Source organism: Corylus avellana, chromosome ca7 (assembly GCF_901000735.1).
Source record: "Corylus avellana chromosome ca7, CavTom2PMs-1.0".
NCBI lineage: Eukaryota > Viridiplantae > Streptophyta > Magnoliopsida > Fagales > Betulaceae > Corylus > Corylus avellana.
The window spans coordinates 19027646-19091775 of NC_081547.1; the positions used below are offsets into that span (position 1 = coordinate 19027646).

At 35.7% G+C, this 64130-nt stretch overlaps 2 protein-coding genes and 1 non-coding gene across 5 annotated transcripts in view; all 3 read left to right on the plus strand.

Moving 5' to 3' along the window:
• The window catches only part of LOC132188485 (coatomer subunit beta'-1-like), a 4613-nt gene extending 2061 nt beyond the window's left edge, over positions 1-2552 (plus strand). Inside the window, exons 7-10 of the mRNA XM_059602955.1 lie at positions 614-745; positions 862-1010; positions 1985-2053; positions 2270-2552. Of these exons, the coding sequence (XP_059458938.1) occupies positions 614-745; positions 862-1010; positions 1985-2024 (321 nt within the window). The 3' untranslated portion in view covers positions 2025-2053; positions 2270-2552. The remainder of the gene's footprint in view (positions 1-613; positions 746-861; positions 1011-1984; positions 2054-2269) is intronic.
• Positions 2553-39815: 37263 nt separating this feature from the next.
• LOC132187263 (coatomer subunit beta'-2) lies at positions 39816-51998 on the plus strand. Of its 3 annotated transcripts, none has more exons than XM_059601519.1 (25): positions 39816-39951; positions 40210-40230; positions 40418-40479; positions 40771-40825; positions 43283-43319; positions 43453-43778; positions 43856-43987; positions 44085-44233; positions 44952-45020; positions 45397-45547; positions 45662-45727; positions 46728-46916; positions 47272-47412; positions 47508-47582; positions 47733-47909; positions 48016-48107; positions 48203-48319; positions 48700-48814; positions 48966-49037; positions 49334-49530; positions 49601-49694; positions 49898-50004; positions 50141-50270; positions 50571-50803; positions 51578-51998. In XM_059601519.1, the coding sequence occupies exons 1-24, from the start codon at positions 39949-39951 to the stop codon at positions 50757-50759; spliced, it is 2766 nt and encodes a 921-aa protein (XP_059457502.1). In that variant the 5' UTR covers positions 39816-39948; the 3' UTR covers positions 50760-50803; positions 51578-51998. The 3 variants fall into 3 exon arrangements, with proteins under 3 accessions (XP_059457502.1, XP_059457504.1, XP_059457505.1); XM_059601521.1 differs by having other exon boundaries at positions 50571-50779; XM_059601522.1 differs by having other exon boundaries at positions 50571-50727.
• LOC132188909 (small nucleolar RNA snoR134) lies at positions 41836-41966 on the plus strand. The gene has a single exon (XR_009440968.1). It is a non-coding gene; the product is annotated as a small nucleolar RNA snoR134 (small nucleolar RNA).
• Positions 51999-64130: the final 12132 nt, after the last annotated feature.

Below are 64130 nucleotides of genomic sequence, written 5' to 3' on the forward strand. Positions count from 1 at the left end.
TGTAGATTCTCAAATTACGTGATTTAGACTGTTTTTAGGTATCAAAACGTTTGAAAAATGTTACCTATTAAAAATATGGCATATTATCGAGATAACTAAAAAACAAATTCCTCCCAAAAGCTTATTCTTCATAAAATCGAAAGACAATTTTTAGGTCAAATCTTTTTTACAACATAGAGAGTAAAAGAACGTGATGAAAATATACTCAATTCTCAACTGAAATATATCACATTTTTAATAGGTGACACTTTCAAGCGATGCCTAAAAATGACCAAAATTATATAATTTGAGAATCTACAATTTTAAAGAAATTGTAGAGCCAAGCATGCATATAGCTTTCTCTTTTATCTTCTACAAATTTTTTTTGCGCAATTCTCATTTTAAGGGTATTTCAATTCACTCTAGAAAAATGACTACATTTTATCCTAGCAACAGTTTGTAAAAACCCTTTAGCACTTTAGAAATTGGACAAAATATGTTCTAAAGATACCGTCATTTGGGTTGAGCCTTGAAGTTCAAATTTCTTGTTTCTTGCCTTCATAATTTTCCCTATGTTATTCCATTATTTTGGGTGTGTTAATTACAATTTGGTAATGGCTCCCCTTCCTTATAGGCATGGAATCTTCACTCTCCTACTCCAAATTGTACATTAGAGGGCCATTTGAATGGTGTCAACTGCGTTGATTACTTCACAGGTGGTGATGAACCAAAATTAGTAACTGGTTCTGATGATTTTACTGCTAAGGTTTGCAACACTTTCACCCTTCTTTTCCAGCTATATATGCAGAGATGTTTCATATGCTTGTGCCCTTGGTGGGTAACAATTTCAATGTACTAATTTGAATAATTCTATAAGAATAGGTGTGGGACTATCATGGCAAAACTTGTCTGCAAACTCTAGAAGGCCACAAGCACAATGTGACATCAATTTGTGCTCATCCAGAGCTTCCCATAATTATTACAGGCTCTGAGGATGGGACTATTTGCATATGGGATACAACCACCTATAGGTAACATTTTGTATGATGCGTATATAGATGCTTCCTTCTATTGTTGTAGAATTTTGTATAAACTTTAAAATAGGAGAAGAAAAGTGAAAGTAAAGAGAAGAAAAGAAGCTAGTTCGGTTTTAAAGTAAGGCTGGCAATTTTGACACGACTCGTGAACCTTTGAGTTTGATCTAAACGGGTTTGGGTCATAATCGGGTCAACCCTTTTATGACCCGTTTATTTCCGTTTAAAAAAAAAAAAAACAAAAAAAAGCCTAAACTAAAGCCTTAACGTATTTACCATGTAAACTTTGTACTTTGAAATTTTCTATTTGCTATGATGGAGTTGAAAAATGCAAATCTTTGTGAATGTTTTTATTGAATGCCAATTTGTTAACAATTATACCTATTATGTTTTTACCATATTGTAATTTGTGAATTCTATTGAATTCCAATGGTATTATTAATTATTACATTATTTTTCCTTCAAACATGTCAGGTTGGGTCCGGTCGTATCGCTACACCTTGTAAGTAAACGGGTCATGTCGGATCGTGTCAACCCGACATGACCCGTTATTCGAAACAGGTCAAACAGGTCGTGTTGGGTCCATGTTTTAGAGTTCAACCCGTTTATCTAAACGGGTTGTGTTCGGGTTTAGCTAATCGGGTGGTGGATCACCCGGGTCGTATTCGGATTGACCCACAACCCATTTTGCCACCCCTACTTTAAAGGCCTACGTCCACCATTGATTATTGTCGTCATGGCTATATTTTACTCTTATTTAACTTGATTTGTTTAAAAATAAGAAAGTTTCTATTTGTAGGGAAACTGTGTTAAGGGGAGAGAATATGATATACAAATCAAATCAATAAGGAAAAGTCATATATTTTAACAATTGTTGCTTGGAAACTTCTGCATAAATTGGAATTTATTAGAAACTTTTTAATGCTATATTTCTGTTTCAAAGCTTCTAAATAGTTCTCATTAACTTGCAGGCTTGAGAACACATTGAACTATGATCTTGGAAGAGTTTGAGATATTGGATACAAGAAAGGATCAAACCAGTAAGATTCTTGATATATTATTGATAGCTTCTAAATAGTTCTCATTATTTGTTTATTTTCTCAAAATATGGGAACGATAAAATCATTCATAAATGTTCATATATAATAAGGCATTAGATTTTGTCTGCAATTGTAGGAAAACTTATCTGCTTCCCACTTTAATATTTAACCATAAATATCACTATATATCCTTACTAATATGCCTACTTCTTACAGGATTGCATTTGGTTGTGACAATGGAATAGTTGTGATCAATATTAGCGGCACTTGAAAGTTGGGATATATTTTCTGAACCTACAAGTTCAAGACCGAGAAGGAAGATTTGGAGCAATAAAGTCGTCTAATGTTGCTACTATTGTACTATATATGGTGTGTTTTGTATGAATAACTGTGTCCATCTTTAACCTAGTTGAAGAGGAAGACCAGAAGAAAAGGATGTATGAATAATTTTTATTTTAGCTATAATAGAATTAATTTGTAATGGATACTAGAAAAAAAAAAAAAAATCAATGACTTATCTCTGTAAAATGTGAAAATCTGTTTTGGTTGATAATCCAAAACAGTCGTGTGTATTCACTATATAAAGAACCTTGAGTACAATTATGTTACAAATGATTCATACACTTCTTCTAATGATAAGTTATAGAGATTTGAAAACACAAATAGAAGATAAAATATAAAGCTAGATTATCAATGATTATCTTAATACCCCCTGCAAACTAATGGGTGAGCAAACCTTCCATTTGTCCTGTAAAAAACAGAATCCAGAACCAGTGAGTCCCTTAGTAAATATGCCTACAACTTGATCAAGTGTAAAAATGTACATAAACTGAATGTCACAATTTGTAACTTTCTCTTTAATGAAATTGGTAGGTTTTTAAAGTTGGCAAATTCAATGTCAAAATATATATGGTTGTAAGTTTTAGTTTAGGGTTAATTTGGTGAAAAAGTTGATCCAAGACATATTTATTAAAGTTTGTTTATGTTGTCAATATTGACCTAGTTGGACTAAAATGGTCATAAATTTTGATTTCGACCTCTGATAGAAGCAAACTTGATGGTGTTGAAAATGTGACTCAAAATTATACAACTTTGTATTTCATGATTCTAATTCTAATGTTTAATGGGTAAAAAACGGGTCATATATAGAAGTATGAAAATCTGCACGTTTTGGGAACCGACTTTATGATTTTAGGGCTACTTTCTCAAGTCTATTTAAGGGCTTTGAAGCACAAATTTTGTAAGTATTAGAGGCAATATTTTTTTTATAAAAAAAAAAACAGTTTTTTTTTTTTTTTTTCCTTCTTGTGCTAAGAGATAAAGTTTAGGTTTTTCTGCTTTCAATTGCTCATCTCTTAAAGTTTTTTTTATATACCACAACCTTTCATCAACAATAATAGAAGCCTATCGTAGTTCTGGTAAAGGAGATCAAGTAGAACAATTGTTTAAATGTTCTGGAATGATTATTACGGTAGAAATCAAGTGGGTCGCTTTTCTTATGCAAGAGAGTGTTAACTTCAAAGGTTTTGTAAGTGTGAACTTCTTATAATCCTTATTATTATATAGTGGATTGATTTCCTAAGTTTTGACTTCCCCAAAATGGTTTTACTTTTAAAGAGTTTTTCAAAAGGTTTCCACTTATTTACCAAAATCCTTGTGTTGATTGTGTGGTGATTGATATTTTCTTATTTGTCTTTATTTCACTATCAAAGATTTTTTATACCTTCATCATTGAGCCCCAGATTATAGTTATATACTCAGAAACGGGCATATCCAATTTCAATAAGGACTAATGAATCTGTGCTGAAGCATAGTGCCTTCTTTTCTCCCAACTTCTTCATCAAAATATTGAAGATGGTTTTATTAGTTACTTGTACTTGTCTATTTGTTTTGGGATGCCCCGGAGAGGAGTAGTTCTTGATGTGCAGTGTGGAACACCATTCTTAGAAAGGCTCGCAATCAAACTGCATTTCATTGTTTGTGATTAGAGCATACAGAACTTCATAGCAACACACCACCGATTTTAAGAGGAAATTTTTAATGTTGCTAGTTGTTATGTTTGTGAGAGCCTATGCTTCTACCCATTTTGTAAAATAGTCTACGACCACGAACACAAACTTAACTCTCCATTTTCCTTGGGATGGACCAACAATGTCTACCCCCATTGTGCGGAAGGCTAAGGTGAGGAGATTGAACTTAACACCTACGGGATTTTTTATGAAGTTGGCAAATCTCTGGCACTTGTCACAATTCTTCACCATCTCAAGCGATTATTTGTTCGTTTGAGGCCAATAATACCCGGGCCCAACTTTCTTGTGGGCCAACATCCGACCTTCTGAGTAGCTTATATATATGCATTCGTGTATTTCTCATAGGATGTATTATGCCTCTTTCTTTTAGATACACTTAAGGAGGGGCAATGTGTATCCCCTCTTGTATAGGGCATCGCCAATCAAAACATAGTGAGCATACTACATCCTTACTATTTGCGACTTTCGTCGATCCTCATGGAGTTTTACCTCTTTCCATAATCGGATTATTTCTTCGGCCCAATTTGGGCTTGTCTCTACCTGCTATACTTGCGTTGTTTTAGCAATTGCTAGCTCGGCTAACACCTGCACCTTCTCCTCTGAGTCTTTTATCTCTTCATCAGTTGTGGAGCCCAAATGAGCCAATAGATCGACCCTTGCGTCTTCTTCTCTCGAATCCTTATTACACCAAATCTGTCAAAGTAAGCTCAAGACTTATGTACCTTCATAGTATTTCTTCATACATATTGTAATACCCCGACAAAACATCTGTTTTCGAAGTTAAGGATTTCTTACTTTAGCGGTTAATGTTTCCTTAAAACAAAGTCTTAAACCAAGAGACCTAAACATTTTTCAAAGAACCCAACCCCTTGAGACTTTTGGAGGCAAAAACCCCAAACCACCTCACTGGCCAAGCGCGTGCTAGGGGACAACACGAGTGTTCACTGACCAGTCTTCAATCCATTGGGTAAAGCCCAAACATACGCCTGAACCTTTTTACCTATCATGTAAATAGTACCCGAGCGCTCACTCAACAGTACCCGAGCTCTCATTGCCAATTCTGAAAAGCAATATTAACCCGTTCTCCACTTTTTCAGAGCAAGGCACACCTCCACCCTCTATATAAGCCATACTCTTCGACCCTCAGCCACCTTAAACCTCAAAAAAACCTAACATTAATGTGAGAAGAGACTTGGAAAAAGAAGGAAGAGAGAGCGTTTGTCTTTTTCCAATCCCTACCTTCCTGTAATCAAAGATCCCTTTGAAGTTTTGCAATATTTTTATATTATTGCTACTATATTGTTGTTTTGAAGAATATCATTATGTTGAATCAATCGAAAAATGTCTATAGAAATAATTCACCTTTATCATTCTATCAGGATTTCATATGTTAAATCATTCTAATTAATTTCTTTTCACATGCATTTCGCATAATTTTTTCATTCTAAGTATTATTCTCAGGATGATTCTCCACATTTCCATCAATTGCAACTTGAAGAACATGTCGTAGCTTATGGGTAAAAAAGAAATATCAAAAAGTGTGCTATACTATTTATTATTGAAGGCTTAGGCTTCTCTGGAACCGGTTGAACACGAGGGACTCTTTTATTCTAGTGGTTATATTTAACTGTAGTAGATTTGTAATGAACAATTATGTGAATTTGTTGTATTTTGTATGTCTGTATTTTGCTATTAAGGAACAATGATATCAATTGGTAGTAGATTTGTAAGGAACGATGATGTGGTTGCGGTTATATATGTTTATTAGCAATTAATTATTTTGTATTATGTTTTTGATGTCTATGATTATTATCTCTCTTAATTTATATTTAATTTATCATTAGGTGGCACCAAATTTGGCTTTAAATAAAAAATAAAAATAAAAAATAAAAAAACAATTTCTGGTATTAAAATAAATACTTCCGAATAAATCAATTTTTAAGTGCCACTAGTTTTGTATATATCTTGGTACATATTATGTGCCAGGATTTATAACTTACTAGGACATTTTCATGCGCCAGAATCTCCCACTCTTTGGCATATGAAAATATGCAAGTTATAAATTCTGGCACATTATTATATGTCAGGACTTCTTGGCAGACTTATTTGCCAGAGCTTTATGGTATTCTCATGTGCTAGGTTATGTACTAGGATGTAATTTTCTTGACACTCCACCCCCATTATTTACTAACTACCAAAAAATATATAATTCTTGGCATTTAATTAATGTTAGGAAATAATCTTCCTTTCATAATGATTCTTTAGTTCGAAAGGCATGGCTTTGTAACAATATAGCCATCAATCATGCTGAAAACGTTTTCTCTTGGCCCATCGCATGCATATAAATCTAGTTATATCTTAAGAATGCATACTTAAAGCTGAGGAGATCTTGCCCCGAAGTTAAGTCAACCAAAAGGTCTATCTAAGGGAGTGAAAACCTATCCTTTTGACAAGCCTTGTTGAAGTCTGTGAAGTCTATACACATTCTTCATTTGTCATTAGACTTCTTAACTAGCACTGCATTCACAAGCCACTCAAGATAATGGACCTCCTTGAAAAAACATGCTTGGAGCAATTTCTCCACTTCATTCTTTGCTGCTTAGTTTCGCTCGGGGGCAAAGCTTCGCCTCTACTGCTTCACTGGTTGGGTGGCTACGTCTATGGTCAATTGGTGGACAATTACTGAGGGATCTATCCCCGGCATATATTCATGAGTCCATGCAAATATATCACCATAGTCTTAAAGGGAACCAATCAACTCCTCCCGAATCTCTTAGGCTAGTTGTGACCCAATTTTGACCTTTTTGTTAGGCTCACCGATTGAAATTTCTTCTAATTCTTTGACCAGTTCTCTATTTTGCAATATCTCCTTGTCTCACATCCAACTCTTACAGACAAACTCTCATTTCTGATCGGCTCTTTCAAAGTTGTATTGTAACATCTCTTAACCGCCATCTCATCTCCTTTGAAATCACCAACCCCATTATCGGTTGGAAATTTCATCTTCCAGTGATGGGTTGAAGCTATTGGTCGTAACTTATTTAAAGTTGGCCTTCCAACTATAACGTTGTACGCCGAAAGATGGTCTATCACCAGAAAATCAACCATCATGGTAACTTGTATAGGGAGATTCCCAGTTATTATTGGGAGTGTGATTACCCCCTACTGATTGAACCCTTTCTCCTGCAAAACCTACTAAGGTAGATTGAACGGGTTTGACTCTTTTTCGATTAATCTTCACTTTCCATGCGAGTAAGAGGAAAAGCTTGGCAAGCTATTTCATCCGGGGTCTCATGAAGGACCAAATGTGTTTTTTAGCTCTCCATGTGCCATTGAGTCCTCGGTTCTGCTATATTTCTCCACTTGGGGAACCTTGAATTTATCGGGTAAAGGAAACTTCAACACCTAATTAGTGAAAGCTAACTTGGTGTTCTATGGCAAGTCATCAACCACTGATCGCTTCCCTTACTCTTTCTGTGACATCTTGTCATATTTGAACTTAAGATCTTCCACAATTGCGTAAAGACCATTCAAATCCTCTTGATTATTAGCATGTCGCGACCCATGCTCGTCAATATGATTATGGTGCTTGATTTGACTATGTTAGACTTCTTCACTAGCTTCTTCCTGTTCTTGTTTTGGTAGGGGCTTTGGTAGTTTGCACACCTACCAGAATCCTTGGATTAGGAGCACCTCCTCCTCCTTGTAGTAGAGACCAGTTTATGGTTTTCCTTCAGCGTGTATTCACCATTGCGGATTTTGTCTAGAAATGAATAATTGTCCCACATACGACACCAAACTATTGGAACAGTTTCCAGTTGGGTAAACACTTGCATTGGACAAACGGATACTTGCAAAAAGAGATTAGACAAAAGAACTTATGAGGATGTGCCGGCATGGGATAGCTATAGTGCCTAAGTTAGTGATTTTCTTTTTAGAAGATAATACCAACTCTTATTCACAAAAAGTTGACCTCTTTGACTTGTATTGAGTCCTCCTTATATAGGAGGGTGTTGCAATTGACATCGATTAGATCTCCCGTTTCTCGGGATTGATGTGATCCTGAAAATCCTGGGATTGTGGTGTTATTCCAAAGATTCACGCCTATCTTTGAAATAACTACATGTATTCTCGGTATAAAATATCTAAGATTTCCTATAGCATTTCCCGAAGAATCTTAGAAATCCATGCCATGATTTGCACAAATAATGGGCTTGGTTTTGGGCCTCACTGATCTCTGGGACTCTCTTTACAACCCATCTCAATAGTTGGACTATCAGATCGGCCCAATTCCTAACATTATTTATTTAATTTTAGTCTATTGGCATATGAATCATAGGAAGGGAATATGTGGGTTAAAGAGTTGATCAATGTCAATTTCTTCTATCGTGACAGTTCTTGAAGTTTTTGATTGAATATTTAATATAAGGTGAATCATATTCAGCTTTATGAACTTGAAAGAAAAAAGCTTTTTGGGGGAGGAACTTTGCTACGATTCTGAGTGTCTTACATGACTTAAGTACAATCTTACCCATGTATATAAAAGCTCATGGATAGCCTCTTCTTACAAGCCGATTTTTAAGGGTAAGTTTTTCCCAAAATTTGTATTATTTAGTATGAGAGCCAACCACCATGTCAAGTGTAGGATCAAACATAGCTCGTAGAGTCACAAAATGGGTGACTTATAGGTTAGATTAAAGGGTTAATTACATTTCTAGTACCTAGGTTTTTTACTTTTTAATTTTTTTTTCACCTAAGTTTCAAATCGTATTACAAATGGTACTTGACTTATGGGAAAATACCAACTTAGTACCTACATTAGATTTCATTAGCTCAAACTAACAAATTGCCACATCACCGCCCTTAATATTGTGACACGTGTCATTTTTTTCTCTATTGTTTTATCTTATCTTAATGTAATTACATGTAAATTCACCTCGACATCAACATAATATATATATATATATATATATATATAATAAAAATAAAAAATGAAATTCATTCCCTATTTCCCCATTTTCCCGTTCGTGCCCTAGGTTTAGAATAACCCACCCAAATTCTGAATTTCCCCCAAAGCTTCCCATATCTGCGATTGCGATTGCGATTGCGATTGTTTGGATTCTCGTGTTGGTCTGGATTTGGGTTTGGAGTGGTTGGATTATCGATCGCTTTGAAAGGAAATCGACTATGCGGCATGGTCTGATCTAATCTGAGCACGTCAGAGGAGACGTTTGCAGTGTTGGTAACTCGACGTTGTATGTCGAAGGAGTAAAAATGAGACCACCTCGGAGAAGTCGAAGAGATCAAGGTATGTACTTTGCTCTTTCTGCAATATTTTCCAAGAATAAAATTTTGGTAGTTTTGGTTTGTTCAACTAAAGTCCCGACGAGTGTTTTTTTTTTTTTTTTTTTAGTATTTAGTATATGGGTTTCAGACGTTTTAATCACATTTATGGTTGTTCTGTGTTTTAGTCCTCAATATCTATCTCAGCCAATTCTTCAAGGCCTTGATTGACACATGCCGGTGCTTCCTCCTATACTCCCTCAGAATGCCGGAGGTGCAAACTTCAATGATGAAGTTAAATGTCTTGTGCTCATGATCCTAGGCCAAACGACGTCGCTTGAGGGGGATAAAATTTATGTTTTCACAAAAGGGCATTTTCGTACCTTCAAGTCAAAAAATAGCACGTGGATAGCACGTGATGCATTTTTCATCCAAATTGATGGGGCTGACTAACGGAGTGGCCATTTTGACACATTTTGGAACTTTGTTGGGCTACTTTAGTACCTTTTGAACATTGGGGGGCCAACTCACAAATGGATGTCAGTATAGAGGGCTTTTTTATATTTTTTCCTAAATTTAATTGATAATATAAACTGAATTGAAAAATAACAAAGACTAGTTGCCTTTATATAGGTTAGGCACCTCCTAAATTAACAAGGAAAAAGAAAAGCAAACATAATTAGAAAATGTATACAAATCCTAATAGGAAAAGGAAAACAAATCCTAATAGGAAAGGAAAAACCCAATCCTTATTAAAAAAAAAGAAAACTAAAACACACATGCATAATTAAAGTAACAATTTTCTCAAATTTCTCATGCATCAATCTCTCAGAGTTGGAAAGAACTCACCCTCGAGTTCAAATCATATTTTCCTCAATCTTTTGGATGCCCCCTTAATTCCTTCCATCATGTACTTCTCAATATCAATGCAACTTGATACCGGAAGAGAAACAATTTACAACCCATCAAAACATGACTGGGAATAGTAGTTTGAAAACTCTTCATATCATATTGAGATACTTCAATCTTCACACGGTATTCATTTATCTTCTCACATTCGTACGGCATATAAATCTCCCAAAAATGATCAAATATTTCTTCCTCTTTGAAAATAAAATTTTCCGTCACCTTTATAAGATCTTCATCGTCAACATATGTATCATAAGTTGGTGGAGGATTCCAATGCACGAAACATTGAGAAGGATCTTCAATGTCTTCTTCATGTTGAAACTCTTCATCAACAAACTTAACTCTGAAGTCTAAGTCTCCATGTCGTTCATCCCGAACACATTGTTCCTGAAACAGAACAGACTTGTGATATGGGTTCTCGAAATTGGATTTTGAATTGCGACCATCTATCATAATACATCTCTAAGTTTTGCGCCGCTAGACGCTGGGTTAACTTCACAACCTGCCTCTGCAAATCCTCAATCATCATGTCTTGTATATTGCGCTCATGGTAAGGGATTTCCTCATTAGGAACCTGTCCACGTCGACCACGACCACGAGTCTTGAAAAACTAATGAAAAAAATTCATCCCAAGAAGACGCTATGCTTTGATACCAACTGATGCCGGGCAGAACTAAGATAGTTTTGAAAACGTATAATAATAGCAAAAACTAAGAATTGAAGATTAAAAAAGGAATGCAGGAAGAGAGAAAATAACAAATAGGGAAGATAAAATCCCTAAGTGCTCCAAATAAGCAAACAGAAAAATAACTCTGAAAAACTTAAATTTAATTGATAGTATAAACTGAATTGAAAAATAACAAAGACTAGATGCCTTTATATAGGCTAGACACCTCCTAAATTAACAAGAAAAAAGAAAAGCAAACCTAATTAGAAAGTGAATACAAATCCTAATAGGAAAAGGAAAATAAATCCTAATAGGAAAGGAAAAACCCAATCCTTATTGAAAAAAGAAAACTAAAATACACATGCATAATTAAAATAACAATTTTCTCAAATTTCTCTTGCATAAAGATGGAAATGGAGATGTAGTTGGAGTTGGAGATGGAGATGGGGATGGGGATGGATATGGGAGATGGCTATGGATATGAAGAGCTGCTGACAGAAGAGCAGCCCCCACAGTAGCTTACCATCCAACAGTCTACCAAGCAGCAAACTACCAAGGGGAACCAATCACAAAAGAAGCATGCTACCAGGAAAAAGCATGTAGCTAGGCAATCTACAATCAAGCAGTCCAGAGCCAAGCAGCCCACAAGGCAGAAGCATGTTGCCAAGCAGCGCAAGGTAGCCCCCTTTACGTAGAGAAGATAATGGAAAAGATAATGAAGATGAAATTCAACTTCCATGAAGTGATCTTGACGTGACTGATGGAGAGGAATAGGACATTTGTGTTAGAAAATGTGATGCTAAGGAGGTTGCATCCAAGTGGTTCCAGCTATGGGGTGTAGCATCATCATTTAAGGAGTAGGACAATCAGTATAAGGGTAAATCCAAACAGCCAAATGAAGAGGTTGTGAAAAGTCTTGATCTATGTAGTGTAGATAGTGAAGATGATGGTGAAGGGTCACCCAAATGCAATAGAAATAAGTATCCGCAATGGAAAGAATTGCAAGACTATAAAGAGAAGGTTGAAATACGAGTGGGTTGAAGTTTACATAACCATCTTAGTTTAAAGAGGCAACACAGGTGTATGCAGTGCATAATTATTTCAATTACACAGATATGTATAACGAGAAAAACCGTGTATCAATCTTTTGTAAGAAACAATGTGGTTGGAGAGTATATGCATCATGAACAATTGATAAGAAATACTTTCAAATAAAGACATTATTTGATGTCCATAACTGTGGAAGCCATTACCAAAACAAAAGAGCAACAATCAAGTGGGCGTCACACCGAAACATCAAAAGCTTTCAGGATCAGCCTGATTGGAAGGCTAGTGCTTTGAAAAAAAATGGTTAGAAGGGATTACAATGTGGAGATGTCCTTGTTGAGTTGTCACCGTGCCAATAGAATGGTGTTTGATTTGCTAAGTAGAACACATGATGAGTAGTACAAACTTACAAGAGAGTATGTTAATGCAATACATATTTGGAATCCTAGTAGCATGCTTCTTATGTTAATGCAATACATAAATCATATGTTTTGTTAACATGTGTTTTTTGAGAATATCTTCAATGTGTTTATGGTACAAAAGCTACATTTTGTGCCCATCACTCAATGAATGACAAATCAGCATTTCACAAGATACAAAATAGTCTTGACTACACTTGATAATACCAATCTCAATATCAAATCAAAACAACAAACAAACCTTCACGTTGTAATGACCCAAACCTTGACGTTGCAACACGCCGTCACTGCCCAGCCTAGATTGCCCATCCCCCGCCTAGCCGACTTCAAAAATTCCACATTGGTGGGCCCACAGTGTCTAGCCTAAGCCGCCCAGCCAGCTTCGAAATTCCTCCACCGGTAAGTTGATTTACAAATCATTGTCCATAGCTGTTGCTGTTCCACAAGTGTTAAGTAATCTAGTATTTGGTTTTGTCGTGTAAGAAGATAGTCATTTTTGCCCATGGTATCTAATGTCCAGACATATTCTTGTAGCTGGTCATTTCATTTCAAGGGCATATATATAACCTCTCACAGGTCTTGCGACACAGTGAGCTTGATATTTCAATGGCTCACCGTTACTAAATCCATGTTTCATTTTTCCTAAAATATTAGTTGGAAATATTCTGCATTAATAATTTTGTTTGAAACTTCTTTTTATTGATGATTTTGATTGTTTCCAACTATGGCAAAAATGATTAAACTCACATGAACTTATCAAAAAAAGATCACTAGAATGAGAAATGTTTATTGTTTGAATTTGAATTTGTGTTATAGATATATGAAAAAGTTGCTAACTTCTCTCGTATGTGTTTTTAGAGGGTGGGTATGTAAAAAGATTTGCTGAAAATTTGTCTACCAAGTGTTTGATGAAATGTCTTAGTAAGAATGTTTTTAATGTTTAGTTCGATTATATTTGCATGCTTTTGCAAGATCACTAGAATGAGTACTAATAGTAAAGAATTTGACATAATCTCATAGGGTGATGAGAATATTGAAGATGGACACGTTGATATTCTAATGGTAGAAGATCAAAGTAATTTGAAGCAACCTACTGTCCGCTTTTCTTTATCTAATGGTAATGTGTAACCATGTCTTAGTATGAAATTTGATGAATTAGAAGATGCTCATGCATGTTATAATGCTTATGCAAGGCAAATAGGTTTTAGTATTTGTAGAAGTCATAGTCGATTATCGAAGGATAAGTCATTAATTGCAATATAATATGTTTGTTCAAGGGAAGGGTTTCGTGATAAAAAGTCTCAAAATAAAATTTATACAAATTTGGAGCCTGCAGAAACAAGGATAGGATGTAGAGCACTTATGGGTTTGAAGAATGTGGAGTTAAGATGGATTGTATGTAAGCTCATAATTAAACATAATCATGACCTCCTTTCTCCTAGAAGTACAAGTTTGCTTCGTGGACATAGAGTGATAACAAGTGTCCAAAAATGGCTTATGGATACACTCAATGAGTCCGATGTAGTTCCAAGGAAGATAATGTCGGTGTTGAGTAAAAAATCTGGTGATGACCATAATATTAGTTGTATTGCTAAAGATGTTCAAAATCACTTAGGCAATAAAAGAATTATTTTTAGAGAGGGAGAGACACAAAAAATGTACAATTATTTTCTCGAGAGACAAAGCAAAAATTCGGGTTATGTTTATGCAATACAAGTTGATGAAAATGGATGCATGGGCAATTGCTTTTGGGTAGATGGTAGATCACGAGCTGCGAACCAATATTTTGGAGATGTTGCTACTTACTTGACAAATTGTTATAAGATGCCTTTTGTTCCTTTTATTGGAGTTAACCATCATCATCAATCTATGATGTTTGAATGTGCTTTGCTCATAAATGAAACTGCTGAATCTTGCACGTGGTTGTTGAAAACATGGCTTGAGGCAATGCTTGGGCGTGCTCCTTCTACAATTAGTACAGACAATGACAAGGCTATAGTTAAGACAATTGCAAAGGTACTACCAAATACCACTCATTGATTGTGTTTGTGGCATATTTTACAAAAAGTTTCAGAACATTTGGCTCATATATATAATAAATATTCATCTTTCCAAGGAGATTTTTGGCATTGTATTCATAATACAATCACAATTAAAAAGTTTGAGATCGAATGGAGTGAATTTGTACACAAGTATGAGTTGGGAGAGAAGGATTGGTTAAAAAATCTTTATAGACAACATGAAAAGTGGATGCCGGCTTACTTGTGAACAACATTTTGTGCCGACATGTCTACTACTCAAAGGAGTGAGAGTATGAATAAGTTTTTTAAAGATTATGTCCATTCAAGCACAATGGTGAGTGACTTTGTCTATCAATATGAAAAAGCAATGGATGCACGTTATTTTAAAGAGAAAGAAAGATGTTAAAACAAAAACTTCTAGACCGATTTTGAAAACATGTTACAAGATGGAAGTAGAGGCGGCAAAGTTTTACACAAGAAAGTCTTTTTTGATATTTCAAGAGAGCTATTTAATAGTCAAAATTACTACTCATCTAAACATCAAAAAAAAGGAGGGGTGAAGATATATAGGGTGGCCCTTCATGGGAGAGAAAGTTCATTTTATGAAGTTGCATTTGAAGTTCTTGAGAAGAAAGCTACTTGTACACGCCACAAGTTTGAATTTATTGAAATTCTATGTAAGCACATTCTTCAAATTTTTGTGAAGAAATCTTTGGTGGATACTATTCTCCAATATTATGTTTTAGAGAAATGGACGATCAATGCCAAGAGTCGTATTATACTTGGCATATCTAGTTATGATAATCAAGCAGGAAAACCAAATTCTTCCACCTTGATAAGAAATAACTTAATGTTGCAATTTTATGAAGTTGTAGAAGCGGGATGCCAATCAAAAAGAAAATATGAACATCTTGGCATTGGTTTACAAAAGCGTCATCACGAGCTTCTCACAATGGATGACCATTGTGATAAAGATAAAAAAGGATGATGATGTAGGAAGCGCCAAGGGTCCTGTGTTGAACAGTCAAGTACTATCAAACCTTACATTCACTTTGCAAGATCCTGTACATATTCATTGTAGAGGAAAACCAAAATCTTTGAAACAAAAAAATCCAAAAGAAAATCAAGAAAAGAATATGTACCATTTGCAGGCAAACAGGACACATGAGAACCAATTGTCCTTCACATAAGCAAGCAAGGTAATCTTATAAATTTTGTGATTTACAATAATTTACATTAATATGCATTTTGATTTAATTCGCATTAAAATCTTATTTTGTATAGGGATATTGTGAATGACAATATAAAGGCAACTAACTTGCGGTTGATGGATCAACAAAGTTTAGTAAAGTTAAATTTTTATTATAACATATCCTCTATCAAAGTAATTTTGGTCAATTATCTAATTTTCATTATTTGTGAATTATTTACAGTCCTTTTGGCCAATTATGGAGTATCTCTCTGCAACTACATTTGCCATGTCTCAAGATCTTGTATGTTCATCAACTACAATTGATATTGGTGCAAACAACATCAATGCCTATGAAACTACTTGAAGTTGTGGTGGTGTGTGTAGTGTGGTCTTTTTTGTGAAGTTGTGGTAACCGTAATATGGTTGTATGTAGCTGTATGGTGTACTATTAGATTTGCAACAATTTAAATTGCTGGAATGTTTGTACTGTCATTTTTGCAGCTATTTGAATTGCTAGAATGTTTGTATTGTTAGTTTTTATTTTATTTTATTTTATTTTATTTTTTTTGTAAATGTTGTTACAACAAGAGCAATGGAAACCACCATTAATGTTTTTGTCCAGTTTTTATTAATGTTGAACAGGAGTGGTTTTTTCTTTTTTAATACTTATATAGGTTTTGAAACTAACAAGTAAAAGAAATAGATTCAGACATACACTTTCTGGCAAGCTTTTTCCCATCTAATACTCTAAATAAAAATTCGCATACCAAAATATAGTGAAAGAAAACCAAGGCATGTTAATGCAGCACTTGGCTACAAAGAAAATGAATCAAATTACAAGGAAGCTACCACAATTACATATAAAGCTCAACTGGTCCAAACACATGACATAATGATGCAGAATAATTTTCAGTCTCCAATTTGCAATATGATCTATCAATCAGCTTTAAGCAACATCTCTGAAGCAAGACCTTGATTACAAAAAGGCAAAGCAACAACAGTCGGAGTAGCGACGGTGTATCGTCGGAGCAACGGTGGGCTGATTTTACATGTAAATCTAAAACATAAGAAAATCAAATTCTATATGCAAATCTAAAACATAACTAAATCTGATTTTATAAGCAAAGCTGCAGATAAGAAAATTCATCATAAACAAAGCAACCACATCAAGTATGCAAACATAACATAACTAAACACTAAAAAAATTCTTACTAAGACATTTCATCAAACATTTGGTAAACAAAATTTTTAACACAATTTCTCAACGAAGTTTTACACGTTAAGCCAATCTTTTTATACACATGAGAGAGAAGATAGCAACTTTTTAATATATCCATAACACAAATTCAAATAAAAAACAATAAAAATTTATAATTCTAGTGATCCTTTTTTTGACAAGTTCATGTGAGTTTAATCATTTCTGCCATAGTTGGAAACAATCAAAATCAACAAAACAAAGAAGTTTCAAACATAATCATATATCGATGGAGGTTTTTCAACTAGAGCAATAGTGGGTTGGGTGGGGTGCCGGAGGGTTGGGCGTAGGCTAGGTGGTGCCGATGGACTGGGCAGGGTTGGGGTCACCAGCGTTGAATTTTTGAAGCCGGCTAGGTAGGGATGGGCACCGGGGGATGGGTGGCGTGGGTTGTTCCGTTGTGGGCTGGGCATGAAAGATGTCATGATGTTCTATTGTTTTGTTTTGATTTTATGATGATATTGATATTATCATGTGTACTCAAGACTATTTTGTATATTGTGAAATGCTGATTTGTCATTCATTGAGAGGTGGGCACAAAAGGTGACTTTTGTGCACCGACAACACAGAAGATGCTCTCGTGTTTTTTTTGTTTCAAAAAACGTGGCAACTTCTTAATGGTGGGTATAAAAGCCTTGAGTTGTGCCAAGATCTTCTCTTGGAGCATTTGACCCTGCATGTCTAACCCAAGTTCGCTCCGATTGCAAGACTCCAATTACTTGTTGTTGGCTCCGACCCAGGATTGCTTCGGTTGCAAAGCTCCAATTACACATGGTCGCACGCAAATGTGTTCTCTCCTTAACGGAATATTTTGTCTCACATGCACGCACTGCACCCGTCACTTTGTCTTACATGCACGCACTGCACCGTCACGACACTCACACCCTCGCCTCTCTCACTACTTAGTGCTCACTCTCTCATAGATCATTGCACTTTTCATCTCCCAACATTGGCGGTCACCATTGCAGTGCCACTGCCATTTTCAAATTTCTCATAGACCATTTGTACCCTCGTCACCAAAGAACCATTCATCGTGGAGTATTGGCTCACTCAAATTAAGTTCTACCCCCAACTGATAGTAGCACTTGGCGTCTGGTGGCGTCACGCCTTTAGTAAGCAAAGATTGTTTGATGTCACCACTTTGCAGCTATGCGTGAGCTAACAGTGTCTCATTTTTCAAATCAGCCAATCTGGTGGCTCTGTTTCCCATCTTCTCTCAAAATTTTTGAATAACAAAGATTTGAAGATTATGGGACTAGGCAAGGAGAAACCTATCTAAAAATTTAAGAATGATTGCGGTTTACACGTGGCCCATGCATTAGATCTTGGGACTCTTGTTGCTAAAAAGTTTGCCATGCCAGAGTTGAGTGAGGCAGGGATGATGGAACTGGTAATGGAGCTTCTCGTTCAGAAACTTTCGACTCAAAGAAAAATTAGGAGCAGACATTACAAGGTTGAGCTAAGCTAAGACCTCGTAACTCACGGATGCATTGAAGCTTTTATGTTTTAATCTAAATATATCTCTCATTCTCATTAAATTGACTATTCTTTTATATGTTTGCATATTACATGTTAATGCAATTCGTAAGTAGAATCCAACTGGACATGGCTTTTAAACAATGGGTTGGAAGATATTGGATATCCAAGGGAGCACACATGAACATTTATGTTCGACCGACAAAAGATAATATCTAATTGCATATTTGCATGATTAATTAATAGTTTTCTAACATCTAACTAAATTGTGTTAAATTATTCTCTTGTTATACATGAAGTGTTGGATGCTATAGAGTATTTAATGCATGTTCTAAAGTACATATGCATTAAAGATACAACAATTACATGTGATGCTTAACTGGTCCAAACACATGACATAATGATGTAGGATAATTTTCAGCCTCTCCAATTCGCTATATGATCTATCAATTAGCTTTCAGCAACATCTTTGAAGTGAGACTTTGATCACAAAAAAGCAAAGCAACTACTGCCAGAGCAGCGATGGTGTACCATCGGATCAACGGTGGGCTGGGTGGTGGGCTGATTCTATATGCAAATCTGAAATGTAAGAAAATCTGATTTTTTATGCAAATCTAAAACATAACCAAATTTGATTTTATATGCAAAGCTGCAGATAAGAAAACTCATCATAAGGAAAGCAACCACATCAAGCATGCAAACATAACCCAACTAAACACTAAAAAAAATTTCTACTAAGACATTTCATCTAACATTCGGTAGACAAAATTTTTAGCACAATTTCTCAACAAAGTTTCGCACATTAAGCCAATCTTTTTACACACACGAGAGAGAAGATAGCAACTTTTTCACATATCTATAAAACAAATTCAAACAAAAAATAATAAAATTTTTTTATTCTAGTGATCCTTTTTTTGACAAGTTCATGTGAGTTTAAAAATTTCAGCCATAGTTGGAAACAATCAAAATCATCAATACAATAAAGTTTCAAACAAAATCATTTACCGATGAAAGTTTTTCAGCCGGATAAGCAGTGGGCTGGGAGTGGGCTGGGCGTGGGCTGGTGGGTTGGGCGTTGGCTGGGTTAGGGGCACCGGTGCCGAATTTTTGAAGCTGGATAGGCAGAGATGGATGCCTGGGGATGGATGACGTGGGTTGTTGCGGCGTGGGCTAGACGTGAAGGATGCCGTGATCTTCTTTTGTTTTGTTTTGATTTTATGATGAGATTGATATTATCAGGTGTACTCAAAACTATTTTGTATATTGTGAAATGCTAATTTGCCATTCACTGAGAGGTGGACACAAAATGTGGCTTTGTGCACCGACAACACAGAAGATGCTCTTTTGTTTTTTTTGTTACAACAAATGTGGCAACTTCTTAATGATGGGTACAAAAGCCTTGAGTTGTGCCATAATAACATTTGAAGATCTTCCCTTGGAGCATTTGACCCTGCATGTCCGACCTAGGTTCGCTCCAGTTACAAGACTCCAATTACTTGTTGTTGGCTCCGACCCAGGATTGCGCCCGTTGCAAAGCTCCAATTACACGTGGTCACGCACAAATGTTTTCTCTCCTTAACGGAATATTTTGACTCACATGCACGCACTACATTATTCACTTTGTCTTACATGCATGCACTGCACCCTCACAACGCTCACACCCTTGCCTCTCTCACTTTGTCTTACATGCGTGCACTACACTCATCACGACACTCATACCCCTGCCTTTCTCACTACTCAATGCTCACTCTCTCATAGACATTGCACTTTTCCTCTCCCAACAATGGCAGTCACCATTGCAGTGCCACTGCCAGTTTAAAATTTCTCTGAGACCATCTATACCCTCGTCACCAAAGAACCATCCATCGTAGAGTATTGGCTTGCCTAAATCAAGTTGTACCCCCAATTGATAGAAGGACTTTGCGTTCGGTGGCGCCACGCCTTTGGCATGCAAAGATTGTTTGACGTCGCCACTTTGAAGCTGTGCGTGAGCCTACAGTGTCTTATTTTTCAAGTCAGCCAAGCTGGTGGCTCTGTTCCCCATCTTCTCTCAAAGTTTTTGAATAACAAGGATTTGAAGAATGTGGGACTACGCATGGAGAAATCTCTCCAAAAACTTAGGGATGATTGTCGTTCACATATGGCCCATGCATTAGATTTTGAGACTCTTGCTGCTAAAAAGTTTGCCATGCCAGAGTTGAGTAAGGCTGGGATGACGAAACTGGTAAATGAACTTATCAGACAAAAACTTCTAACTCAAAGAAAAATGAGGAGCAGATAGGACAAGGTTGAACTAAGGTAGGATCAAGTAACTCTCGAATGCATTGAGGCTTTTATGTTTTAATTTGAATATATCTCTCATTCTCATTAATTTGACTATTCTTTTTTACATCTGCGTATTGCATGTTAATACAATACGTAGGAAAAATCTACCTAGACATGATTTTTAAACAACGTGTTGGAGGATATTGGGTATCAAAGAGAGCACTCATGAGGATTTATGTTTGACTGACAAAAGGTAATATCGAATTGCATATTTGTATGATTATTTAACAGTTGTCTAACATTTAACTAAAATGTGTTAAATTATTCTCTTGTTACATATGAGTTGCTGGATGTTATGGAGTATTTAATGCATGTTCTAAAGCACATATGCATTGAAGCTACTACAATTACGTGTGAAGCTCAACTGGTACAAACACATGACATAATGATGCAAGGTAATTTTCAGTCTCTCCAATTCGCTATATGATCTATCAATCAGCACTCAGCAACATCTTTGAAGCGAGACTTTGATTACAAAAAAGCAAAGCAACAACAGCCAGAGTAGTGACAGTGCACCGTCAAATCAGCGGTGGGCTGGGCGGTGGGTTGATTCTATATGCAAATCTAAAACGTAAGAAAATCTGATTTTTTATGCAAATCTAAAACATAACCAAATATGATTTTATATGCATACTTGAAGATAAGAAAACTCATCATAAACAAAGTAACCACATCAAGCATGCAAACATAACCCAACTAAACACTAAAAAAATTCTTATTAAGATAGTTCATCAAACATTTGGTAGACAAAAATTTTAGTACAATTTCTCAACAACATTTCACACATTAAGGCAATCTTTTTATACACACACACGAGAGAAGATAGGAACTTTTTTCACATATCCATAACACAAATTCAAACAAAAAACAATAAAAATTTCTTATTCTAGTGATCATTTTTTTTTTGACAAGTTCATGTGAGTTTAAAAATTTCAGTCATAGTTGGCAACAATCAAATTCATCAAAACAAAGAAGTTTCAAACAAAATTATCTACCGATGAATTTTTTTTAGCTGGAGAAGCGATGGGCTGGGCGTAGTGCCAGTGGGCTTGGCGTAGGCTGGGTTAGGGGCAACGATGCCAAATTTTGAAGCCGACTAGGCAGGGAAGGGCGCCGGGAGATGGGCAGCGTGGGTTGTTGCAGCGTAAGCTGGGCGTGAAGGATGTCATGATCTTCTATTGTTTTGTTTTGATTTTATGATGAGATTGATATTATCAAGTATACTCAAGACTATTTTGTATATTGTGAAACGTTGATTAGTCATTAACTGAGAGGTGGTCACAAAAGGTGGCTTTTGTGCACCAACAACACTGAAGATGCTCTCTTGTATTTTTTATTACAACAAATATGACAACTTCTTAATAGTGGGTATCATAGACTTGAGTTGTGCCAAGATAACATTTGAAACTCTTCTCTTGGAGCATTTGACCCTGCATATCCGACCCAAGTTCATTCCGGTTGCAAGACTCCAATTACTCATTGTTGGCACCAACACAGGATTGCTTTGGTTGCAAAGCTCCAATTACACGTGCTCGTGCATAAATGTGTTCTCTCCTTAACGAAATTTTTTGTCTAACATGCATGCACTGCATCCTTCACTTTGCCTTACTTTCACGCATTGCACCCTCACGATGCTCACACCCTCGCCTCTCTCACTTTGTCTTACATGCGCACACTACACCCGTCACGACGCTCATACCCTTGCCTCTCTCACTGCTCTGTACTCACCCTTTCATAGATCATTACACTTTTCATCTCCAACAATGGCTGTCACCATTGAAGTGCCACTACCATTTCAAATTCCTTTGAGACCATCTGTAAGCTCTTCACCAAAGAACCATCCAACGTGGAGTATTAGCTTGCCCAAATCAAGTTGTACCCCCAATTGATAGTAGGACTTGGTGTCCGGTGGTGCCAAGCCTTTGGCAAGCAAAGATTGTTTGATGTCCCCACTTTGCAGCTGTGCGTGAGCCGACAGTGTCTCATTTTTCAAGTCAACCAAACCGGTGGCTTTGTTCCCCATCTTCTCTCAAAGTCTCTAAATAACAAGGATTTGAAAATTGGGGGACAAGGCAAAGAGAAAAATCTCCAAAAACATAGGGATGATTGCGGTTTACACGTGGCCCATGCATTAGATCTTGGGATTCTTGCTGCTAAAATGTTTACCATACCAGAGTTGAGTAAGGCTAGGATAACGGAACTGGTAATGGATCTTCTCGGACAGAAACTTCCGACTCAAAGATAAATGTGGAGCAGATAGGACAAGGTTAAGTAAAGCTAGGACCAGATAACTTACGGATGCATTGAAGCTTTTATGTTTTAATCTGAATATATCTCTCATTCTCGTTAAATTGACTATTCTTTTATATGTAGGCGTATTACATGTTAATGGAATTCATAAGTGCAATCCACATGGACATGGTTTTTAAACGTGTTGGAGGATATTGGGTATCCAATGGGAGCACACATGAGCATTTATGTCCCACCGACAAAAGGTAATATCTAATTGCATATTTGCATGATTATTTAACAGTTGTCTAACATTTAACTAAAATATGTTAAATTATTCTCCTGTTATACACGAGCTGCGGGATGCAATGGAGTATTTAATGCATGTTTTAAAGCACATATGCATTGAAGTAACCACAATTACATCTGATGATCAACTAGTCCAAACACATGACATAATGATGCACGATAATTTTCAGTCACTCCAATTCGCTATATAATCTATCGATTAGCTTTCAGCAACATCTTTGAAGCGACACTTTGGTCACAAAAAAGCAAAGCATTAACAGCCGGAGTAGTGACGGTGAACTGTCGGATCAGCAATGGGTTAGGCGGTGAGTTGATTCTGTATGCAAATTTGAAACATAAGAAAATCTGATTTTTTATGCAAATTTAAAACATAACAAATTCTGCTTTTATATGCAAAGCGCAGATAAGAAAACTCATCATAAACAAAACAACCACATCAAGCATGCAAACATAACCCAATTAAATACTAAAAACATTCTTATTAAGACAGTCCTTAAAACATTTGGTGAACAAAATTTTTAGTACAATTTCTAAACAAAGTTTCATACTTTCAACCAATCTTTTTACACACGAGAGAGAAGATTTCAATTTTTTTCACATATCCATCAAACAAATTTAAACGAAAAACAATAAAAATTTATTATTCTAGTGATCCTTTTTTAATAAGTTCATGTGAGTTTAAAAATTTCAGCCAAAGTTAGAAACAATCAAAATCATCAATACAAAGAAGTTTCAAACAAAATCATCTACTGATGAAAGTTTTTCAGAAGGAGAAGCAGCGGGCTGGGAGTGGGCCAGGCATGGGTTGGGCGGGGTGTTAGGGGGTAGGGCGTAGGCTGGGTTGGAGGCACCGGCGCCGCATTTTTGAAGCCGGCTAGGGAGGGATGGGTGGCGTTGGCTGGGCGCGAAGGATGCCATGATCTTCTATTGTTTTGTTTTGATTATATGATGAGATTGATATTATCAAGTGTACTCAAAACTATATTGTATATTGTAAAATGCTGATTTGTCATTCACTGAGAGGTGGGCACAAAAGGTGGCTTTTGTGCACCGACAACAAAGAAGATGCCATCGTGTTTTTTTTTTTTGTTACAACAAATGTGGCAACTTCTTAATGGTGGGTACAAAAGCCTTGAGTTGTAACAAGATAACATTTGAAGCTCTTCCCTTGGAGCATTTGACTCGGCATGTCCGACCCAGGTTCATTCCGGCGACAAGACTCCAATTACTTGCTATTGGCTCTGACCCAGGATTGCTCCGATTGTAAAAAGCCAATTACACGTGGTCACGCGCAAATGTGGTCTCTACTTAATGGAATATTTTGACTCACATGTACGCACTGCACCATTCACTTTGTCTTACATGCACGCACTGCACCTTCACAACGCTTACACCCTCGCCTCTCTCACTTTGTCTTATATGTACGCACTACACCCATCACAACGCTCTTACCCCTGCCTCTCTCACTGCTCAGTGCTCACTTTCTCATAGATTATTGCACTTTTCATCTCCCAACAATGGCGGTCACCATTGCAGTGCCACTGCTAGTTTAAAATTTCTCTGAGACCATCCGTACCCTTGTCACCATAGAACTATCCATCGTAGAGTATTGGTTCGCTCAAATCAAGTTGTACCCCCAACTTATAGAAGGACTTGGCGTCCGGTGGCGCCACGCCTTTGGCAAGCAAAGATTGTTTGACATCACCACTTTAGAGCTGTGTATGAGCCGACAGTGTCTCATTTTCCAAGTCAGCCAAGCCGGTGGCTCTGTTCCCCATCTTCTCTCAAAATTTCTAAATAACAAGGATTTGAAGATTGTAGGACTAGGCATTGAGAAATCTCTCCAAAAACTTAAGGACGATTGCAGTTTACACGTGGCCCATGCATTAGATCTTTGAACTCTTGCTGCTAAAAAGTTTTGCCATGCCAGAGTTGAGTAAGGATGGGATGACAAAATTGGTAAAGGAGCTTCTCGGACAGAAACTTCCCACTCAAAGAAAAATGAGGAGCAGATAGGACAAGGTTGAGCTAAGCGAGGATTAGGTAACTCACGAATGCATTGAAGCTTTTATGTTTCAATCTGAATATATCTCTCATTCTTATTAAATTGACTATTTTTTTATACATATGCGTATTACATGTTAATACAATACGTATGGGGAATCTACCTAGACATGATTTTTAAACAACATGTTGGAGGATATTGGGTATTCAAGGGAGCACACATGAACATTTATGTCCGACTAACAAAAGGTAATATCTAATCGCATATTTGCTAGATTATTTAACAGTTGTTTAACATTTAATTAAAATGTGTTAAATTATTCTTGTGTTACACATGAGCTGCGAGATGCAATGGAATATTTAATGCATGTTTTAAAGCACATATACATTGAAGCAACCACAATTATATGTGATGATCAACTGGTCCAGACACATGACATAATGATGTGGGATAATTTTCAGTCTCTCCAATTCTCTATATAATCTTTTAATCAGCTTTCAGCAACATCTTTGAAGCGACACTTTGATCACAAAAAGGCAAAGCAACCACAGCCGGAGTAGCGACAGTGTACCGTTGGATCAGCGATGGGCTAGGTGGTGAGCTGATTTTGTATGCAAATTTGAAATGTAAGAAAATCTGATTTTTTATGAAAATCTAAAAGATAACAAATTCTGATTTTATATGCAAAGTGCAGATAAGAAAACTCATCATAAACAAAGCAACTACATCAAGGATGCAAACATAACCCAACTAAACACTTAAAAAATTCTTACTAAGACAGTTCTTAAAACATTTGGTAGACAAAATTTTTAGTACAATTTCTCTATAAAGTTTCACACTTGAAGCCAATCTTTTTACACACACGAGAGAGAAGATTGCAATTTTTTCACATATCCATAAAACAAATTTAAACCAAAAACAATAAAAATTTCTTATTCTATTGATCATTTTTTTGACAAGTTCATGTGAGTTTAAAAATTTCAGCAAAAAACAATCAAAATCATCAATACAAAGAAGTTTCAAACAAAATAATCTACCGATGAAAGTTTTTTAGCAGGAGAAGGGGCGGGTTGGGATTGGGCTGGACAGGGTGTCGGTGGGTTGGGTGTAGGCTGGGTTGTGGGCACCAGCGCTAGATTTTTGCAGCCAGCTAGGCGGGGATGGGCGGCGTGGGTTGGGTGTGAAGAGTGCCACGATCTTCTATTGTTTTGTTTTGATTATATGTTGAGATTGATATTATCAAGTGTACTTGAGACAATTTTGTATATTGTGAAATGCTGATTTGTCATTCACTGAGAGATGGGCACAAAAGGTGGCTTTTGTGCACCAACAACACAGAAGATGCTCTCGTGTTTTTTTTTTTGTTACAACAAATGTGGCAACTTCTTAATGGTGGGTACAAAAGCCTTGAGTTGTTCCAAGATAACATTTGAAGCTCTTCTCTTGGAGCATTTGACCCTGCATGTTTGACCCACGTTCGCTCCGGTTGTAAGACTCCGATTACTCATTGTTGGCTCCAACCCCGGATTGCTACAGTTGCAAAGCTCCAATTACACGTGGTCACGCGCAAATGTGTTCACTCCTTAGCTGAGTTTTTTGTCTAACATGCACGCACTGCACCCTTCACTTTGCCTTACTTTCATGTACTGCACTCTCACAACGCTCACACCCTCACCTCTCTCACTTTGTCTTACATGCGCGCACTACACCCGTCACGACACTCTTACCCTCGCCTCTCTCACGGCTCAATACTCCCTCTCTCTTAGGTCATTACACTTTTCATCTCCTAACAATGGCTGTCACCATTGCAGTGCCACTGCCATTTTCAAAATTTTCTAAGACCATCCGTATGCTCTTCACCAAAGAACCATCCAACGTGGAGTATTGGTTCGCCCAAACCAAGTTGTACCCCCAACTAATAGTAGGACTTGACGTCTAGTGGTGCCAAGTCTTTGGCAAGCAAAGATTGTTTGAAGTCGCCACTTTGCAGCTCTGCGTGAGCCGACAATGTCTCATTTTTCAAGTCAGCCAAGCTAGTGGCTTTGTTCCTCATCTTCTCTCAAACTCTCTAAATAACAAGGATTTGAAGATTGAGGGACTAAGCAAGGAGAAAAATCTCCAAAAACTTAGGGATGATTGCGGTTTACACGTGGCCCATGCATTAGATCTTGGGACTTTTGTTGATAAAATGTTTTCCATGCCAGAGTTGAGTAAGGATGGGATGACGGAATTGGTAATGAAGCTTCTCGTATAGAAACTTCCGACTCAAAGAAAAATGAGGAGCAGATAGGATAAGCTTGAGCTAAGCTAGGGCCTGATAACTCACGGATGCATTGAAGCTTTTATATTTTAATCTGAATATATCTCCCATTCTCGTTAAATTGACTATTCTTTTATATGTATGTGTATTACATGTTAATGCAATTCATAAGTACAATCCACATGGACATGGTTTTTAAACAACGTGTTGGAGGATATTGGGTATCCAAGGGAGCATACATGAGCATTTATGTCTGACCGACAAAATGTAATATCTAATTGCATATTTGCATGATTATTTAACAGTTGTTTAACATTTAATTAAAATGTGTTAAACTATTCTCTTATTATACATGAGTTGCGGGATGCAATGGAGTATTTAATGCATGTTTTAAAGCACATATGCATTGAAGCAACCACAATTATATGTGATGATCTGTGGTGGGTTGGGCGGTAGGCTGATTCTTTATGCAACTTTGAAACGTAAGAAAATCTAATTTTTTATGTAAATCTAAAACACAACCAAATATGATTTTATATGCAAAACTAAAGATAAGGAAACTTATCATAAACAAAGCAACAACATCAAGCTTGCAAACATAACCCATTTAAACACTAAAAAAATTCTTATTCAGACATTTTATCAAACATTTGGTAGACAAAATTTTTAGCACAATTTCTCAACTAAATTTCACACATTAAGCCAATCTTTTTACACACACAAGAGAGAGAAGATAGCACCTTTTTTACATATCCATAACACAAATTCAAACAAAAAACAATAAAAAATTCTTATTCTAATGATCCTTTTTTTGGCAAGTTCATGTAAGTTTAAAAATTTCAGCTATGGTTGGAAACAATCAAATTCATCAAAACAAAAAAGTTTCAGACAAAGTCATCTACCGATGGAAGTTTTTTAGCTGGAGAAACAATGGGCTGGGAGTGGGCTGGGCATGGTGCCAGTGGGCTGGGCGTAGGTTGGGTTGGGGGCACCACCGCCGAATTTTGAAGCTGGCTACGCAGGGATGGGCGCTAGGGGATGGGCGGCGTGGGTTGTTGTGGCATGGGCTGGGCGTGAAGGATGTTGTGATCTTCTATTGTTTTGTTTTGATTTTATGATGTGATTGATATTATCATGTGTACTCAAGACTATTTCTTATATTGTGAAATGCTGGCCTTGTTTGGTAAACAACAATGGCTTTACAATGCACTGTTCATGATTGGTGAGGAAAAAAATGAGTGTAATAATTAGTATAGAAAAATGAAAAAGTTGTTTTGAAAAGTTAGAAAATTTTGTTTTGTAGTGATTTTTTTTTTTAAATAGTAGTAAAAAATAAATGATGTGATATAGAAGGTAAATGATGTGATATAAAAAGTGAGAATGTTTTGATGTTGATTTTTTTAAAAAATGAGATGAATAATATGGGGGAATATGATGTTGTTTAACAAACAACACCGTTGATTTGTCATTCGTTCAAAGGTGGTCACAAAAGGTGGCTTTTGTGCACCAACAACACTAATGATGTTCTCGTGTTTTTTTTGTTACAACAAATGTGGCAACTTCTTAATGTTGGGTATAAAAGCCTTAACTTGTGCTAAGATAACATTTGAAGCTTTTCCCTTCGAGCATTTGACCCTGCATGTCTGACCCAGGTTCGCTCCGGTTGCAAGACTCCAATCACTCTATGTTGGCTCTGACCCAGGATTGCTCCCATTGCAAAGTTCCAATTACACGTGGTCACGCATAAATGTTTTCTCTCCTTAACGGAATATTTTGACTCACGTGAACGCACTGTACCATTCACTTTGTTTTACTTGCACGCACTGCACCCTCACAATGCTCACACCCTCGCCTCTCTCACTTTGTCTTACATGCACAGACTACACCCATCACAACGCTCATACCCTCGCCTCTCTCACTACTCAGTGCTCACTCTCTCATAGATCATTACACTTTTCATCTCCCAACAATAGTTGTCACCATTCTACTGCCACTGCCATTTTCAAATTCCTCTGAGACCATCCGTACCCTATTCACCAAAGAATCATCCATCATGGATTATTGGCTCGCCCAAATAAAATTGTACCCCCAACTGATAGTAGGACTTGGCGTTCGGTGGCACCACGCCTTTGGCAAACAAAGATTGTTTGACGTCGCCACTTTGCATCTGTGTGTAAGCCGACAATGTCTTATTTTTCAAGTCGTCCAAGCCAGTGGCTCTATTCCACATCTTCTCCCAAAGTTTCTGAATAAAAAGGATTTGAAGATTGTGGGACTAGGTTTGGAGAAACCTCTACAAAAACTTATGGATGATTATGGTTTACACGTAGCCCATGCATTAGATCTTGGGACTCTTGCTGCTAGAAAATTTTTCATACTAGAGTTGAGTAAGGCTGGGATTACAAAACTGGTAATGAAGCTTCTCAGACATAAACTTCCAACACAAAGAAAAATGAGGAGCAGATAGGACAAGGTTGAGCTAAGCTAGGATTAGGTAATTCATGGATGCATTGAAGCTTTTATGTTTTATTCTGAGTATATCTCCCATTCTCATTAAATTGACTATTCTTTTATACATATGTGTATTACATGTTAATGCAATACGTAAGTGGAATCCACCTGGACATGGTTGTGAAACAACGTGATGCAGGATATTGGGTATCCAAATTAGTACACATGAGCATTTATGTCCGACCGACAAAAGGTAATATCTAATTGCATATTTACATGATTATTTACCAGTTGTTTAACATTTAACTAAAATGTATTAAATTATTCTCTTGCTACACATGAGCTGCTGGATGCTATGGAGTATTTAATGCATGTTCTAAAGCACATATGCATTAAAGTTACCACAATTATATATGATGCTCAACTGGTCGAAACACATGACATAATGATGCAGGATAATTTTGTCTCTCCAACTAGTCATAAAATAAGCAACCACATCAAGCATACAAATATAACCCAACAAAACACTAAAAAAATTCTTACTAAGACATTTCGTCAAACATTTGATAGACAAAATTTTTAGCACATTTTCTCAACAAAGTTTCACACATTAAGCCAATCTTTTTACACACACGAGAGAGAAGATAACAACTTTTTTACATATACATGACACAAATTCAAACAAAAAACAATAAAAAATTTCTTATTCTGGTGATCCTTTTTTTGACAAGTTCATGTGAGTTCAAAAATTTCTACCATAGTTGAAAACATTTAAAATCATCAAAACACATAAGTTTCAAACAAAATCATTTACCGATAGTAATTTTTCAGTCAGAGAAGCGGTGGGATGGGAGTGGCCTGGGCGGGGTGCCGGTGGACTGCACGTAGGCTGGGATGGGGGCACCGGCACCGAATTTTTTAAGCCGGCTAGGTAGGGATGGGCGCTAGGGGATGGGTGGCATGGGTTGTTGCGGCGTTGCCTGGGCGTGAAGGATGTCGTGATCTTCTATTGCTTTGTTTTGATTTTATGATGAGATTGATATTATCAGGTGTACTCAAGACTATTTTGTATATTGTGCAATGCTAATTTGTCATTCATTTAGAGGTGGGCACAAAAGCTGGCTTTTGTGCACTGACAACATAGAAGATGCTCTTGTATTTTTTTTGTTACAACAAATGTGGCAACTTCTTAATGGTAGGTATAAAAGCCTTGAGTTGTGCCAAGATAACATTTAAAGCTCTTCCCTTGGAGCATTTGACCCTACGTGTCTGACCCAGGTTTGCTCCGGTTGCAAGGCTCCAATTACTCGTTGCTGGCTCCGAGCTAGGATTGCTCTGGTTGCAAAGCTCCAATTACACGTGATGGTGCGTAAATGTGTTCTCTCCTTAACAAAATATTTTGTCTTACATGCACGCTCTACACCCTCAACACGTCACACCCTTGCCTCTCTCACTTTGTCTTACATACATGCATTACACCCATCACGAAGCTCATACCCTCTCCTCTCTCACTGCGTAGTTGTCACTCCATCATAGATTATTCTACTTTTCATCTGTCAACAATGGCGGTCACCATTACAATGCCACTGCCATTTTCAAATTCCCCTGAGACCATTCATACCCTCGTCATCAAGGAACCATTCATCGTGGAGTATTGGCTCGGCCAAATCAAGTTGTACTCCTGACAGATAGTAGGACTTAACGTCTAGTGGCACCACACCTTTGGCAAGTAGAGGTTGTTTGATGTCGCTATTTTGCAGTTGTACGTGGGCCGACAGTATCTCATTTTTCATACCAACCAAGCAGGTGGCTCTGTTACCCATCTTCTCTCAAAGTTTTTGAATAACAAGGATTTGAATATTGTGGGACTAGGCATGTAGAAATCTCTCCAAAAACTTAGGGATGATTGCGGTTTACACGTGGCCCATGCATTATATAATAAAAAAGTAACATCAATTAGCTTTCAGCAACATCTTTGAAGCGAGACTTTGATCATAAAAAAGGATGTCGTAATCTTCTATTGTTTTGTTTTGATTTTATGATGAGATTGATATTATCATGTGTACTTAAGACTATTTTGTATATTGTGAAATGCTAATTTGTCATTCAGTGAGAAGTGGTCACAAAAAGTGGCTTTTGTGCACCGACAACACAGAAGATGCTGTCGTATTTTTTTTGTTACAACAAATGTGGCAACTTCTTAATGGTGGGTATAAAAGCCTTGAGTTGTGTCAAAATAACATTTAAAGCTCTTCCCTTGGAGCATTTGACCTTGCATGTCCAACCTAGGTTCTCTCTGGTTGCAAGGCTCCAATTACTCGTTGCTGGCTCCGACCTGGGATTGCTCTGGTTGCAAAGCTCCAATTACACGTGGTGGCACGCAAAGGTATTCTTTCCTTAGCGGAATATTTTGTCTTACATGCACACATTGCACCCTTTACATTGTCTTACATTCACACACTGCACCCTCATGACGCTAACACCCTCGTTTCTCTCACTTTGTCTTACATGCACGCACTACATCCCTCATGACGCTCATACTCTCGCCTTTCTCACTGCTCAGTGCTCACCCTCTCATAGATCATTGCACTTTTCATCTCATTGCTTACTCTTAGACTCATTGTTCATTACATTTTTCATCTCTTAACAATGGTGGTCACCATTGTAGTGCCACTGCCATTTTTAAATTCTGCTGAGACCATCTGTACCCTTGTCACCAAGGAACCATCCGTCGTGGAGTATTGGCTCACCCAAATCAAGATATACCTCGAACTGATGGTAGGACTTAGCGTCCGGTGGCGCTACACCTTTGGCAAGCAATGAGAGTTTGACGTCGCCACTTTGCAGTTGTGCGTGGGCCGACAGTGTCTCAATTTTTAAGTCAGCCAAGCCGGTGCCCCTGTTCCCCATCTTCTCTCAAAGTTTTTGAATAACAAGGATTTGAAGATTGTGGGACTAGGCATGGAGAAACCTCTCTAAAAACTCATAGATGATTGCAGTTTACACATGACTCATGCCTTAGATCTTGGGATTCTTGCTGCTAAAAAGTTTGCCAAGCCAGAGTTGAGTAAGGCTGGGATGACGAAATTGGTAATGGAGCTTCTCAGACAGAAACTTCCAACTTAAAAAAAAAAAATGAATAGGAGCAGATAGGACACGATTGAGCTGAGCCAGGATCAGGTAACTCACAGATGCACTGAAGCCTTGATGTTTTAATCTGAATATATCTCCCATTCTCATTAAATTGACTTCTTCTTTTTTTTTAATTTTTTTTTATACGTATGAGTATTACATGTTAATGCAATACGTAAGTGGAATCCACCTGAACATGATTTTTAAACAACGTGTTGGAGGATAATGGGTATCCAAGGGAGCACACATGAACATTTATGTCCGACCAACAAAAGGTAATATCGAATTGCTTATTTGCATGATTATTTAATAGTTGTTTAACATTTAACTAACATGTGTTAAATTATTCTCTTGTTACAAATGAGTTGCTGGATGGTATGGAGTATTTAATGCATGTTCTAGAGCACATATTATGTGTTAGACATTTACATGCAAACTTTAAGAGCATGGGCTATGAGGGCAGGACATACAATGATGTATTGTGGAGTGCTGCTCGAGTAGTGAATGATAATCAATTTAAGTATTATTTGTCTGTGATAAAATGTATGGATACTGTAGCATATGACTACATTGAGAAGGTGGACCCAAAGATGTGGTCAAAGCATGCTTTCAATGCATACAATTGCAGTGACATCCTTTTGAATAATATAATAGAGACTTTCTATTCATGGGTCCTTGAAGTTAAAGAGCAACCTATTCTCACTTACATGGAGATGATAAAGCGACAACTAATGAATAGGATCAACAAAAAAGGGGCTAGTGCATCAACTTCAACAAATGTTATTTGCTCTAAGATTGTGAAAAAGGTTAGATAGGAACAAGTTAGATGCTAAGAATTACTTCTCCCAATGAAGTAACAATCTGACATTTGAGGTTGACCACAATCATGAGTCTAGGAGGGTTGTGAATCTGAATGTCAAAAGTTGTGAATATGGTAGGTGGCAATTAAATGAGATTTTATCCCTTCATGCCTGTTGTGCAATTTACGCAAAGGAAAAATTACACTTTACCCCCCTAAAGTTGGCAGCAATTCTCAATTCAACCTCCAAAGTTTCAATTTTTGCAATCCACCCTCACAAAGTTTCAATTTTTTTCAATTCAGCCATTCCGTCAGTCAAAACCGTTTTGACTGACGGAACAGTGGTCACGTGCGACACACGTGATCACTGTTGCCTTTTTTTTTTTTTTTCCAAAATGTCCCCACCCTCATCAAATCAATTACCAAAAACTACCCTCACCTGAATGGGCAATTTCTGATGCAAAGCCCTAACAATCCCGACCATCTCGTCCGTCCATTCCTCCTAGGTGTCGTCAAATCCATAAACATAACCTGAGCCTCTGTGCTTCACAAATTGGCCGAGAGCCTTTTCATAACCTATTAAACTCTTTATCATGGTATTATAGAAAGGTAAAAATTGACCTTTCTTATCTCTGTTTTGATACATGTTTTGAGAACAGGAAGGTCAATTTGTGAAGCTGAGCCTTTTCGCAATTCTTCTTATAACCTTCTCAACATAAACATGCGGTTTTGAGAGACTAAGACTCCCCTAGTTGCTCACAATTTGTAGGCTTCATTTGTGAAGCAAAACAGATGGGTTCGACATTGCTCTTGAACTTCACGATCACCTTCATCCTCAAGAACCACAAGGTGGGTTCTGATGTTCAAAGCCGCTCAGATTTATAAAAAAAAAAAAAAAAAGAAAAAAAGTAAGCATTCAATATCAAAATTTCTTCACTTCTCCAAGTTTTCTCAACATCCAAATAGAGGTTCGCTTAATATGTTGGACTGGAATCACTTTGATTGGTTGATGAAAAAAAAAAAGGAATCGATTTAATTAAATCAACATAAATTTGTCCAAGTTTTTTTTATTGGTAGACTGGAATCGATTTAAACCATTGGTGGACTGGAATCGTAACTGATTGGACCTGACTGTAATCGATTTAATTTCTTCACTTCTCTGATTTTTTTTTTTTCTCTAGCACTTTCTTCATTTTTTCACCAAACAAATAGAAAAACAATAGAAGACCTTGATGTAGACGTTCTCAGTAGCGTGCCCCTCCTTGCCCAGAACCCGCCCCTTGCCGTCGTTGAAGCAGCGTGGCCAAAAGTATCGTGTTTCGCCAAAGTAGACCTCTTCACTGGAGAGCTAAGGAAGCACATCTATGGAGAACAGAGGAATGCGGTGAGCCTCTGTTCCTTCCAAGTAGCCCCAGTTCAAAGAAAGAGGACGACGGCTACATCCTAGTTTTTGTGCATGACGAGATGGAGTGGAAATCAGAGCTGAGAGCTGGGTCGTTGTCGGCAAACAGAGGAGTGAGTGTTTGTTGGGATGGGGGCATTTTGGGTACAAAAAGGCATAAGTGATCACGTGCAACGCACTTGACTATTGTTTCGTCAGTCATAGCGGCTTTGACTGACGAAATGGCTGAATTGAAAAAAATTGAAACTTTGTGGAGGTGGATTGCAAAAATTGAAACTTTGGAGGTCAAATTGAAAATCGTTGCCAACTTTAGGGGAGTAAAGTGTAATTTTCCCTTATGCAAATAAGGAAGTTTCAGTGAGTTAAATCAATAAATGGTACCTGGTGGATATTTTTATGAAGTCATATGCCCACAGTATTGAGCCAATGCCTGACCCTAAGGATTGTGACAATGGATTGGGCCATTGACAATGATGTAGACCCCACAATATAGCATTTACCTAAAAAACAACAAGTAGGCCAAAGAAGGTGAGAATGAGATGACCTAATAAAAATGAGTCCGATGAAAGTGTTAAGGTCAGTCGAAAGGTTATAATATACTTTGTGGAAACTATGGCCAACAAGGCCACAACATTTGGAGTTGTACCCAACCAAACAATCCAAATAGAAAGCTACAGCCCAAGAAGGTTAAGAAGATAAAGTTGAACACTGATATAGATGTGATTTTGTCCATAATATACTAACTTTGTTTGATATTGACATTTTTTAATTTTTCCATGTAGGATTATACTGATTTTTTTGATGATATGATGTAAGAAGGAAGTACCTCACAGCCAATGCAACCAACTGGCATTCCCCAACAAACAGTCCCAAGTCGACAAACAAGGAGGTCTACCAAGCTAGACAATAGGAAGTCCACTAGGTTACAATCAATGGGGAGTTCCTCAATTTGAGTTTTTGTGTAGTAGTATTAATTGCCAGAGAGGTTATTTAGTCCATATGGTTAATTTTGTTTCCTACTTTCATGCAGTTTAGATTATCACAGCTAGTGGGGCAATATCAACCTTATCCACATCCAACACAATTAAGGCGCCACACAATAGGGACATGGATTCTGACAATTATGTATTTTTTGTACAAAAAGATGTTGTGTTAAAACACTTTGTCTTAAGGTTTTCCTATGTATTTTGTTGGTATGGTTTTATGCCCCTTATGTATTTTGTGACAATGTGAGTTGATGAAAGTTTATGACATATTTGGATGGGTTAATGAAAGTTTTTATTTTTCTTTTTATTTTTTTTATTTTTTTATTTTTATGGGAATGCATCCCTTTCATGGATTATGCATATTTGGATGAAAGCTTGTGACAATACATTTTTTTGGTGAATTATGCATATTTGGATGGAAGGTTGTGACAATGCATTATTATTATTATTATTTGACTTTTGTGGATAATGCATATTTGGATGAAAGTTTGTGACAATGCATTTTTTTGGTGGAGATGCATATTTAGATGTATTATGCATATTTAGACTATATGAGCAAAATGTATATATGGATAATATGACTGGTTCAATTACAGAGTATACATAATTTGGACCATGTACATAATTTGCATACCCATTGTGTATACCAAGATGTTCTACAAATTGACAAATTTCATAACCAGGAAACATAAATTCCATTAAGTAAGAAAATTTTCGTAACACATCAATTACATACAATATTACAAAATAATTAGTTACTTAGTACAATAATACATATCCATAACTAATCACTTACATACAACATTACAAAACACTCATTTACTGAGTGCAGTAATACCAGTCAACAACACTAGCAACCATGACAACAACAAATCAAACATGAAAAATTTCTCTCTTGTCCTATACATATCATTGTCATTTTCTAAGTAGGTAAACATTTTCAAGTGTCTATCATCTTCCTTTTTCAGTTGCCTCACCCTTGCAATGTAGCCATAACGTTCAATTTAAAGGTCGTTCACCATTGCAATGTAGCTATCACTTTTAGTGTGATGGCATATAACCCTTGCTATATATTGATAATTTTCATTTTTTAGCTCTTTTACCTTCTTCAACAACTCGGCCTTTGGGTCGAGGAGGATTAGTTTCGGTGTGAGGGTTTCACTCTCATGGTTGAGAAAATAAAAGTTGGGAATATGAGCTACCTATGTATTAGATTGAGTTTGCGTGTAACAGATGTATTCTATAACTATAAGTTTGGACATGGGTTAGCGAATGTTAAAGTCATAGACAGAACTTGATTTTAAAATTTTTATATTTGTCTTTATGACGTTATAACCACATAGCTTTGGCTATGATTTATTACAGTTTTTTTCTCTTTAATGTTAGAGTTTTATGTTCTTGATCTTTTTTTAAGGAATGAATATGAAAGATTTATTAAAAAAAAAAAAAGAACTCGGGCAATACCTTCATACCCCTTTCATAACTGGTTTGCCCATCCATTTGAAAAATCAGCAAGCTTCTTTTCTCTACATGTACGTAAAATATTAAAACAGTAAACTCACTTCAGTATTAATGCTTCAAATTAGATTAAAAACAGATATTGATATTTTGTGCAATCAAACTAATGTTAGAATAGCACAACCCCAAAATCTTTTGCCAGGGTTTTCATCAGTACAAGATGTCTTCAATAGTGTAGGTAAATCACAATAACATATCTAGGGCATCTGAGTACACTCCAAGAAGTAGATCCAGATCCAGATGATGACTTCATCTGCTCTTAAGGAAATAACGTGAATCCTAGTTAATTTTACCGTATTTACCAAAAAAACCACTAAAAAATTTGATTTGAGTTTGAGTACATACCTTATCCCTACTAGAAGCTTCATTTCCTTTAGATTCCCGTACTCGGCCTGATAACATTTTCCTTCTCCGTGCCTTCTTGTGCGAGTTCTCATGGTAAATGAAAGGAAGACAGGTCGAGATTCCCGTATGCGTGTGTCTACTTCAATATTTAAGCTCGATTTGGGGATAAACGAAAGAACATATGATTTAAGCTCAATTCTGCAATTTGGGGATAAATGGGTAGGAAGTTCAGGGTTGAAGAAGAAGAAGGAAGGGGTGGTAGGTGATGTGGCCAATTAAGTTTGCTAATGTAGAACCCGAGACAAGTGTCGGCCTTTAAGCTAATTTATGTGGCGGTGATGTGGTAGTTTGTTAGTTTGGGTTGACGAAATCTGACGGAGGTACTAAGTTACTCTTTTCTTATTAGTCAAGTATTATTTGTGATATGATTTAAAACCTAGGCGTAAAAAAATAAAAACGTGAAACCTATGTACTACAAAGGTAACTTTCGATTAAAATTCGTCCTCAAGGGGTAGCTCAATCGGCAGTAGACCACGCTTCATGAAGCGGAGATTATTAGTTCGAATCTTCCCTTCCTTTTCCCTTGTGTGGACATGTCAAAAAAAAAAAAAAAAAATTTAGATTAAAATGTCATGGTATTATGTGTGTTGATAATGTTAAGTCGTTGAATACTAATAGGTGAATGAAACTGCCAAAAGAGAAAGGTTAATCACCAGATAAGTGTCGATATAATGGCGTTGGAAGGTCTAGGTTGTTCTTCGTTTTTTTTTTTTTTTTTTTTTAATTATTATTATTATTATTTTATTATATTTATCTTGAGTATTTCAATACATTTGATGAAACTATGAAATAAAAATAGCCTTCCCATTTTACATTATTTCATTCCTATTTATAAGTTTTTTTTTTTTTTTTCTTAAAGGAATAATCATTCCTCATATCTAACAAGTTGCCTTAGTAAGTATTAACATGATATGTCTGTGTATCTAATATAAAATTAAAACCCTACAAAACTTGTAATTGATTGTTATTTTAAACAATGTAATGAATATAGAAATGCTACACTTTTCAATTTTTTTTTTTCAAAGGTAAGTTCTTAAATAATATGTTACTAAAATGTGTCGCCGACTCATGAAATAGAGTGACATATTTTTTGAAAACCAACTAATTTAAAAAAAAATTGAAAAGTTAAGCAATTCTCACATTAGTATTTAAATAAGATTTTAAAGTTTCACAAGTTTTGCGTAATGCATACTTGGACATGGAAATATGGAATGATGACCACCCCAAGCACAAACCTTTTGAGAGTATTTTGTTCATTTGTTTATTTGTTTTTTTTTTTTTTTAAAAAAAGATATTTTGATTTGTGTTTGATAAATGAATTCAAAACTAAAACTCTGGTTGGCTTGACCTAAAAAAAAAAAAAAAACTCTGGTTGGCTAGATTACATCATGTGCAAGATCTATACAGTCCCACAGGTGGGCCCCTTCTGCCAGCATGGCAGGCGCGTCACTGCCCCCCTTACTCCTGTTGACAACACAAAACTGCCACTCCTCCGATCCTCCCCGTCCTCTAGTCCAACACATCTTCAGATCCACCAACATTTCATCCACCTTATCCTGCACCATCCCTCACAAGAGTACCCCATGTAGTGGCAGTTTCGTAAATCTCTCTCCCTTAACTACAAAGCATAATATTTTACACCAAGCTCCCTACGATACAACACCAAAACCTCTCTCCCTCTCTCTCTCTCTCTCTCTCGATCCACTGGGCTCGTGGATTTCGATCTCTGGTTTCGTGGTTCCGATCGAAACTTGCTTCTTCTCTAATCTGCAATAATGGTGAGTGTTTCTATTCGATTTCATTTCTCAAACGCTTTCACATTTCATTTTAGATTAGATCTGGCACAAATTCCATTCGATTTGGTGTTAATTTTGCTGAATCACGTAGTTGATTGGGTGTAATTCAAGCAATTTTTGATTAATTACTTCGAATGAGAAACTTAGAATTAATTAAGCGGTTTCAGTTTCGACGAGATCTGGTGTTTCTTCGCTAACTGACTCTTTTTTTCTTTGGTTCTGTTGTTCGCTCCTCTGAAGCCTCTGAGACTCGAAATCAAGGTACTGTGAAATTAGATCTCAAGTTCTCAAGTTTTGTTTTGTTTTTTGTGTTTTCTGAATTTTGGTATTTTCTGTTTGGTTGCCGAGAATTATTCATTTGAATGTGTGAACATAGAAACCAAACAGAATTTGGATTTGAAAGTGTTTGATTGTTTGAGTAATGGTGTCGTTTTGATCTTTGGATCAGAGAAAGCTTGCTCAAAGATCCGAGAGAGTAAAGTCTGTGGATCTGCATCCAACAGAACCATGGTAAATTATATGCTTTACTTAAATTCTTTGTATTCATATACTTTTATGTTAGAAAAATAGCGACACTATTATGTTCTTATATGGTAAAATGGCTAGTGGTAGAGCAATGTTATATATCCTGAGGCTGTAATTGTGTGGTTGCCTCTCAAATTGTTTTCCAAAGTATCCTAGAGGGAAAATTTAGTTATGAAGTGAGGCACTTGCGATGCAAAATCGCACTTTTACACTGTTATGCAAAATTTTAAGTGGTTGTTGTGTACTGAAATCTGATGCATTCAATTGTTATTGCAGGATTCTTGCGAGTTTGTATTCAGGAACCGTGTGTATCTGGAACTACCAATCACAGGTATGGGAATGTAATGATGAAAAATATGATCTGGGAAATTAGAACTGCTACTTTTGCTTTTATTTTTTATTTTTTGGAATTTTCATTGTTAATTTTAATAAGGTGAGATCTGTACAAAGTTGTCAACAAGTTGAACAAATTTACTGTATTTGGAGATTCTTAGATTGCTCCCCTCTTGCTTCCTTGGTTGAAGCACTCTGCACTCTGCACTCTGCACTCTGCACTCTGCACTCAGAGTAGTCAATATCATGTTCCCGATACATACAGACTCAGAGTCTGCCCTGAGGATTGGTCACCCAGTGATATACTAATTAAGTTAAAGTGTGAGCTGTTCAGGGGGAAGAATGCTAAACTGATCCCAACCAAGTCCTTAGTTACTACATAGAAAGAAGTTATGTGGATTAGAGCCTCGTAGTGACCACAATCCTTGGTTGAAGCACTGTACACTCAGAGTAGTCAAATATCATGATCCCGAGTCCTGACACACTCAGACAGAGTCTGCCCTGAGGATTGGATACCCTGAGATATACTAATTAATAAAAAGTATGAGCTGTTCAGGGGACAGAATGCTAAACAGATCCTAACAAAGTCCTTAGTTACTACATAGAAAGAATTTATGTGAAGGAGAACCTAGTAGTGACCACAATCTTTGAAGAAACAACCCCCCCCACAAAGTTCTCATCTTTTTTGGTTTTCTTCCTGTTTTCAAATACATTTGACATACCATCAACCTTTTTAACTTATTCGTATTTATACTCAGTCAAACAAAATCCATCTACGAAGCACCTTTTTATTGTGCCACATATATAAATCACAAACCTGTGGAAGACAATGAGGGCATTCAAGAAGAGGATGCATGCAGTGATTCACTGTTGTAGGGATGTCACAGCACATCATTCGTTTATGGTGTAAATTTTAATTCTTAAAGTTGGTGAAAATTTTGTGATGTGATTTGTTAATAAGATCCTCTCGTAGTGTCCTTAGTGGCAATTTGATTCTCTTTCAAACTTCTGCACAATGCCTCCCGGGCTTCTCTTATGGGCTTGTTGATGATGAAAGCCCCAATGCTTGTGCTGAAGTAGTGCCATTTAGGTCCCGTTTGGTTTGTAGAATAGACTTCAGGAATGGAATGACTATTCCTATGGAATAGCCATTTTTCCATTTGGTGAGGATCTATTTTTTAAGAATAGTTATTTCCCGGGGAATAACCATTCCCCTAAGAGCATCTCCAAGAGAATAGGCTATTCACTATTCACACTATAAACTTTGTTTATTATTATTTTTCTCGCTTTCTTTCTTTTACTCTCTCTCTCTTCTTTCTTTCACTCTCTCCCACACAAAATAATATTTAAAGAAAATAGAGAGTAGAATAGATAATCTGTTGGAGTGTGTATGGAAAAATGAGTAGCTAAATTAAAAATATGTATTTTTTCAGTAGCTATTTTGCTTACTTCTGTCGGAGATGCTCTAAACATGAGAGGAATAGCTATTCCTAAGGCGATAGACAAGGTTTTCCAATTTTTTTTTTTTTTTTAAAAAAAGGTTGAATGTGTGGGTGGCCGGCCACCCACACATTCAACTATTTTTTCTTTTTTAATTTGAGTTTTGGAAAAATTAGAAATCATATGGGTTTTTTTAGTAATTTTGGTTCAATTCCAACTATGAAATATGTGTTGTTATCAAACTAAAGAATATGAATAATTATTCTATTTCAACCTCCTATATTCTCAGTAATAACTATTCATTTTCCTTATGGAATACCTATTCCGCAAACCAAACGGGCCTTAGTGTTATAGTTCAACTTGGGTCCTCTTTCATGGCTGACCTATGCCAAATAAGTGGCACATCTCTCTCTCTCTCTCTCTCTACATACACATCTATACATGCATGTGTTACATGTACGAGTGCACCTGTGCCCATGCGTGGGTGTATGTGTGTGCTTGTGTTTGTGTGTCTTGTATAATTTGCCTCACAACATTTGTTCTATGTCTTTAATGGAATAATACTATGAAAATAATGCCATTCGTTAAGGTCACTGAGGTATATATCAGGTCTATAAAGGGTTTTTATATGCTTGATGTTTTTGAACGTCAGGAGTTACCTGAAGTAACAAGAAGTCTGCTTTCTGTCCATTCTGTGTTTTATATTCAGCACTTCTGAAGACGCTATGTGTGGCTACATTCTTCTAGTCAACTGTATGATGAATTGAATTTATTTGTTATTTCATGGCTTGTAAGAGGTGTTATGTTCTAATAAAAAAGACTGGTTTTATGTCTGCATATTCTTGAAATATCAGAAAAAAGTGCTTGAGTTTTCTTCCTTCCTTATGGAGGGTCTTGAGTCGGTTACAAGCCTTAGGAGCTTGAGGTTATTGCTATTAACTATTTTCTATGTTGAGTTCTTTGGAGGTTTATAAAGCATTTATGTCTAACTTAAATCTCCCTGTCACCACACCAGACAATGGCGAAGTCTTTTGAGGTCACAGAGTTACCAGGTATCTTATATAAAATGTTATTTTGTTTGTTTTTATATTTCCCTGCTTGATGACGTTGTTGAGAAGATTTTTTCCTGGAGTCGTTCTTGGTATTAATTTAATTGGGGTGCTAAAGCTATATCCCTACTTGCAGTTAGGTCAGCCAAGTTTATAGCCCGCAAACAATGGGTTGTTGCTGGAGCTGATGACATGTTTATTCGTGTATACAACTACAACACTATGGATAAGGTTAAAGTATTTGAGGCACATACAGACTACATTAGGTGTGTGGCTGTCCATCCTACCCTTCCATATGTGCTGTCGTCATCTGATGATATGCTCATAAAGCTTTGGGATTGGGAGAAAGGTTGGGCATGTACTCAGATTTTTGAGGGGCATTCCCATTATGTGATGCAAGTTACATTTAATCCAAAAGACACCAACACATTTGCAAGTGCATCTCTTGATCGCACCATAAAGGTACAATGGGATTGTCAGTGGTGACTTTTTTTCTTGTAATTATGCTAATAATGCTCTGTTTTCGCAATTCCTTCTAGATTTGGAATCTTGGCTCGCCCGACCCGAATTTTACATTGGATGCGCATCAGAAGGGTGTTAATTGCGTTGATTACTTTACCGGTGGTGATAAACCTTATCTAATTACTGGTTCTGATGATCACACTGCTAAGGTCTGCCGCCTGTCCGTTTCTTTTCTTTGCAATATTTCTAATTAAACATATGTACAATGATCTGGAACATTTATGGATAAATCCTTTATGAAAGCAGGTGTGGGACTATCAGACCAAAAGCTGTGTCCAGACACTAGAGGGCCACACACACAATGTCTCTGCAGTATGTTTTCATCCTGAACTTCCTATAATAATTACTGGTTCTGAAGATGGGACTGTTCGTATATGGCACTCTACCACTTATAGGTAATTCACTTTGTACAATATTTTCTTAGTTTTATGTCTTTGAAATTGGCATGGCCTGAGCTTTTGTTCTATCTTCCTTTGAAGAACTTTTGTTCTTTGGTAAAACAGTTGTTTTTCTGCATAACAGTTCCCTTTCACATGATGGTGTATGATTTTGAATTGAAATTTGAGTTCATAAGTTTGTTTGAAGTATTGGAAAAATCTGTTCAAGTTTATCTTTTTGAACATTTCCCTTCTCCCATCCTCCCTTCTTTTCTGCCCTATATTTTCCTAGATAACCTTATCAAATGATATCCTGTTACGAAGATGCTATGAGGAATTGTCGATGCTTTAGAGTAATGGATGATACAACTTCCACACAACTTGCCATCTTTCTCATGTGAACATAAGAACCTATCATTCTGGTCTTGGTTACATAGAGTATAAATTTGATCATCCTTTATTTCTAATGTGATAAAAGGCTGAATTGGGCTGAAATTCAGATTTAAATTGAGCCCAGAATTGACACAATATTGAAACTTATAAAGTAGAACCTTATTTTTGTGTTCCCTTCTTCTTTCCTTGTTCCTCTTCGTCACCTTTTTTCATTTTTTCTTTTTTTAATTAAATTTGTTGCAGAATTCAGTATTTCCTTTTCTTTTTTAATTTGAAAAATCCTATCAATGTATGATTGAGTTTTATGGATTTATGCTAACCTTCAGCTCTCATTTACTTTCAGGCTTGAGAACACATTGAATTATGGTCTTGAAAGAGTTTGGGCTATTGGATACATGAAAGGTTCACGTCGGTAAGTTTCTCGATTAGATTTTTCTTTTAAGCAAATATCATTGTCGTTTCTCCTTTAAGTTTGAAGTACTTTGAGGGTTGTATATTCACTCTTATACTTAGAAATGTGTTAATGTGGTTCAAATCCTAGTATGGGATACTTATATTAATTAAGTTCGCTCATTTTCTTAGAGAATGTGAGAGGCATCATTTTAATTGTTGTTTTTGTTTCCTGGCACATTTCTTCTTGAGTTGTTTGTTTTCATGGGTCAAAATTCTTTGTATTACTTTGTTGAGAATTGGGCCCTGTTACTTTGTTGAAGTTGTTTTATATCTTTCAAAATTGTGTCTGATGTGTTCATCTTGCTAAACTACTAGAGTATTGTTTTTTTGTTCAGGGTTGTAATTGGTTATGATGAAGGAACCATTATGGTGAAACTTGGTCGGGAAGAACCTGTAGCTAGTATGGACAACAGTGGAAAAATCATATGGGCTAAGCATAATGAAATTCAAACTGTGAACATTAAGAGTGTGGGGGCAGATTTGGAGGTTTGAATTCAATTACACACCCTTAATTTGCTCCATCACATGGACTTCAGAAATAAAATGATTTGCCTTTTCTTTTCTTGACATTCCAGCTTCTCTGTTTACTTTGCTTGTTAGGTTGCTGATGGAGAAAGATTGCCTTTGGCTGTTAAGGAGTTGGGAACCTGTGATCTTTACCCACAGGTGATCTGGAATACTTCTGGTCTCATTTCAATTCCTGTTATTTGTTTGTTGTATTTGTGCATTTTTTATTTCTTCTGCTTCTGCCATGTAATCCGCATGGTAGGAAAGAAATGAGTCTTTGTAAGTTTATGTGTACAGTAACTTATGGTATCCTATCCGATTAAATAATCTTCCTTTGTAGCTATTGTATGCTTGTTATTTAGTCTTTTTGGCTGATGTAACAGTCTGGTTCAGATTTATCGATTTGGGAAACTCATAATGTTCTGGGAACAAAAGAGTTTGAAATTCAGAAATTGTTGTGTATGACAAGTCATGGCCAAGTATAACCCAGATTAAATTTGTGGCAGATTAGTGTCGCACCTTTACTTTTAGGTCTCCTCAGACTGGCTTCTTGTTCCATAGCTCTTTATTCGGAGGCTGAAGTTTGTTTCTATAATCTATAGCTTTTGATTTCCCATATCCTATTTTGTTTAGTTCTCTGCATATCTGAAACAGCTTGCTACCATGCAATTTTCCATATGAATTTCCATCATCTATAGTGATGTTGACATAGAAATAACTTTGTATTTTTAAGTAGTGATTAATGTCATGAAAGTTTTCTCTATAAGTTGATTTTAGCTGTTCAATTTCTGTAATCTGAAAAAGTGCTGCTTGTTCCAAGATGATGATTATTGCTTTTTTCAGGAGGGGAAAAATGGTAAGCATGTACTTGATGGGGAAGGGAAACTGTAATGTAACATGTTTAGTTTTATTAATTCCAGAGTAATAAGCATTTACTTGGTGGGGAAGGAAAACTGTAGTGTAACATGTGGATTTTGAGGATGTGGTGTGAAAATTGGTTCTGTGTCCTGCTATAGTTCATGGCAGTCTGCATTTGCAAATGGAAGTGTGAGGATATAAAGAAAGATTGTTCCTAAAATGTTGTGACATTTTGTATAAATTGTTTTTGTGTCTATTTGCACGTGTTATTGGGTTTATTGTTTATTGTTTTTATTTTCAGAGCTTAAAGCACAATCCCAATGGGAGGTTTGTTGTTGTCTGTGGAGATGGTGAGTACATTATATATACAGCTTTGGCATGGAGAAATAGGTCATTCGGTTCGGCTTTGGAATTTGCATGGTCGTCAGATGGAGAATACGCTGTTAGAGAAAGCACATCAAAGATTAAGATTTTCAGTAAAAATTTCCAGGTTTGTCTATATGTCCAGTGAGATGCTGGAAGCTACTGATTTCGTTTCACTCCTTATTTCTTGTCACTTCTGTTGGAAAGCTGGTTGTCAGTTTCATTTCCTCCAAAAGAAGTTATGATTCTTGAACATTTTGATGGGTAGTTATAAATCATATTGCCAATTCCAATGATATTTTACCTTCAAATTAGGGAAAGGTCATGGAAACCTCCAAAAGTGGATGCCTTGGTTTTGAAATTTGACTCAATTATCAGGATGTTAGATCATGAATATTGGTTCAATTCATCTGTAACCTTGTGAATATCAATTTCCATTCTAGTGAATGTTTGTTGAGTTTAATGGAGGTTTCATCTATCAGGAAAAGAGGAGCGTTCGTCCAACCTTCTCGGCTGAGCGTATTTATGGGGGAGCCTTATTGGCAATGTGTTCAAATGATTTTATTTGTTTCTATGATTGGGCTGAATGCAGGTTAATTCGGCGAATTGATGTTAATGTGAAAGTAAGCAACAAAATAACTTTAAGATGTCTATCAGTTGCCTTTTTTTTCCAGCTACACTGCTTCCTATGTTTCACTCTTTTGTGTTGATGTATCAGAATCTTCATTGGGCTGACAGTGGAGATTTAGTGGCGATTGCCAGCGATACATCATTCTATATCTTGAAGTACAGTGTAAGGATCTATTCAATCTTAGTCTTTCATTTAGTAAATTCTCTTTAGGACACTAGTTCATTTTTTTTTCATGAGATATGCACGTTTCTGTCATTGACCTGTGGTTTTGTGCAATTTATTACGAACTTGATCTGATCTTTAATGTTGCAGCGTGATGTGGTTTCTTCTTATTTGGATAGTGGAAGACCTGTAGATGAACAAGGTGTTGAGGATGCCTTTGAGCTTCTCCATGAAGTGAATGAACGTGTCAGGACTGGTATATGGGTTGGGGATTGTTTTATTTATAACAACTCCTCCTGGAGGCTCAATTACTGTGTTGGTGGTGAGGTATTGTATATGGTCCATACCTGATTTGAACTTGTTTTACATATCCAGATATTATCATTCCGTGGATTTGATAGGGCCATCTTGATAAGTTATTCTATTTATTTAGGTAACCACAATGTTTCATTTGGACCGGCCTATGTATTTGTTGGGTTATCTTGCTAGTCAAAGTCGAGTGTATCTAATTGACAAAGAGTTCAAGTAAGTAGTGTTTTGGTTTCTGTCCATAGAGGAGGTCAGTTAGGCTGTTCGCTTCATTATTAATCTTTTTCTTGTTTATCTATTTGTTCATGCAGTGTTATGGGATACACCTTACTTGTTAGCTTGATTGAGTATAAGACTCTTGTGATGCGTGGGGACCTGGAAAGGGCCAGTGAACTTTTACCTTCAATTCCTAAAGAGCATCATAATAGGTGTGTACAGAGTTTGCAAATGATGGAAAATGGAAAATTTCTTTTAATTCTTAAACAATTTCTTCTTATGTGTTACATTTGGCTATTTGGACACTCCTATGTTTCATTTGATAGGCCGAAACATAGTTTATTGCAAAAGTAATTGTTGAACTGTTTCAAAATTGTTACTTGGAAGATATATCAATAGCTATTCTTCATATCTATGATCTGAATGTTCTTGCAAGATGGGTGATCATATGGCTGGCATCTGTGCACATCAGATCTGTTTAGTCTAAGAATATATTAACAGAATTTTATCATTTGTGATATATGTGAAGTTCAGGAACTAAATTGTTCTTTGGATCCTGATGCTTTTTTTATTCTTTTTCTTTTGTTGATAGTGTTGCTCGTTTCTTGGAATCACGTGGAATGATAGAGGATGCTCTTGAAGTAGCTACAGACCCTGATTACAGATTTGAGCTAGCCATACAGCTTGGCAGATTAGAGGTTGCAAAGGTAAGTCCAATTCAATTGTGTCATTGAGAGGATATAAGTAGCCTTGAGAGCATTTGTCTGCTTTAGCATTTGAACATTTCTAATTTCCTTTTGAGGAGTGATATGTCCATTTACCAATTTTGACTTGAGTAATTTATATATGTTTGTGCAGGGTATTGCCTCAGAAGTGCAGAGTGAGACTAAATGGAAGCAGTTGGGAGAATTAGCTATGTCCACTGGAAAGGTGTTGATTTCGTTTAGAATAAATCTTTCATTGTGACAGTAGTCTTGGTGAAAAATCATCCCAATTTAATATTGCAAAAAATGCGATAACCTAAGTTTTCATTTGCTTTTAGATGCTATGCTGTTTGAATTTAGTAGTCTCCTGTTAGATGCTATACTGTTTATGTGGATTTTGGACTCGCTGTTGCAAATGTTGCTTCCTCAGCCAAACTTCTCTAGAAACTTATCCTGTGAAATGTTTGTTTTTAATTAAATATTTCACTTAATTGACATTCTGCTCTTATTGGAGTATTGCAGTTAGAAATGGCCGAGGAATGTTTAAAGCATGCAATGGACTTGAGTGGTTTATTGCTGCTTTATTCTTCTTTAGGTGATGCTGAAGGGATATCACAACTTGCTTCCCTTGCTAAAGAGCAGGGAAAGAACAACGTTGCATTCCTTTGCTTATTCATGTTGGGTAAATTGGAAGAGTGCCTCCAGCTGTTGTTGGATAGGTATATTATTTTATTTTTATTTTGAACATGAAACATTAGAACACAAATGCATGAAATTATATTTTTGCAGCAATCGGATTCCTGAGGCTGCGTTGATGGCGCGATCTTATCTTCCAAGCAAGGTCTCAGAGATAGTCGCAATTTGGAGAAAGGACCTCAATAAGGTAACTGTTTTTGAGCTGTTTGTTATGCTGGGTTTGGATTGTGTAATAAAAAATTTGTGTTAACAATATCAGGTGTCATAATTGTGAGGATAGTTATTTGGTAGTCTGCTGTAATGCCAAAATGCTACGCATAATTATGCACTTATATCATTATGTATGTATGATCATGTAGATTATTCAACAAAATTTGCTGCTATTTGTAGGTCAATACAAAAGCTGCTGAATCTTTAGCCGTTCCTGAGGAGTATCCTAATTTGTTTGAGGATTGGCAAGTTGCACTATCTGTTGAATCCAAAGTTGCAGAGACAAGGTACTCAAGCATTCAGATATATATATACCAGCCTTTGTCTGGATGGTTTTTCCTTGAGATTCTTATTAATCTTTTCTCTATGCTGCTACCTGAATAGATAGCAATTATTAACTGCCTTATTTTAATTGCTTTCTAGGGGCATGTATCCTCCTGCACATGAATATATAAACCATGCCGATAGATCACATATTACACTTGTGGAGGCTTTCAGAAACATGCAAATTGATGGTGAGGAACCCCTTGAGAATGGAGACACAGATCACGAGGTACACTCTGCCTATATATTTTATATTTACTTGGTGGAAAATGTCTTTGGTTTTATTTAATGCAAATAACACCATACTGCGTGACATGTTAAACTTGAACTACTTTACGAGCGATGTTTCTATGTATAAGTGTACAATACTTTGGTGTTTCATACTCTTGATATATTGTCAATTTTATTTTTGCTTTTTCTCTTGAACATGTGAACTTCTGTTGTAATTCTCTTATTGTTGGTTCTCCAAATTTTCTATGGAACTTGTGTTAGTACACTTTAATATATTTGTTACGGGTTACTGGTACAGAATGGAGAAGAACAGAATGGAGAAGAGCAGAATGAAGAACAGAATGAAGAGGAACACAATGGAGAAGAAGGTAGCCAGGAGGAGGGTGTCGTAGTGGATGCTGATTCAACAGATGGCGCTGTACTCGTTAACGGCAACGAGGCTGACGAAGAGTGGGGTACGAATAATGAAGGAACCCCGTCGGCCTAAAAGCAATTGGTTGAGCCAATGTGAAAATCCAAATTTTGTATCTGGTGATTAATTGATTCTAAAGTGTCATTTCTAACTCCCATTCCGTAACTTGCTCTTTTTTTTTTTTTTGGACTATTACAATATCTACTAGAACTAACCCTACAACTACTAACTCATTGTAATCACCCGTTAATTTTCTTCTTGTGTTATTTTCGTCTTTTTGGTTGTTGCTACTTGTATGCTCAATCTATAGGGAACTATATTATGATCATAATATGTATTATCTAGTACATTATTACATAACAAATGACCAAGTCTAGTCTCTACTATTTGTAATGTCATTAACGTATGTCTTTCTAATATGATATTTTAGAGCGTTTTAACATTTGTAGTGTATTATAGGGCATGTAAGCTAGTTGTTTCTTGATTTCAAATGGGCAAAATGGATTCCTGTAACATCGCCAGCTTGATATGACATTTGACATTACAATGATCTATTGGATTTCTAATGATTTCCATATCTAACTTGTAGTTTCACTGACTTGGTGGTGTTGCTCTGCAATCTTTTCATTTTAGAAATATGGGCATACAATTGAAGATGATTTGTCGCCTTCGTTAGATGTTTGTGTGTGTGTATGCGTATTCATATTATGTATATTTAGTTCCATGTATATATAAATTTGTCTACCCTGAATGTATAGTGTGAGCTAAGAACTTGATTTGCATCTTCCTTCTCCCCTTGTCATGCCATCTTTGTTTATTTCTTCATTTATTTTTTATAGACACTGGGTAGATTTATCATGACTTGGTTCTTATTCCTTTTTTTCTGTTGGCAGTGCTTACGCCACATCAGTAGGTTCCAGCTGTATGGATTTCTTAAAGTGAGAAGAGATGAGAAAGCTATCTATCTATAAGTGATTGTGGGGATTTGTTGTTTCTGTTGCCTGATGGTGTGGCTTTGTAGCGCCTTGAATTTTGCCATTGGGCCATATAGTATAAAAAATTTCTTAGCTTTAGTTAATTGCTTTTTCAATTTTCTTCCTTTTCTTTTAGCATATTCTAAAGGCTATCTCGAATTTAGTTCCATTGTGAATGTAGAAAAAATTGAACCAGAGAAGATCACCAGATTTCTTTTTTTCATTGTTCAAATTCTAGATGTTTTTGGTTCCCTTGTTTGTTGTGGGAATTCTCTTATATTCATCTTGGATTGTAAACATGCCGCCTTATTATTATTATTATTATTATTCATTTTCTACATGAGAAGCTTATCAAAGTGTTGGATTTTCCTATGACTGGTTTCTTGAGTAAGGTTTGGACCTTCTTTGGGGTGGAAATTGTGGTAAGTCGTGTTTGTGCGTGAGCTTGTTCATATGATGAATGCATTGTCTGTTTCAATCTTTTGGCAACAGCGATGTATTTGATTAGGTATTAAACTGAAACGCTTGATTGTGTATGTTTATATAGGATCAGCAGACAGATTATTTGGCTCTAAAATAGATGGTTAATGAACATATAAACTACGAAGAGGGAAAGAAGATATTGCATATGTCTAACTCAGATTTTTTAAAAAAACTGGACCTTTCTATAGCGCCTCTAAAAAATATTAAACTAATAATTATAAAAATAAGAAAAAAAATTGAAGAGGTGGGAGTGGGGCTAGTAATGTTAGAAGTATGACTTAATTTTTTATGTTCTTTCTTTTATTCATTGAAAAGTGACGGAACTTCTAAAATTACTATTAAATAAACTTGCAACTCTTCAGAGGAGAAAGATTATGGCTATTTAAGTTGTTTTAAATTACATAATTAATATTTTAAATCTGTGTATAATTTAACTAGTTATTTTTAACAAAAAAAAAAGTTCTTATACTTTGGCTATCAATTTAAAAGTGCTTTTTGGAATTTTAAAAATACGAAACAATCGACAAATATAACTTGCACTATTTGTTGAAATAACAATCTTTCATTAATTTCTCCTGTCAAACATGGGCTCACAAACTTTTGTTCTTTTTCTTTTTTTATATCCATATGCAATGCATCCGGCACAAATTTTTTGTATATTTCTTTTTAGACTTTTCATGTTCCATCTCTAAAATGCAATGTAAGTTTGTTTTAAATTTTTGAGTATGGACAAACACAAAAACACATAGGAAACACCTGACATTGTCTGGATATGTTTGTGTATTTGTTATGAGCGTAGGTACTTACGGATGAGATTTCTAAAGAAATAACTTAGATACAGGACTCTAACCCACTAACAGTCCTTAGAGTGTAGGTTTCACACTTAAATTAACACTTGTCAGCAAAATAAAATGTCACTTGTTGAAATTTCAGAGACTCCTGTCTAAAACTCCCCTATTATATATATATATATATATATATATATATATTAGATTATTAAATTTGAGATGATCATTATTGAATTTTAATCTAATGATGATTTTAAAAGTCATATTATCTTTAGGAGAATAACATGACACTACTTAAAGCATTACTTGATTAAGCAACACCTTGACCCATTGGGAGTAGCTCAAGGCAATAAAATGTGCCAACTTGAGGTAAGGTCAAGTCTCGTGGAAGTAGCAAGAGGGAATCTTGTCGGTAAATTTGTAAATTTGACAAGCTAATATACATATATAGCGACCTTACTTATAAACACCACCCCTCCCCTAAATACTATTCACCTCATTTTTCAAAAAAATAAAATAAAAAATAATATCAAAACATTCTCACTTTTTATATCATATCATTCACTTTTTACTGCTATTTAAATAAAAAAAAAAAGTACTATAAAACATAATTTTTTCACTTTTCAATATCAATCATTATTTTTATTATTATTATTATTATTATTCAAAATGCATGAATAGTGCCCTATTGTTTAACAAACAAGGCTATAGAGCCTGCTTGCGGCGCTGCAATGGGGAATCAAATCTAGTATGACCAGCAAGAAAGCATAACCTTGAGCTATTAGTACAATTGGCAGCATCAAGCTTTCATGCTTTCATCCCCAAGATTTGTCTCCTTCATTTGTTTTTATCTGCAACAATGTTGTTGTCACTATACCTTGACATGGCAGCCTTGGTGGGGCCTCACTTGGCCTTCTATAGTTCTATATCCACAAGCAGAGTCTACTAAGTCCTCCAATGCCTTATCAAGATCTGCCGCAAGCCCTCTCAGTGCTGGTAACTGCTTTGTCATCGAGTATGACGGTGTGGCAAAAAAGGAAGAGGAAGCACAGAGTAAGAGACCATAACGGAGGGTACAACTTCAAAGCCTCGTCAATCTCGACCTAGGATTTGATAAATCGATCAATTCATCTCCATATTTGTGAGAAGATGGGAGAGAAAGAGTATAATCTAATTCCCAACAGGAGGATCCTTCTTTCACTTCATATTTGTCATCGGACAAATCAAGTCAAGAGGAATCCAAATAACAATAACTAGTACCGATTGATGGGAGAGAGACATATGTAGGTTGGTACAATCAGATGTATCACCATATTTCATATTCGAAGAGATATTGTACTCATCTATCTTTTCTCAATTGTTCTTGGTCTATTGAATAGAGTAGAAATTTTTTTACTGGGAGCACTTCTTTTTTTTTTCGATAGGCAATTAACTTAACATAGTTACCATGACAAAGTACTTTCAGATTCAGCCGAAAGAATTACCACAATAGAGAGATGGTGGTTGAAAATGTGGGGCTTGAGTTTGTCAAGGTCGTTGGTGATGGTCTTCTGATGCGTTTAGTGCTAATGCTAGTCTTTTTATTAGAGAAAGGTGCGCCACATGCGTTGACTGCAAGACCAAATCTATATTCTGGAAGCAACAAACTTCGATTTTCAATTGAGGTCACCATGAAGGTACACTTGCAAGTAGGGGTGTTAAGTGAGCAAGCTGCTCACGAGCGAATTCGGGATCGGCTCGTATAAGCGCGACTCGATTATTAAATTAAACGCTTCGTGAACACAAATCTTAACTCGAATATTAAACGAAGCAAGCTCGGCTCGACTCGGTTAAGCTCGTGAGCAAGCTCGTATAAGCGCGTGTGTGTGTCTATATATATATATATATATATATATATATAAACTAAGTAACAAATAATTAATTATAAATCTCATAATTATTAAAATCTTAAAATTGCATTAATATTTAAGCATTAGAAAGAGAGAGAGAGGACAATCATTTAAAAGACTCTGATTCAATTAGAGCAGGCCTAAACAAAAGAAAGAAGATCAAACAGAAACTATTAAGGGAGATTGCGAAAGGTATAAATTATTGAAGAATCAAACAGACCCAAACACTATCACTACCTATCTGATGAGCGAGAGTGAGAGAGAGTGGGAAATGGGAGTTCAGGTGGAAGATGCGCTATGACTGGTGAGGGAGATTGAGAGAGAGACGTTGAAAAAATATTTTTTTGTGGAGGGCGTTGTCCCAATGCAGTCTGAATACAACATATTAACTTGTCCCACATTGCTAAGAAAACACCAATCCCTAAGTTTGCTTATCTATAAAATGATGCATATCTTATCTCTTTGAAACCAAGTATCTTGCTGTATTAACTCAGGCTCCATACTCGACTAGACAGGCTAAGAAAATTCTCATATGCAAGTTGGCTTCTTAAGCCGTTTAAGAGTACTTGAAGTTTAATATTTTTTTTTAAAAAAAAAAATAAATAAATATAAGAGCCAGCTCGACTTATTATGAGCTCGAGCTTGATTTTTTTGGCTCATCCTTGAGCTCGACTTGAGCTTGAGCTCGAGTAAAATTTAAACAAGTCAAGTCTAAACAAGGGAAGCTCGCTCAAGCTCAACTCATTTACACCCCTACTTGCAAGTGTGATTTTATCGTCAACTATGGAAGCTAACTGAGAGAGCCTCTAAGGGGCACCTAATATTGTGACTTGGTTGGTGAGTGATAGTTAGCGATCACTGAAGGAACCAGTTACATGCATAATATGTTTTTTTTTTTTTTTTTTTTCTCGGTTCCTATAACAAAGTAAATGGTGAAGGGGGTGGTTCGGCCACCCCTTCAATTTTTATTTTTTTTTTTAATCCTTTTTAATAACATTTTGGAAAGTAGTCCCACGTGAGGGATTTTTTTGTCCATGTTAACACCAAATGCTAACTGAATGTGTGAGTTATGAATTGGTAAAATATTGGTATGGAATTTGAAAAGTTTTATTCCAACTAGCGGCGACTTTGTTTTTAAATGATATTTTAATTCTCGTCATTTGATGTTGAACTTGGTAAGGAGGGAAAGTTGTTTGCCAACTCCAAAATCTAAAATCTCCATGGGAAAGTTGTTGCCAACTCCAAACTCTAAAATCTCCATGAATGGTCATATCACAATCTTGAATAACCTCAACAATAGGTTCAATTTGAGGGCCCTCACTCCAAATACACTGAATTAAATATAATACCATGTAGGTACTCTAAAAATGATCAATTCCTCCTCCCCGTATTTTCTCTAACATCAAAAACCAATTCCTCAAAAATAAGTCCAGCCAAATCCTCCAAGGCTTTTCGTTAAAAAATGGTTCATTCTCCATCGTTTCCGTCATCCTTGAACAAACTAACTATAATATAACACATGTTTTGCAGGAAAAAATATACAAGTGTAAGTTTAAGACTGAGTGAGTAATAATAAACATGAACTAATTATTGTTTTTGCAGTGAACTTAGTTATTTATTAAAAGGTTTATAAATCACAAGCGGTAATAAGGTAAGATTCTCAGTTTATAGATTATATGACATGATGATGCAATATAGATATAATTACATTATAATTAAAAGAAACAAGTTATAGTTCAACTCTATATGGTCTATTCAAGCCTTTAACCCATTCTTAGTATGGTTGGCGCTGTCTCGAGTGACTTGTAATACAATATTGGTGCCCTAAATAGTGTCGTATATCACCAGATTCTAGTAGCCCGACCAAATTCAATCTTGGGTGGAATGCTGTAATGGTGACCTATCCTTCCATGATGTGCCCGTCACAAATAACTATTGGATCCAAGGCCAAACAATAAAAGTAAATCAAATCTCTTTGACCATAAGGCTAACCCTTATAATAATAAGCTCATAATCATTATTCTGCACGTTCCGATGTACTATGTTATATGATTCAATTATTCACAGTCTTTTCCATGCATGCATGCATTTACGAACTCGTATTTTTATCCTTTTATTTTTCATCAATCATTTTCACAAAATACAGTTCACATTTTTCTAAGATGCATTTCATATGAGTTGTAAACATGCATATTTAATACATAAAATAATCATGTCATGAGAGAACTAAAATAACAAGTATCCGTGTGAGTTTTTACTCACCATCATCGTGATTTTCCACTGGGTAATTCTCTAAACCATCTCTGACATCCAACGCTGTAAAATAATCTAATATCAATCCCTAATCTAGACGAAAATACCATAAACCTAAATTGGGGCAAAATGGTCAATTTATATGGCCATCGATCGTTTGAGTATTGTATCGAATGTTCGGCAGCCCTCGCGAACGTTCGAAGGTCTGACAAAACCTCCCATTTTACATTTACCCACCCACACATGATCTAAGGTCCTATTGTCAAGCTTAAGGCTGACTTAACAATAAATAACACTTCCATGCACCGAAATGCACGTCTAAGATTATTAACTCACTAACCCATCACTAATCTCATATTAAAACCAAAATGACCAAGTAGACCTATAACAAATCTATGAGTCAGTAGGGTAATCACAACGAAAATCATTAATCTCAACATGTTAAGCATGGTCTAACTCAACAAAACACCACCTAACCCATAATATCCAACACAAAAACTTATAATACTAACATAAACACAAACTAATACTACAAAGCTAACAACAGAAAACATGTTTAAAAATGGTAGTAGAGAGGAGATCAAAGTAAGAGGTGTTACCTCTCTTGAGAACAACAACAAGATCTTCATTCTTCTCCTCTCTCTTTCTCTCTCTCTCTCTCTTAAGGTTTTCTGGATTTTAATGGACGAAAATGGTGACTAAGGGACGTAATATCCTTCTTATAGGTGAGCTGAAAGGATAATAAGGGTTGAGGTGTCTCACATGCCTTTCTTTTTTTTTTTTTTTTTTTAATTAAAAAAAAATACTAGCAACGTTGATTGTTCAAATCCAACATTCCCCTTGATCGTTTGAATCCAACTTCGAACGTTCACTTGGTAGAAAATTTCAAGAAAAAGCCCAAAATCCACCTCTTACACTCAGAATCCAACTTAACACTCTCCTAATCCAATTGGGACATACTTAATCTCAATTAAAAGGTTGGGGTATTACACCAACCCTCCGACATGTAGGGTGTTAGTACACAAGTATGGACTAGTTAATTATCTTTCTTTTTTTTTCCTTAACCATCCTTAAATGTGCATAATAATTGCTCAACGTTTAAATAACCTAAACATAAAATTATATTCTTTGAATTGCATTAAACACAAAGTTAATAGTAATTAATGAAAAAAATTTTAAAAAAAAATTGTGCATTTTGGTACTGACTAATTAAGGATTTGTATTTAAATCACCTAAATTCTTGTGAAAACGTATTGAACCGTTCAATTTTTTTTTTATTAAATGTAAGCCGTTGATGCGTGATGGTGGGATACGCATAAACTCAAAAGGCAATAATCTTATGTCCCGCATATCCATCACCGCACAAAGATCCAAAGATTTCATTTAATCATCAACTAAGATCTTTTATTCTATGGTTCGGATCAATCATTGGGCGACATGGAGCGTAATTGAGTGTGAAAACTCATAGTTAATAATTTCTCTGTGCCTGACGCTCACACTTACCGAGGCCAAAAATGCACCTTTGATTTTTAATATGAACCGTTAGATTAATTTTTGTTTAATCTGAACCGTTGGTGAAGGGAAAATGGGATCCAGTTGTAGGCCACCTCATGCTCTGGAAATTATATGGTGCTTTAAATAACCATGAGCTCAATCTTGTAGATTTGATCAAACAATTTAAGTTAACTCTTGAAATTAATTATCATAATTAATGCTCAGGATCACAACATCCACTCATTTAAGCTATATACGGTCATATTGAATCATTAATATTTAAGCTATTCCCAAAAATTAAGTTTTTTCTCGCCACTTTTCCGTTCCCAAAATGCCCTTTAATTTTAAACCTTATTCTTCTCATCTTCCTTGTTTTCTTACTTCAACCTTCAAGAATCAGACCCTTGAGAACATCCTCTAGACCTGCTTGACTTCGTGATGTTCTGCTTGATGAGATTCAGCACTTGTGCGTCACTTAGTGGACGGGAAGATAAACAAGAAGAGAAAGAAACAGGGTAAAAAGATGAGGACCCGTCATCTTTCCCAATTTCTAATTTTGAATTTCTTTTCTTACTGTTTGGTTGCTGAGAAAATGGAGTTTCAATTTTTTTTAATTATTTAATAAAATGAGTATCAATATTTTTGTAATATTGAGGGTGAAAGCTTAGGATCTATGGAAGATTTTTACCTCTCTCCACCCCTTTCTTCAATGCTTGGGTATGAGTCTAAAACTTAGAACGAACTTTCAAATAGGGGGGAGCAAATCAGAAATCTCTTCGCAAGACACTATAGGTTGCAAAGATATTCAAAAGGAAGTTAAGTGGATTGCATTTTACAGTGTTTGGAAAGAAACGACACCTTTCCCCAAAATGATTAGTGTTTTTTGTTAGAATTTCACTAAATAAATATGTCATACTCCATAGCATGTGAACAATAATGAAAAGAATGTAAAGTACCTTATTTGTTAGAAGATGAGTCTGTCATCTTCTTTTGTCCTGTTGTGTTGTGTGTGTAGAGGGTACTAGTCTCTCAACCCTAATTGCTCTAATGACTTAATAAAGTCTAATGTGCTAACTTCATTATATATGTAGGGTGAGAGTACATGGCTTCATCAAGTGCTTATAGAATTGGTTCAACCCATTATGAACCCAAATATTAAAATGACTATGCAATCCACCCAAAAAAGAAAAAGAAATAAAATACAACAATCTCCCACTTAGACTGCATAAGTCATTTAATTACCAAGTAAACACAAATAAGTATTACAAAAACACAATCTGATCTGGATGTGTTTGCAACTACAAGTTATGAACACATCGATAGGATGTATAACATATAACAAGTATTTACAATCACGTGATGTAGAAAAATAGAATGCAAGTATTGCTCACAAATAGCACAAATAGTGATCAGTATATTTTCAAATGAAGCCCACTAAGACTAATATACAATGTCTCACTGAGACTCACACACAATGTCTTGTATCATAACATCAATGCCATAATTAACACAAATGCACACAAATGGCAACATAAACATACTCACGATATATACAAGGCACATAACTCTCACCAACTTAATAGAACAAAAGACTTTAACAACCTCATATGAGTCGCATGCTCCTGAAATACTATAGGAGCCAAAACTCTTTGTCAGTAGGTCTACCAACATATGTTCTGTGGGAGCACTACACAAACGTGAGATTCAATTAGCTTTCTCTTTAACAAATAAATATTTTATGTCAATATGCTTGTATTGCAAGGAGCTCCTAGTATTTTGAGAGAAAGAAAAAATTCTGCAGAATTAACTCAAAATATCTCTAACGGCATCACAATGGCATCTGGAATGCCCAACCCTAAGATGAAATTATGTAGTCATGTATCCTAACATGTATCCTCACAACAAGCTACACATTATGTCTTCATAGTTAAGGAAGCTATAAGTGTTTATATGACACTTTTCCACAAAAATAGCTCTTCCCACCACCACAAATACACTACCTGGACAACCAAAATAATCGGTATCACAATATCCAACTACATCAAGAATGTGGATTACCGTTAAGTGCACATCGAGCTACACACAGTTAACTCCAATATGATTGCTTGAGGCTCTTGAGACTTGGAAGTTATCACATTTTCATAATATGTGTCTTTTCAAGAGAGATATGCCAGGATCATCAGGATTGAAAATGTCACAAGAAATTTATGATGCATATAAGACCAGAAATATGCGCTCATAAATATCCCCATTCACTAAATAGTAAGATTTTTATCTTTCACATGCTAGAGTTCAAAATACACATTGCACTCTTACACATTAATTTTACCTCAAATTCATGTTAGAGTCTCTAACAAATAATGAACGCTTATGTACTATTTTTATGTCAAATCCATACTAAAGTCTGTACCACACAATTGACTCTTATACATTATTTTTATCTCAATTTCATGCTAGAGTCTGCAATACAGAAAATTGACTGCTACGCATGATAAAGCAAAATAATTAAATACAAGAACTTAAAATGACCCACTATCGAGAGGATAAGATTGGACAACCAAGTGCAAAGTATCTAACCAATTTCTTCATTGTCCTAAGCATCCTACCATATAATAATTTGCCGAAAGGGCAAAGTTATTATCCGTATGGACCTTGGTATAATTGTTACGGTTCACAAAATAATAACCCCAAATTTATTTATTTATTTCGAATAATATCCGATAAAGTCCAATAATTCATCATGGTTAGTCTCATGATAGGCAAGTACATAACCACTCAAAATCATTCATTTTGATGTACAACAACATATCCACATTGAACCAGTAAATTCCAATAATTTATCATGATTAGTCCCATAATAGGCAGATACATAACCATTCAAAATTATCATTTTGGTGTACAAAAAAATTATGCACATTTAACCCAAAGTTCATTTATCTCTAAGTGAATATCATTATACATGCAAGTAGTTCAACTTCAATTGAAATATAACAGAAAATCATAAATATTACTTCTCCTCATAATCAAAATGAACATTAGTTATAAATTGTATATCTCATTTAAAAACTTTTCTTATGTAAAAGTGTAAATGAAATCCATTTATTTGTCTCACTTAGTCCAAAAATATTTTGAAAAAACTCAATAAAATAATTAACAAGTGCATATTTACAATAATAAAGACACAATATAATTGAATAATTACTTGATAATCATTATTAAATATTCTGGGCAAAATAGATTTTGTTTCTTTAAATAAAAAAACTTTATATTCGCAAATAATCTCTAGATTTACACCAAGATATATTTCAAACATGCTAGAGATTTAACCAATAGACACAAAATAATATTCAATCAAAATAACACAAAACCGTAGCAACCACCAAATTACACCACATGCACAACATCACTAAATTACAATAAAGGCAATAATGCATCATGTATTAAACATGCTGATGCTCTCAAAAGTCACAAAATCCTTCATTGAATCAACGATAAAATCTAACAATTTATCGCAGTTAATCCCACGATAGGTGAGATCTTAACTGGTCAAAATCATCAATTTTATACATAACACAATTATTCATATTGCACAAAATTCCTTAATCTCAATAAGAATGTATATAAATTCACATATAGATCTTGAAATGCATATAATTTCACATGCAACAATAATATGCACGCCATTTTATTTATTTATTATAGCACATATCTTGAAATTAGCCTTTGTTCATAACCAAATATTTCAGTATCATAAATGCTATGAACAATGTATACAAAACAATGTGTATACAAAATACACAGATATTAACATTTGTTTTCTTCAATATAATACATGTACCCATTTCTTTTATTTCCTTAATATGAGACACAACACTCACACGTGCATTCACAATAAATCTCTCATTGATGTGTGAGTTTATTTTACATTGACTCAACTATCTCACGTATGTGAGTCATTTTACAAATCAATAAGTGTCACAAATACAATAGTTGTATCATTTATATTTTATCAATTGATGGGAGTAGAACCAAATTTTATGAGAATATATATAATTTACTACTCTCATGATTATATGTCTCCAAGAAAAATACTGAAAATCTCTAAGGACAAAAAAAGCTTGTCGTCCAAGATGAAGGAAATAAAAATTTCGGATTTTATGTTCCACATTTAACACGCATATAGGAAATTGTCAATTCGTGCACCATAAAGCTTAAATCTTTATGTTGAACACAAATATATTGTATAACACATTAACAATTTATGCTCGTCAAAAAATATTTCAATCAAAATAAACAACACATATGATTGAAATAAATATCAATGAAGTTGTCAAAGCCCTCCTTTTTAAGGATAAAAATAATATGGAAAAATTACACTTTAGCCCCCCAACATTTGGGGCGATTTTCAATTTGACCAGCAATGTTTCAATTTTTGCAATGCACCCTCCCAAATTTGCAAATTTTTTTCAATTCGACCAATGTCATTCCAAAATTCCCATATTACCCCTAATTTTTTTACTTTTTTATTTTTTATAAAAATAAAAAATAAAAAATAAAATTTGGGGGGTGCAAAAATGGCCAAATGGCCAAAGGGGTGGCTATGGCCACCCCGAATATTTTTTTTTAAATTTTTTTATAAAAAATAAAATAAATAAATTAGGGGCAATATCGGAATTTTGGGATAAAATTGGTCGAATTGAAAAAAATTTGTAAGTTTGGGATGGTGCATTGCAAAAATTGAAACATTGGAGGTCGAATTGAAAATCGCCCCAAACTTTGGAGGGGTAAAGTGTACTTTTCCCAAATAATATGTATACTCAAAACCATATGTATACATGAAAAACAAAACAATGTGTATATTCACAAAAATAAAACACATTGTTGAAATAAATACTGAACAAAAACTTAACAATCTCAAAACAAATACCGTAGTTGAACCCAATCTCCTTTCCGCCAAAATCTCATATCCAATAAATCCAAGTGTATAAAAATATAAACAACTCGTAATTGGACATAAAATGACATGAATCTAGGATAAGTTCACACAGATTTAAAAATTATAAAGTGCCACAAGTGTCGAAAGAAATTCTAGAAGTCACGACACATGCTTCAATCTTTAACTTGCTTTGTTTGGTAAATAAGTATATCAATATCAATGCAAAAGCCTAATCGCTCCATCAAAAATGCACATACATTTGAACTTCACACCTCTATGGCATGCCCATCTTAACCTTCCTTTTTTTTTTTTTTAAAGGGAAAATTACAGTTTATCCCCCCAAAGTTGACAGCGTTTTTCAATTCGAACATCAAAGTTTCAATTTTTGCAATCCACCCTCACAAAGTTTCAATTTTTTTCAATTCAACCAATATTATCCCAAAATTCCCATATTGGCCCTAATTTTTTTTTTTTTTTTTTTTTATGAAAAAAAAAATTGAGGGTGCAAAAATGGCCAGATGGGCAAAGGGGTGCCTACAATCACCCTGAATTTTTTTTTTTTTTTTTAATTTTTTATAAAAAATTAAAAATTAAAAATTAGGGGCAAGATGGGAAGTTTTGGATACAAT

What these genes read in the sequence shown, in the direction of transcription:
- LOC132187263 (XM_059601519.1), top strand. An exon ending in CTGCATCCAACAGAACCATG is followed by an intron (nt 40,480 to 40,770) that starts GTAAATTATATG and finishes TTGTTATTGCAG; the next exon opens with GATTCTTGCGAGTTTGTATT. An exon ending in CCTGTGATCTTTACCCACAG is followed by an intron (nt 45,728 to 46,727) that starts GTGATCTGGAAT and finishes TTTTATTTTCAG; the next exon opens with AGCTTAAAGCACAATCCCAA.